This window comes from Centroberyx affinis, unplaced genomic scaffold (assembly GCF_046629955.1).
Source record: "Centroberyx affinis isolate AG114_WGS23_722 - 3 ecotype Tasmania unplaced genomic scaffold, CSIRO-AGI_Caff_v1 ptg000911l_1, whole genome shotgun sequence".
Classification (NCBI taxonomy): Eukaryota; Metazoa; Chordata; class Actinopteri; order Beryciformes; family Berycidae; genus Centroberyx; species Centroberyx affinis.
The window spans coordinates 13028-84180 of NW_027279495.1; the positions used below are offsets into that span (position 1 = coordinate 13028).

General features: G+C 41.5%; 5 protein-coding genes and 1 long non-coding RNA gene across 6 annotated transcripts in view; 2 read left to right on the top strand and 4 right to left on the bottom strand.

Annotated features, from left to right (window-relative positions):
- The first annotated feature begins 5909 nt into the window (after positions 1-5909).
- cmtm6 (CKLF-like MARVEL transmembrane domain containing 6) lies at positions 5910-14752 on the top strand. The gene is made up of 4 exons (XM_071521660.1): positions 5910-6011; positions 6475-6651; positions 8199-8297; positions 9565-14752. The coding sequence occupies exons 1-4, from the start codon at positions 5910-5912 to the stop codon at positions 9736-9738; spliced, it is 552 nt and encodes a 183-aa protein (XP_071377761.1). The 3' UTR covers positions 9739-14752.
- A 10776-nt stretch (positions 14753-25528) lies between these two features.
- Positions 25529-46211, bottom strand: cmtm7 (CKLF-like MARVEL transmembrane domain containing 7). The gene is made up of 5 exons (XM_071521661.1): positions 46016-46211; positions 40902-41078; positions 39497-39595; positions 35315-35396; positions 25529-31759 (listed from the first exon to the last, which is right to left on the bottom strand). The coding sequence occupies exons 1-5, from the start codon at positions 46127-46129 to the stop codon at positions 31746-31748; spliced, it is 486 nt and encodes a 161-aa protein (XP_071377762.1). The 5' UTR covers positions 46130-46211; the 3' UTR covers positions 25529-31745.
- Positions 46212-52025: 5814 nt separating this feature from the next.
- LOC139645814 (uncharacterized) lies at positions 52026-55307 on the bottom strand. Its single transcript, XR_011695252.1, has 4 exons — positions 55209-55307; positions 54270-54317; positions 53086-53121; positions 52026-52980 (listed from the first exon to the last, which is right to left on the bottom strand). It is a non-coding gene; the product is annotated as an uncharacterized lncRNA (long non-coding RNA).
- A 2028-nt stretch (positions 55308-57335) lies between these two features.
- siglec15l (sialic acid binding Ig-like lectin 15, like) lies at positions 57336-60442 on the bottom strand. Its single transcript, XM_071521664.1, has 3 exons — positions 60325-60442; positions 58764-59135; positions 57336-57712 (listed from the first exon to the last, which is right to left on the bottom strand). The coding sequence occupies exons 1-3, from the start codon at positions 60368-60370 to the stop codon at positions 57336-57338; spliced, it is 795 nt and encodes a 264-aa protein (XP_071377765.1). The 5' UTR covers positions 60371-60442.
- Positions 59006-67856, top strand: LOC139645819 (sialic acid-binding Ig-like lectin 15). Its single transcript, XM_071521665.1, has 5 exons — positions 59006-59122; positions 61815-61879; positions 63469-63858; positions 66214-66678; positions 67849-67856. The coding sequence occupies exons 2-5, from the start codon at positions 61825-61827 to the stop codon at positions 67854-67856; spliced, it is 918 nt and encodes a 305-aa protein (XP_071377766.1). The 5' UTR covers positions 59006-59122; positions 61815-61824.
- LOC139645817 (IgGFc-binding protein) overlaps positions 67710-71153 on the bottom strand; it is a 6705-nt gene continuing 3261 nt past the window's right edge. The window contains exons 3-4 of the mRNA XM_071521663.1: positions 70843-71153; positions 67710-69996 (exon numbers count right to left, since the gene is read on the bottom strand). The exon at positions 70843-71153 is cut by the window's right edge and continues 835 nt beyond it. Coding sequence (XP_071377764.1) covers positions 69584-69996; positions 70843-71153 — 724 coding nt within the window. The 3' untranslated portion in view covers positions 67710-69583. The remainder of the gene's footprint in view (positions 69997-70842) is intronic.

Genomic DNA, 71153 nt, shown 5'->3' on the forward strand with positions numbered 1-71153 from the left:
GTCAGACAGACGATGTGAATCTAAACACACAGCTGACAATATGAGCTAGAGGAAGGTTTGTTTGTTCCAGTGTTCAGGGCTTCTGGTGTTTTGGCTCAGAGACGGGACTCGCTCCTGAACCAGAGTCATGTGACTGAACCTGAGTCATGTGACTGGAGAACAGACTGGCTCCCAAACGGAGTTAGCGAGTTAGCAGCAGGACGCTGAAATCAATTAGAGGAGGAATTCTTAACCGCGCCTCTTCAACGTGTCAAATACTGTGTGTGTGTGTGTGTGTGTCTGTGTGTGTGTGTGTGCTTTACAGGAGAAATGACTGCCTGCCTCTGATTAAAATAGTTTGTCTGGGAGGGACCGGGAGGGACCGGGGGGGGGGGGGGGGGGGGGGGGGGGTGATGCTGAAGACGACCTACACACTGAAAACAAAAGGTTCTAAGCAGAACCCACCACTGGTTCTTTGGCTGGGCAGTATATAGATATTATATCGATATCGTGATATGAGACTAGATATCGTCTTAGATTTTGGATATCGTAATATGGTGATATGGCATAAGTGTGTTTTCCTGGTTTTAAAGGCTGCATTACAGTAAAGTGATGTCATTTTCTGAACTTACCAGACTGTTCTAGCTGTTCTATTATTTGCCTTTACCCACTTAGTCATTATATCCACATTACTGATGATTATTTATCAAAAATCTCATTGTGTGAATATTTTGTGAAAGCACCAATAGTCATCCCTACAATATTGTCGCAATATCGATATCGAGGTATTTGGTCAAAAATATAGTGATATTTGATTTTGTCCATATCGCCCAGTCCTGTATAGAGGAACTGTCTCTGGTGCTTCATGGAACACAAACACAAGGGTTCACAATAGCAGCATGTAGGGCTGCAGCTCATCCATTAATCTATTGATTTTTTGGATTAATCATTTGGTTTATTTAAAATGTCAAAATAAAGACAAATGTCCATCACAGTTCCCTCATTTAAAAAAGAGATGAAAAGCAGCAAATCTGTGAAGCTGGAACCAGAGAATGTTTGGTGTTTTTACTGATAAATGACTAAATTGTTTATTCAACTATCAAAAATACAATCAATTAATTTTCTATGTATTGAATAACTAACTCCAGGTGTAAAGTGAACCTCAGATGTTCCACAGAGCGCCGCCTGGCTGCTCAGAGGCTTCGTCTCACCAGCTGATCGCTCACATGATGCAAACCTCAAACTGTCTGTTTACTAAGAAAGACAAAAACCTTTTAATATCTTAATTTCTTTATTTTCATCAGCTGTCTGCAGACGAGACGTAGAAAACATGTTTGTCTCCCGTCTCACAGTGTAAAAAACTGCAAAGACATGCAATGAAAAATTCACTGCTGATGATGTTTGGAGTCAAATCTATTTTAAAATGAATATTGCAGTTCAAACATCAGTACAGTTTCCCTTAAGACAATGTTCAAGTCAAAGAATTAAGATTAACATGCAAAAATATGAATACAGTTAACATAAAACATCTTTGTTTGGTACAGATCCCCGCAAAAATCACACCATAATCATTTTAATACGTTTTTCAATTAAAATGAGAATAATGATGTAAAAATTATCATTCCCTCTAATATAGCAAAATCATATCGCAATTGCAATATCAGTCAAAATAATCGCAATTAGATATTTTTTCAAAATCGTTCAGCCCTACTGTGAGGTCAGGTGTGGTGTTCAGGTGTTCAGCAGCAGGTCGGGACGTTTCAGCGCTTCACTCTGTACTTCACTGCTGTTCTGGATCTTGTTTTGTCTTTTTTACATTTACTGTTTTATTTGTTATTATGCAGCTGATGTCAGCTCAGTTTCCCAGCAGGTGTAAAGTCCCTGTCTGTCTGTCTGTTTCCATCCCCCCCCCCCCCCCCCCCCCCCCTTCCTGTTTTTTGTGGCTTGTGTGTATAGTCTGGGTCACATCCCTCAGGCGGTGAAGCTGATAAGAACCTGAATTCAGTCACTAATTCTGTCATTTTGGTCATTAACCCTCATTTAACCAACATATGACTGATGATATTTCATCTTTGTCGGGTGAAAATCTCGTTATCGACAAAACTTTTTTAGGAACCAAGAGAAACAGTCTTGTTTTCATCTTGACCAGCAGGAGTTTCAGAGTTTATCCAGTGAGGTTTAGAATCTCCTCAACCCACAGAGGAGCAGGTAGTCCTTCACCTGAAGATAAAACATGGAAATTAGCAATTAAATTAGAATTAGAATTACCAATATCCGGAGGTGGGGACTCCAGTCACATGACTTGGACTTGCTTGAGGCTTGACTTGACTTGGGTTCTGGTGACTTGGGACTTGACTCTGACTTGTACTCTGATGACTTGAAAAGGTTTCTAAAGTCTTGACTTGAGATCTTGTGTTTGTGTAAATGACTCAGATTGAAAGTGATGAGATTTGTTCCAGCAGACGACTGAATTTAAATTCTGTTTTCTGAATTTGTATGGAATGATTGAATTTATTGAAGTTGAAACTGATTCTAGAAATCAAACTCATGATGCTCTTACCAAGTTTTTATCCTATTAAAACCATATTGCATTGAAAAGTCCTAGATATTTAGTTTTCTTTAAGATATTAAATTGATACTGGACTCTTGATTTGTTCTGACTTGACTTGCTGTTCTACATTTAGACTTGAGACTTGACTTGAGTCTTGTGCCTCAAGACTTGAGACTGACTTGGGACTCGAGCAAAGTTGACTTGGTCACGCCTCTACCGATATCCAATATTTCCCCATCCATATCAGCCGATACTGATGTGTATTTTTGTAAGGATCTTAGTCCAGATGCAGGTAAAACAGGTTCAGCTTTTCAGACAGTTCTGTCTTAAGATCATTAAGTGGCTTTTAAACAAAAGACCATGTTGGTTTTATTCTGTTGATAATTTGACAGCTGTATTAAGTGACACACTTCTATAAAAAATGGCAATGTCACAAAATGCCAATTCCACAATCGGCCAAATGTGGGCAGTAAAAGTGATATCAGAACGATATCGATACTGCTTTTTAAAGCAGATATTGTCCGATGCCGATAGTCTGCTGATATATCGGTGCATCCCTAATGAAAATAAAAAATTTAAGTTGTGAGTTTTAGAGTTGTTTTGCTTGTCCAATCCACAGAGGTGTGAAACAGTTTTTAGCTCCTCCCTCCGCTGACAGCAGGGAGTTCAGGTTAGATATTCAAATAGATATGCAAATTAGCATATGATGTCGTCTGGTGACTTTTTGAGCAGCCAATAGGTTCTTTCCCTGGAACAGAGTTGGCAACACTGGTGGAGGCTGCCCACAGGCGGAATGGAAAACACACACACACACACACACACACACACACTGCTCCAGCCTGTTTTCCTAGTTATTGTGTTGACGTCAGATTGTCTTCTTGTGACTTTAGACAGAAAACATCATGTTTCACACACACACACACACACACACACACACACACACACACACACAGCTCTGGTCTGTTGACGTCAGCCTGTCCTGCTGCTGGTAGTAAAGCTCTTATTATAGCTGTGTGGCTGAGGCTCGTCTGTCTGAGGAACACAGGAACTTTTTATAACCAAACACACTTGACCAGTCTTCCTGCAGTAAAACCCAGCGGTGTAATGGGAACCGAGTCTGCCTGGTTCACCACAGACACAACACTGCAGAGGGAAACTGGATCGGTTATAACACACTTCTAACCCCAGTCCTACACATCCTCATATCCTGAAGACTGTTGAAGGAACAGCTACGGGACAGACGTTCATTCCCTCCACCCAGCAGGTCATGTTTTCGGAGTCATTCCTATGTCCCCAGGGTCCTATGTTCCCCTGATTTATATGGCACATAATGGGAACATGACAAAGGGTCCTATGACCTCCAGTTCTAGGGTTAGGGGTTAGAGACCTTCAAAATCAAATAAAATGATAACCATTGGTTTTGTTGTGTTTATATAGCTGTTTTGAAGCCTTGTCCCAATAAAAAAAACTGGATAATATTTCTGAAATATTTTAACTTGAAATGGGTCAATTTGACCTGAACACAATAGGAGGGTTAATGTGTGTTAACAGAATATTGAACTGGGGAACATAGGACCCTGGGGAACTTAGGACCCTGGGGAACTTAGGACCCTGGGAACATAGATTCGCTCCCCATGTTTTCACCTGTCTGTGTGTCCGCCCGTCCGTCTGTCAGCAGGATCTCTCTAAAGTTTGGACACAGATTTGCACAAAACTTGTTATGAAGGTTGGTTATGGGCCAAGGAAGAACTGGTTCACTTTCCATGTTGATTGGCCAAAAGGGGGCGTGGTGGTGGGCGTGGCTTATATGGTGGAGGCCTGTTTCTGACTGAACTGATCATTTCATCACTGATCCATCTGATTGATTTAGTGTTTAGATAATGTCAGCTTGTTAGCTAGCTAACCATAGCATCTGGTCAGCTAACCACCTCTGTCTTGTTGTTAACACATCTGATTAGCACATTAGCTAACGTATCTAGTAGCAGCTAGCGTTAGCATGTTCACATTAACATCAGTGTGTTTGCTGGCTAGTTAACAGTTTGTTCAGGTTAACTGAGCTGACTCTTCTCAAGCTACAACTCTTCATGTTTTGGAGTAGAGACTAGGGCTAAAGACAAGACAGTTTACTGTGTCACAGTTAGTCAGCTCAGTTAACCTGAACAAACTGATGGTTTTTGGCTTCCTAGCTAACTAGCCAGCAGGCTAATTGAGGTGAGGAGCCAGTGTTCATGTTGACATGCCACTACTTGCCACTGCTAACGCTAGCTGCTACTAGCTACCTTAGCTAATGTGCTAATCAGATGTGTTAACAACAGGAGAGTGATGGTTAGCTGACCAGATACTATGGTTAGCTAGCTGACATTAAACACTAAATCAATCAGATGGATCAGTGATGAAATGATCAGTTCAGTCAGAAACAGACAGAAATTAACCGTCTGTTCAGTTCTGTTGAGTCAAACAGGTCAAACAGGTTATATGTTTAATTTAAATATTATTCTGCATCACACCCTGCTTCCCGCTGGGAGTAACAACACAGCAGTCTGAGCTGGTTCAGTGTGATAAGCCTCCTGGCAGAGCTCCACCGTCTGCTCCAACAGGAAGTGGTCATGTTCCTTCCTGTGTGTGCTGAGTCATTGCTGTGGTTTGTTGGCTTTTTAGGAAACAGCCGCACCCATCCAGATTCATCCAGATCCAGTTTACTGGCTGGTTGACTGGTTGAAGTGGTTCAGCTGAACAATGACTCTGACGTTTGATGTCCTTTAATGAAACAAAACAGAGGAGAAAGGAACTAAGATCACCTTTTAAAAAGACACACACACACACACACACACACACACACACACACACACACTCGCCTAACTCACTCGCCTCCAGCCCGTTTCCTAGTAGTTGTGTTGACGTCAGATCAGTGTGAATAAAGAATAAAGATCTCCTTGTGCTTTTAGACAGAAAATGTATTTCTCTCTCTCACTCAGTCTGCTGTAGTCTTTTCTCAGGGATTTAGTTTAGTCAGACTGTCTCCTGCTGGCTGTCAGGGTTTTATTATAATGACATGAATCATATTCTGCTCTGTAAAGATAATACAGTCTGCAGAGCTGACAGCACTGATGTGTTACTCGGCTCTCATGTGTTGGACAATATTTACATACAGACAGGCTCTTCTCCTACAGGACATGTTGCTTTGGTTACTGTGATGATGATGATGATGCGTTACTTGGTGATGATGTGTTACTTGGTGATGATGCGTTACTTTGAAGATGTGTCACTTGGTGATAATGCGTTACATGGTGATGATGCGTTACTTGGTGATGATGCGTTACTTAGTGATGATGCGTTACTTTGAAGATGTGTTACTTGGTGATGATGTGTTACTTTGAAGATGTGTCACTTGGTGATGATGCGTTACATGGTGATGATGCGTTACTTGGTGATGATGCGTTACATGGTGATGATGTGTTACATGGTGATGATGCGTTACTTGGTGATGATGTGTTACTTTGAAGATGAGTTACTTGCTGATGATGATGATGTGTTACTGTGATGATGATGATGTGTTACTGTGATGATGATGATGTGTTACTGTGGTGATGATGATGTGTTACTGTGGTGATGATGATGTGTTACTGTGATGATGATGATGTGTTACCGTGGTGATGATGTGTTACTGTGGTGATGATGATGTGTTGATGATGATGTGTTACTGTGATGATGATGATGTGTTACTGTGGTGATGATGATGTGTTACTGTGATGATGATGATGTGTTACTGTGGTGATGATGATGTGTTACTGTGGTGATGATGATGTGTTACTGTGATGATGATGATGTGTTACCGTGGTGATGATGTGTTACTGTGGTGATGATGATGTGTTGATGATGATGTGTTACTGTGGTGATGATGATGTGTTACCGTGGTGACGTTGATGTCTCTGTTCTCCTCTCAGCTCCTGTCCTTCGTGGCCTTCATCCTGGAGGAAGTCGTCACCAGCTGCATCAGCTGCTCCGCTCTTTACTTCTTTGAGTTCATCAGCTGCACAGCCTTCCTCTTCACTCTCCTCCTCCTCATCCTCCTCTCCACCAAGCTGCACAGGAAGGTCGGCATCACCTGCTGGTCCAGCCTGGTACGTACTACGTGTGTGTGTGTGTGTGTGTGTGTGTGTGTGTGTGTGTGTGTGTGTGTGTGTGTGTGTTAATGCATCCATATCCCTTTTTCACTGCAACCCAATTCAGTAAAACTTTACTTTATTCATGTTTCTCCATTTTGGTGATGTAACATCCTTCTCTGTGTTGAAAAGGCAGAATATGAAGTGATATTGCATAATGTTACACTCTTGGCAGTTTTGTAACTGGGGAATTCCTCTGATACAGTTATTGTGTTTTAGCTTGTTATCTGACACCAGTATTGTATCTGTGTGTCCTTAGCAAACAGCTTCAGCTTTAATCTAGCTTTAGCTAAGAATCCTGAATGAATTTTCACAGAAATATGAACTGTTTTCTGCCTTTTATTAAATATCAGATATCAGGCAGGCAGTGTCATTCACCTCTGATGTGATGGAGGTTCCCGCCTGATCACAGAAAAATGACCTGGAAAACCCTGAAATGTGAAATTTTGTTTTCTTTATACATTTAATTCTTCAGTAATGTATTTTGTCACCCTGCCTTAAAGAGGTACTCTGTTTCAGTGGAGAGTTTTAGTGTCTCATGATGAAAATAAAAGCAGTTTCAGAGGCTTTTCCACCCTGAGAAGAAGAAAATTCTGGGGGAAACACTGAATGTTGGAGCCATTATGCGTTTCTTTGAAGTATTCTCTTTATTCTTTATTCTACTATTGAGATTTGTTGCTATTTTGGATTGTTTACATAATACTAATGTTACATGTGTATCCTTTAGTCCAGAGTACCCCACCTTGCTTTAGTCCTGAGAATTGCATGGGGAGGGGAGGGGCTCTGTTCAGGCAGGTGTGTCAGGTAAGATAGACAGGAAGTAGGAAATGGTTTGGGGCATACATTTTCTTTGAACCACATTCGTTTTGAATCCTGATTTATCTTCTTGATCCTTTTTTATTTATTCCTGAAAATGACAAAGCGAAAAAGACTGATTTGCATCTTTTGAACTGCCCTGATCATTTTTGGAAGTATTTAATAAATACTTGTTATTTTTTCAACACAACTTGGACTCATTGGATGCTTCTTGTGTATCAAAGTGTACCTAGTCCCACCAATAATGGAAAACAAAATGGAATGGAAAACAAAAAAAGCCGATACACTGAATACTTGGTCAAGTTTAAAGATATTGACTGTTGACAGATATATAAGATACCTGCAGCTTCAATACACAAACATCAGTATTGGTATCGGCCTTATGAGTGAAATCCTAATCCACTGTATCTGTGTTGATCTGAAGTCTGTAGCTTATATCTATGGTGAAATAATGTTTATGAATAGAAAAGAAAAACGGCAATTGATGCAAATTGAGCTGGTGATGTAAACAAAACCATATAATACACACAGACACTGCACATGGAACACACGTGTGCAAAACAACACGGAGAGCAAGAGTCGCTTGTTTGTGCTGATGTTTCTGAAGTGTGTGTGCGGTGTGTGTGTGTTGGAGAGGAAGACCTGCGCCGCTCCTCCTCTTCCTCAGTCTGCTGTGTTTCCCTCTGCAGGATTTCTACTACACCGCTGCCATCGCCGTCCTCTTCCTCCTCGCCTCCATCGTGTTTTCTGCAGACAACGGTCGGACTTCGCTGGAGCAGACCGCTGTGGTGAGAGAGCAGAGCACACAACTTCCCCATTATTACATTATTGGGTTTTATTACAAGGTGGAAATTTTTAGTTTTCAAAATTGAAATAATTGATCAGATAATCTAATAATAGTCAAAATTCAATACACAAGTGTCACCTAGGGATGTAACGGTATACTGTTTTAAGGTATACCGCGGTATCAAGCACCACGGTTCTGAACCGTAAGCCTTTCCCTGTAACACCGTGCCACAGTATAAATTTATGTTGCACAGTGCACATATACACAGCACCACACACCACTACAGTGGAGGGTTTCCTGTCCACAGCTCTGCTCTGACAGCCAGGGGAACAAATGAAACATCACACTTCAAGTTGCTAACAATATTGAATTGCAACAGGGCTGAACGATTTTGAAAAAATATCTAATTGCGATTATTTTGACTGATATTGCAATTGCGATATGATTTGCGATATTAGAGGGAATGATCATTTTTACATCATTATTCTCATTTTTATTAAAAAACCTATTAAAATGATTATGGTGTGATTTTTGCGGGGATCTGTACCAAACAAAGATGTTTTCTTCAGTCTGTAGAATATGATGTGTAGGCCAGGACATCTCTGCAGCACCACAATATTTACTTTAAAATGCTATTTTGACACATTTCACCTTTAACAAATATTGCGCCTCCTGCGATTTGAAAATTGCAGTAGGCCATATTGCGATTTAGATAAAATTTCGATTAATTGTTCAGCCCTAACAGGCACGCACACACGTTTCAGTTCAATAAAGCAATATTTTTCTTCAAAGCAAAATACTTGTTTGTTTGTTTTTTCGATGGGCCATAGTGCATTTAATTAAAAGGGGGAAAAAAATGAATACTGTGAAATACCGTATACCGTGGTGTTTTGGTAGATACTGTACCATACTGTGACATTTCATACCGTTACATCCCTAGTGTCACCTGTACGCAACTTTGGATCAGTAGGGAAACAAGGAAGCGCAAAATTTGATTGGCTGTTGACGGCCGAGGACCGTGAAGAGAAAGTTTGTTGACCGTCTGCATGTTGGCGTATACTGTAGTTTTTCATCAATTTTTTGAGATATTATTTACTTCAGTGGGTTTGAGGGAAAACCATCTCCTCTGTGTGGACCTGGACCAGTGTCTGCCTGCCTGGTTAAATAATAAAAGTGTATCTTCATATAAAAACATCAGAGTCAGCCGCCTGTAGGTTTCTCCATCTTCATCCCTCTCTCTCTCTCTCTCTCTCTCTTCCTCTCTCCAGGCGTTCGGCTTCCTGTCGACCTTGGCGTTTGTGCTGGACGTCGTCTTGTTTTGGAAGAACAACGGGTTTCCCTGGAAGAAGGAGGGCGGCAAGCCGGAGGCCAGCAACGGCAACGCAACGCCGGCAACGCACGAGACGGAGAAACTCAACACCGAAGCCGGCGGAGCAGAATGAGCGGTTTGGGCGTTTTAAACACACACACACACACACACACACACACACACACACACACACACACACTGAACACAGAGAAACCAGAAGAGACGGAGCAGTGGAAACACTTCAGCACCCGTCCCGCTGAAGTGAGGCCGCTTCAACCCCAAGTCACTCGGCCCAAGTCGTTTTAAATGCTGTTTTTAGTTTTGGTCGACCAGAGCAATATAATAACAGAGGGGCGATCTTTGCTGCGATTATGAATATGATGCCGAGCCTCTCGTACTCGCAGTAAAGACCGGCCTCCAGTGTGTCGTGGTTTTTCTGCTGTAGTGACCAGCGTGTGTGTGTGTGTGTGTGTGTGTGCTGCCTGAACAGTTCTATTAAAAGTAGAATACATAAATAATAAGGAAAAAAAAAAAAAAACCACAGGAGAAAGCAAGAAAGGTTTCTCCCCGGTTACCACAAGAGTTTTTTTTAAACGAGGTCTTTAGGAAATAAAGACAGACACTAAACACAAGGAGCCACTCGATATTCTGCTGTAAAAATGTATTTTTAAGATGTAAAGGATTGGATTAATATCCCAGAATGCCGTTTTTTTTAGAAAGTGAATCCATTTCAGATGTAGATCCAGTAGATTTCTGGTACGTTGTGCCAAAAGGACGGAAGGATTCCACTCGACAAAGAACATCTGTTTAATCTGTTTAGTGACGGACAGACGGCCAGCGTCTGAGACAAAAAATAGAGTTAAAAAAATATAAATTACAGGAAACTCTGCACATGACAGCCCCAGATGGAAGCGAGGGGTAATTTTGAATTTTGAAGGACTTCATTACCCAGAAGTCCTGTGTAGTGAGGTCAGTAAATGGCAAGAAAAAACAGTTTTAGCTAAACTGTTCAGGAGACTCTTCTGGATTTCCGTCTTCAGTTTGGATCGGACAGTTTGGACAAACAGGAACATCTGGACCGGAGCAGATTTAAAAATCCAAACACGTTTTCTTTGTCGAGTGTGACTCCACCGCCCGCCCGGGGCCCGGTGGCCCTAAATCCTGCCAACACATTCCCATGAGCCTTCGCGTGGGCCGACCAGCAAAAAAGCACCTTGAGTCTTCCAGAGGAGGAAAAGCTCTCTGAGTCCAGAAACCCAGAGAGCAGAGAGACCAAAACAGCTCCGTCACTTTAAAGGAAAACTCCCCCGAAAACTCTAAAAACATGAATTACATCAATTAGTGATCTACGTTTCATTCCTGGCTTCATTTAGTAGTTTTGATATTTCCAGCAGCTACAGTGGAGCTGCTGGATGTTTCTGAAACATCAACGGTAAACAGGGTCCGGATTCACCAATGTGTTCTTAAGATAGATCTTATGAAATGACATCAGAGGAATTTTTAGGAAGTTGTTAAGAAGGCTCTTAAGTGCAATTCCTCAATATTTTCTTAGTAACTTATGAATCATTTCTTATGAATTTCTTTAATTTTCCAACTTAAGAACTTCTCAAATAGGGCCTGAATTAATTCTGGTTAATAAACTTTAGGCTTACTGCCATTGAGGCTAGGAGACAAGGCTAGGAGGCTAGGAGACAAGGCTAGGAGGCTAGGAGACAAGGCTAGGAGGCAACCCAAAGTGCTTCCATCTACAAAACAATTGTACAACATTTTTTTTCTTAAGACTAAAGTTAAGAAAAAAATGGCACTTGAGAAGATTTTGTGAATCCGGCCCCAGGTTTTGGTGTCAGTCCCTCAGGATCAAAGAGCGAGGGCTTCTTTCTAGAGCCGCCATTTTGCACCAAGAGACGTTCAACAATCATACAGGGAGAAACTCTCTCTCTCTCTCTCTCTCTCTCTCTCTCTCTCTCTCTCTCTCCCTCTCTCTCTCTCTCTCTCTCTCTCTCTCTCTCTCTCTCTCTCTCTCTCTCTCTCTCTCTCTCTCTCTCTCTCTCTCTCTCTCTCTCTTCTCCTGCATGTAAAACCCACAGCTGAATGCAACCAGTTCACGCCTCCAGTTCTCTGTGGGGTTGTTGAAAGGCATTCTGGGAAATGTAGTAAATCAGTAACTGCGGTAGAAGCAGACGAGGCAGGTTGAGGGAAAAGTGGGGGTCGCCGAGACAGTAAATGAATCTTCATCACTAAATAAAGCTGCTGGAATGAATCAAACATCACAGATTGATAACAGAAGGAGTTTTCCTTTATGAACTGCAGCGTTTCTACGTTTTTAGTCTTAAAGAGCTTCTGCAGCTCTGCTCAAGCTGTCCCGTTCACAGACTCTGGGTCTGTTTCTGCCTTGCCGAGATAATCGTTGTGTTTATTATGAGATGTTCAGAAGCTGTTTGTGTCTGCAGTCAGAAGCAGTGTGTGTGTGTGTGTGTGTGTGTGTGTGTGTTGGTGTGGCTTCAGCCTGAGCAGGTGAAGGAGGAAGCTGTCGGTCTCCTGCAGGCTGAGATCAGGCCGAGCTCCTCTGATGAGCGGAGGTATTGATCGACTTCCCTGCCGTTTAACGCCATGTGCGTCGATCCCGCTGTCTGTGAAGTCGCTCAGCCTCGGTCTGCAGTTTTTTAAAATTAAAAAAAAAAAACGCCTCATCTCATGTGCACGGACATGAGATGAGAACCGATGAATTCTCCACTTGTGACGGCTTTGAAAGAACATGAAGCCACACCAGAGTCCAGCAGGTCGGCTTTAAAGGTCTCACCACAGGAATTCAGATTTTACTCTACTTACATAAAGCACTGTGCAAAAGTCACATGTAAAAGAAAGTAAAGCGAAGATGCTTTCAAAAATAATTAAATGAAAAGTTTCTAAATGTTTTTTAAAATGTACTATAAAGTAGGGCTGAACGATTCTGAAAAAATACCTAATTGCGATTATTTTGACTGATATTTCAATTGCGATATGATTTGCGATATTAGAGGGAATGATAATTTTTACATTATTATTCTCATTTTCATTGGAAAACGTATTAAAATGATTATGGTGTGATTTTTGCGGGGATCTGTACCAAACAAAGATGTTTTCTTAAGTCTGTAGAATATGATGTGTAGGCCAGGACATCTCTGCAGCACCACAATATTTACTTTAAAATGCTATTTTGACACATTTCACCTTTAACAAATATTGTGCCTCCTGCGATTTGAAAATTGCAGTAGGCCATATTGTGATTTCCATAAAATTTCGATTAATTGTTCAGCCCTAATATAAAGAGCAGTCTACTGACACACTAAGGCAGAAAAAAATGAATAAACATCTAAGACACAATTTATATAAAAACTCTTTGGTGCCTAAGACTTTTGCAAAGCACTTTACATATAAGATAAAAGATTTTTTATGAATTCATTGTTAAAATCTGATTTAAAGTTACTGGGTTTTCAGAAATCCAGTTCAGTCTAACAACAGGAAACGCATCACAGCTACACTAGGTCCAATCTCCTGAAATCCGTCCAATCAGGATCCAGTTTGCAGCATCTGAACTGAAAGCCTCCACTCAGCAGGTTTACCTCATTTTGAATCAGAGGAGCCGCTGCCGTCGGCCAATCAGGAGCCAGTATTGTGACGACTCAGTCTGCACATTCATTCGGTTCAACTTTGAACTAAACTACATTTATCTGCAGAACATCATGAAGAGATTTGAAAGATCTGAAAACAGGATCCTGGGACCTTTAAAGTCAGACCGGCTTTTAACGGTTTAGATTTGTATTTTTTTATATTCTTCATAGTAAACTTACAGAGAAAACATTTATGAAAAATGATTTTAGATCTTTAGATTTTGTGGTCTTGTCTACATGCTTGACACGCTCTATTCCTGATGGGTCACATGGTTTATTAGTGTAAATAATGTGTTGTATGCAGAGTGTTTTCCAGCTCTGTCTTCCTCTTCTTCGGTCTCACTAAATTTAAACGGCGTCGTCTTAAATCACTATTTTTTTTTTTTAATGACCCTACCGGTGTTTTTGCATGTTTTCCATTTACCACAATTCACACACACTGTACATCACTACTGACCATTTTCCAAAGCATGCCGCCTACTTTATTCAGATGTTTGAATGTGTTTTTGCTTCCAGGCAGCCGTGGTAATTTAATTTAACACCCGCACTGATTTGAAAACTCAACGGGGGCCGGATTCACCAATGTGTTCATAGATAGATCTTAAGAAATGACATAAGAGGAAATTTTAGGAAGTTCTTAAGAAGGCTCTTAAGTGCAATTCCTCAATATTTTCTTAGTAACAGTCTCATTTCTTACGAATTTCTTTAATTTTCCAACTTAAGAACTTCTCAAAATAGGGCCTGAATTAATTCTGGTTAAGAAACTTTAGGCTTACTGCCATTGAGGCTAGGAGACAAGGCTAGGAGGCTAGGAGACAAGGCTAGGAGGCTAGGAGACAAGACAAGGCTAGGAGGCTAGGAGACAAGGCTAGGAGACAACCCAAAGTGCTTCCATCTACAAAACAATTGGGGAAAAACCTATTTAGAGCAACTAGAGCAAAGATTGAAACATTGGTTGCTGTTGGTAACTGTAAATTTGCAGCTTATTTCCAACAGACATGAGACAGAGGCCTACCTGGCCCTACACCAAATAAAGCTTTACAATAAATGTTCATCTTAATGTTAGGTGTAGGGGAACCTATGAAGACTTTGAACTATAACCTACTTGTCTAAAATGTGTTTAAATATATGATATTAGAGGCTTACCTTTTCACTGTAGGAGTTTTAAGACAGGTGAAGGGCCGTCTTAAAGTTAAGGAAAAAATCAACAACAAATTTGAACAACTTTCATTTCAAGAATACCATTTATTCCTAAGTTTTTTCTTAGGAAGAAACATAAGAAGAAAGTTAAGAAAATATATAAGAACTGTTTTTGAGAATAGCATTTTTTCCTATTTTTTTCCTTAAGACTAAAGTTAAGAAAGAAAATGGCACTTGAGAAGATTTTTTTGCTTAAGAAGGTTTTGTGAATCCGGCCCCTGGTCTTCTGGTGCGTTCACATGCTGGTGGGAAGCTCCGACATCCGGGGCTTCAGGGTCGCCTGCCACACAGCGTTGCGTTCACATGCCGTTCGGTCAGAAAATCAAACCCAGAAGACAAACTGTAAACCAACACGGGCATCATGTTGGATGATGTGGATTTGGCTTCTTCTTGCTTTACAAAAACGTCACATTTATTCTGGGTAATTACCAAGTAGGAAATTCATTTTTCTGATTTACCGACGGCACGTGAACGCACCATTCCTCTCTGCTGCACTCCTCACAACAGAATGTACGTCTCCGCCAGAAAATAGTCCCTGAAGAGAAGATTGCTTTTTATTATAAACTGAATTCAAACCTCCATGACTTCTAAACCAGAACAGAGAGCTTTAAGGAACGTTATTATCTGAACGTTTGAATTTTTTAAAAGTAGGGAAATTGAGTGAATATTCAAAATATATAAAAAGTGTGGCATGCTTTGAAAAATGGTCAGTAGTAACGTAATGTGTGTGTGTGTGTGTGTGTGTGTGTGTGTGTGTGGTGAGCGGGCTAAAACAGGCAAAAACACTGATATGGTCCTTTTAAGTTGAATATGTTTCATGAAGGAAATGTTTCAGCATAAAAACAGTTTCTGAAGATGAATTGTGCTGCAGGTCGACTGTTTACTGACCTGACTGGATTGTGTTGTTTTGTTTTGTTAAAGCTGTTTCTGCCTCTGTGGCTCATATCAGTCTGGATTAGACAGAAACTTTGTATTTCTACTCTGTTCTCCTTCACCAGTCAGTCTGTTGGGTTTAGATGCAGCGGTTTGTTCTGGTGCCTTAGATGATTTTTATCAGCTCTTCTGGATGACTAATGCCTTTTTAAAAAATTACGTTTCTGCTTATATTTTGACTTTTATGCCCAGAAATTGAAGTGGACTGCAGTTTGAATGCGAGTAAAGTAACATAAAGTCACACTGCTGCCACCTAGTGGAGCCGAGAGTCAGAGCAGCAGTTTAAATCAAACTGTCTGTTTCCAAACTTCAAACATAAAACATGAAAGTGTTTTTACTTTCCTTCAGATGCAGCAGCAGCTGTCTGTCGCTCAGTCAGACAACAGGGAACCAAAACTATTGTTCTCAATATTGAAATTCATTTGTTCAGTAATATTCAGGACAGCTGCAGAGAACTTCACAGACCATGAAACCATAATAAAGCCAATAAGATAAACAATAAAAACAGGAGTAACGGGCAAATAGAATGAGAGTATAAAGGTAAAAGCAAATGATATTAAAGTCTGTCAGTGAGAATTTGTCTTTAAACATTTTGGGATTAAACCAGACGAGCAGAAAAAGTTATTATCGAAAATTAAAACTAAGATGAAAACCAGGTGAAAAAAAAAAAGACTAAAACTGAAACTGAACCAAGTAAAAGTAAACCTCAACTGTTTTTAAATTTGATAAGGTAGCTGAGGATGCATTTGTAAAATTAATGGTAATGAATTTTAAAAATAATTTATGATTTGCCGTTTATATTACACAAAACCTGTTCTGAACTTCTATCATTACACCTTTTAAAAATACTAAAACTAGAAGTGAAACTAAATTAAAACCAAAAACTGACTGAAATTAAACTGAAATGGAAATAAAAATCGAAAACTATATAAAAATCAAACCTCTGCTGTGTCCCTATGGGGGTTAATAAAGTATCAAGTGCTGCAGAAGTAATATTGATTTATAACTTGATGATTATTGGTTTCTCCATCAGGGAACTAAAACCTTTAAAATATTAATATGGCTGGGAATGAGATCACGACAATCACATCTTTAATTTATCATCTTAACATGCTGAGAGAGTGGAAAGAGGGAGGCTTGGTAAAAATATAAAATGTTTTGAGTTATTTTAAAGACATTTTTTTTTTTACTTTTTAACCCGTCAGACAATCCAGCAGCAAAATGTTTTTTAAATCTGACAGAAGTGAAGGAGTGCAGGAAGGTCATGTGTCTGAATAAAGTTTAAAAAGTAATTAGTTGCATGTAATATATGCAAGATGTTGTTTTGTTCCTTTAGAGAGAAGCGTCTGTTTTGTTTAGTTGATGTGTGTTTAGTAGGAAATCATAAGCAGGTAAACATGCCACTCATTCTGTCTTTAAATGCTGTTATCATTTCACACCTGTTTTGATTATTGTATTATTATATCTGCAATAAATGCCATTGGTTGCCTTTTGAAGAAATATCCTCCTTTTGTATTTTCTTTTTAACCTTTAGTCAGTTAAGAACAAATTATTATTCAGGGGGAAAAAATTAAAAAAAAATCTTGTGCAGTGAAAGTCTTCTTCCAGCAAGTGGCGCACTTTACTAAGCTCAGGTCCTCAGGATAGATGAACGCTCCTCAGGACCAGTGGTTCTCAACGTGGGGCCTGGGGACCACCAGGGGTCCCTGTGGGGGGTCCAGGGGGTCCCCAGCAAACTGATGAATTGTTAAACTTCAGCATTATTTCATTTACAAGAAGTGAACACAATTAGAGAATGTAGAAGGTTGACTGTTCTGATCATAGTTTCTCTGTTATCTCTCTACCTGTAATACAGACAGTCATGGAGTTCTGGACAAAATCATATCTGACAATAAAATGATTCTCATATTTGGGTCCGAGAGACAAAATCTCATCACATGGGGGTCTGTGGTCCTGATGTGGACTAAATGGAGAACAGTTCAACCAAAGAATGTTTTTCCCAGGATTTCTTTCTTTTGCTGAAGAAGCATCTGAGGCTGGAAACTACTCAGCGTTTCACAAGAAAAAAAAAAACAAATTAGAGAAAATCAGAAAAATTAATATGATAATAAATTTGTCTGGTAGAAATATGCTTTTTTTCCCCCTATCCTATAAATTATCTCTCGACCCAAAAAAAATGATGTCATGACCCCCCTGGAGGAGAACTACAACTCCCTGGAAACCTGCAAACTGCTGTACAGCTTCAGAGTTCTTCAGCTGGTCTGGAAAGTCTGGAAAATGAACTTGATCATTTTCAGATCATTTTCCAATAACTTTGGAAATCGTGCAAAAGGTACCGAAAAATATTTTATTTAGTTACAGACCCACTGTCAGGTCGCATACTGCTGCTGTCATGTGAAAACCTCCTAACTCCAATCTTCTGCGGTCTGTGATTTTCATGTTTTAAAGGATAAGTTGAGCAATTTTGGATCTATGTGGTGTGTTGAATTTTGGATCTATCCCATTACTATAACTGGAGAGCGGTTTGTGTGTTTGTGTGTCCCACCATGGAGGAGAGGAGAGGAGGAGAGAGGAGAGGAGACAAGGAGAGGAGAGGAGGAGAGGAGACAATGAGAGGAGAGGAGGAGGTTATAAATTCTTGTATATATAATTTGTGGAAATGGCGGAGTGATCTGGTTCTGGACGGTCGGGTCAGATTGTAAACAGTATCCAAGGAGGATCGAAACGTTGTCACCATTAAACTTTTGTGGCATGGAGCAAGTGTGAATTTGAAGTTAACATTTTTTTTTGAAGATATAAAGGAGGATAAGGGCGAGGTGAAGACATGAACACATGAAGCTGTATTCACTCTCTGCTGAACAGCCTCGTCCTGCTTTAGAAAAGTTCAGTTAAAACAACCAGAGAGCGTCAGGGAGAAGAAAAGTCTGAATTTGTCTGAAATAACCATAATAAGTATGTATGATAGTTAAAAATAAATAATACAGAGAATTGTATAAAACGTTCCAAAAAATATCAGGAAAACTAATCTCTGATGCAATATTCACATAATCTGCTCAATATTCATCCAAGCTGCTCGTTTTACACAAACTTCCTGCAGTTACTGCGTTCACTGTTTGGGTTAACTGTACAGATATCAGTTGTTCTGTGCTGTTATTGTTATGCATTGAATATAATATGAAATATCCATAAAATATGTCACTTCTGTCTGTTTACTCAGTGAGAGAATAGATAGCTCCCTGAAGGGAAAAGGTTGGGAAGCTCAGATCTAGAGGAACAGAGTCACTGAACTGATCCGTTCACTTCCTGCTCCAGTCAAACTTTCAGACCTTCTTTGATGAACTCTGACCTGCACAGTGCTGAAGGACAAGGCCTATACTGATATCATATTGATATATTAGTTGTTGAGTCTATATGGAGTAGTTTGTGCTCTTAATAAATAGTCCAAACAGAAGTATGCTTCAGGTTCCAAAGAGCATATGGGCTGAAAGATGAGAAGAGCTCACACTCTGGCTGTAAGAAGAACGATCCAAAATAGAGACTTGCTGATGCAGACGGTTCTCCAGAGAACTCCAGAGAGCTTTCTTTTTTCGGTGCACCTTTTTTTTTTTTTATCACATTTTTTGCACTTGAGCACATCATGTAAATATACAGTATATTTTTCTATTTGTTGCATCACTAAGTCTCTATTCTGGATTGTTCCTGTATTAGTTGTTGTGAAGAATAATGTTCAGCCGATCCTGTCAGCAGAAACCACACTGAACACAAAACCTGCAAACTGAGAAGACAAGGAATGAAAGTCTGGAATTTTGAAATGAAAAATGTTGAAGAAGCCTGTTTACAGTGGGAATGCTAGAGCTCCTCATCGTGTTATCTAGTCTCCATCTTTGTCCCTCAGCCTCATTGTGCCCACAGATCACCTGTCAATCAATTTTCACCTGTCAATTGGATTTTCTGTTGCTGCAGTTTGAGTTTCTCTTTTCTCTGTTCAGTCATGGTGGAGAGAGATTGGGAGTAAGAGAGAGAGAGAGAGAGATTGGGAGTGGGAGTGAGAGAGAGAGAGAGAGAGAGCAGGCAAGCGAGGTTGGGAGTGACAGAAAGAGAGGGAGAGAGACAGGAAGTCTGAGAGAGAATTTGGGAGTGAGAGAGAGCAGGCGAGCGAGGTTGGGAGTGAGAGAGAGAGAGACTGGAAGTCTGAGAGAGAGAGAATTTAGGAGTGAGAGAGCGGGCGAGCGAGGTTGGGAGTGATAGAGAGAGAGAGACTGGAAGTCAGAGAGAGAGAATTTGGGAGTGAGAGAGAGAGCGGGCGAGCGAGGTTGGGAGTGATAGAGAGAGAGACTGGAAGTCTGAGAGAGAATTTGGGAGTGAGAGAGAGAGCGGGCGAGCAAGGTTGGGAGTGATAGAGAGAGAGAGACTGGAAGTCTGAGAGAGAATTTGGGAGTGAGAGAGAGCGGGCGAGCAAGGTTGGGAGTGAGAGAGAGAGAAAATTTGTGAGAGAGAGAGCGGGCGAGTGAGGTTGGGAGTGATAGAGAGAGAGAGAGTGGTTGGGAGTGAGAGAGAGAGAGAGGTTGGGAGTGATAGAAAGGGGGGGAGAGCAGGCAAGCGAGGTTGGGAGTGATAGAGAAAGAGAGAGAGGTAGGGAGTGATAGAGAGAGAGAGAGGGGTTGGGAGTGATGGAGAAAGAGAGAGAGGTAGGGAGTGATCGAGAGAGAGAGAGGGGTTGGGAGTGAGAGAGAGAGGTTGGGAGTGATAGAAAGGGGGGAGAGAGAGCGGGCAAGCGAGGTTGGGAGTGATAGAGAAAGAGAGAGAGAGGTAGGGAGTGATAGAGAGAGAGAGAAGTAGGGAGTGATAGAGAGAGAGAGAGAGAGAGAGCGGGCAAGCAAGGTTGGGAGTGATAGAGAAAGAGAGAGGTAGGGAGTGATAGAGAGAGAGAGAGAAGTAGGGAGTGATAGAGAGAGAGAGAGAGAGAGAGAGAGAGTGGGCAAGCGAGGTTGGGAGTGAGAGAAAGAGAGAGAGAAAAAAAACACAGACAGGATTTCCAGCTCACAGCCTGATGGTTTCTCAGGTCTCACGTGCAGATTTCCTCTTCCTGTGTTTGGGGGAAATTCACGTTTGTTTGTTTTCTTCACAACTCGTCGGTCTCCAGGGGAACCAGCTGACCTCTGACCTCGGGGCTTCTCACATGAAGGCATGTAACGTCTGAACAGATTTGCACAACACTAAAAGTTGAAATTTAATGCACTTTATTTGCTAAATATACAGGATAGAAAGAATTAACAAAAGTTTAATTGGGTCAACTCTGGCAGATGTTGACAGTTGAACTCCACTGTGAAGCCTGTCTGGTATGTTTTGCAGGTGTGTCTGTGGGTGTTTTGAAGCTTCTGGGAGCAGGAAGCAGGAATCAGCTGGTCACTGACTTCCTGTTCATTTCAAACGTGGAAACATGGAATTTCACAGAACTTCATCGAATTAAATTCAAGTTCTTGAAATTCCAATTCAATTCTGTTTCCTGTAGGTTTTTTTCAAAATTCAAATTCAGTTTCCTCAGTTGAATCGGCCCCTTTCACGTCGCCATGGTAACAGCTTCCGTTGTTGAGACACCGGTGCATCACAACTTCCTGTGGCAACTTTCTGTTTTTTGCAACTCATTGACAAACCAATCCAACCAAGACAACAAAAACAACAGAACTGTAATGGTTACTACCACTAGATACATGATGTAATAACGTTATGCAAATGAGGTGATGACCGCCAAGAGGTGACAGCAGAGGAGGAGAAACTGAAGATAAACTTTGCTTCATAACGGAAGAGGAAACTTCAGTGAAGAACTTACAGCTTTTCTGCAGGAGACAGAAAGTCTTTGTTCATGTTGGCAGGTTGTGGAGCGATTTAGAGAAGAGAGCTGGGAACAGGAAGCTGTACTGCACCTGTTTATCAACACGGAAGCTGTTACCATGACGATGTGAAAAGGACCTATTGGAATTGATGAGTTCATTCATGAGTTGACCTCACTGTATTTCCACAGGTTTTCAACATTGTCGTCTCAGCTACATGTGAACCTGTGAGCATGATGTGAACGTGATGTGAGCACGATGTGAGCACGATGTGAACGTGATGTGAGCGTGATGTGAACGTGATGTGAGCACGATGTGAACACGATGTGAACGTGATGTGAGCACGATGTGAACGTGATGTGAGCACGATGTGAACGTGATGTGAGCACGATGTGAACGTGATGTGAACACGATGTGAACACGATGTGAACGTGATGTGAACACGATGTGAACGTGATGTGAACACGATGTGAACGTGATGTGAGCACGATGTGAGCACGATGTGAACGTGATGTGAGCACGATGTGAGCACGATGTGAGCACGATGTGAACGTGATGTGAACACGATGTGAACACGATGTGAACGTGATGTGAGCACGATGTGAACGTGATGTGAGCACGATGTGAACGTGATGTGAGCACGATGTGAACACGATGTGAGCACGATGTGAACGCGATGTGAGCACGATGTGAACACGATGTGAGCACGATGTGAACGTGATGTGAACGTGATGTGAGCACGATGTGAACACGATATGAACGTGATGTGAGCGTGATGTGAGCACGATGTGAACACGATGTGAGCACGATGTGAACGTGATGTGAACGTGATGTGAGCACGATGTGAACACGATGTGAACGTGATGTGAGCACGATGTGAACACGATGTGAACGTGATGTGAACACGATGTGAGCACGATGTGAGCACGATGTGAGCACGATGTGAGCACGATGTGAACGTGATGTGAGCACGATGTGAACACGATGTGAGCACGATGTGAACGTGATGTGAACGTGATGTGAGCACGATGTGAACACGATATGAACGTGATGTGAGCGTGATGTGAGCACGATGTGAACACGATGTGAGCACGATGTGAACGTGATGTGAACGTGATGTGAGCACGATGTGAACACGATGTGAACGTGATGTGAGCACGATGTGAACACGATGTGAGCGTGATGTGAGCACGATGTGAACACGATGTGAGCACGATGTGAACGTGATGTGAGCACGATGTGAGCACGATGTGAACGCGATGTGAACACGATGTGAACGTGATGTGAGCACGATGTGAACACGATGTGAGCGTGATGTGAGCACGATGTGAACACGATGTGAGCACGATGTGAACGTGATGTGAACGTGATGTGAGCACGATGTGAACACGATGTGAACGTGATGTGAACACGATGTGAGCACGATGTGAACACGATGTGAGCACGATGTGAACGTGATGTGAACGTGATGTGAGCACGATGTGAACACGATGTGAACGTGATGTGAGCACGATGTGAGCACGATGTGAACACGATGTGAACGTGATGTGAGCACGATGTGAGCACGATGTGAACACGATGTGAGCACGATGTGAACACGATGGGAACACACCTCACCCCGGGCCGGTCCACCATGCAGCAGACTGAGCTGAGGCAGCAGGAGGAGGAACAGCTGCTGAGCTGCAGCACCGAGGCTGCTGGGAGGAAATGAACAGCCTCGGGGGGGGGGGGGTTGGTATGACTCATAGTTCCCACCCTGCTCTCCCTCGTTAGGCCAAATAAAGACTCCACAGACCCCCCACCCCCACCCCCCAACCACCACTACATACACACACACACACACACACACCGCTCCTGCCCAGCGCTGCACAGCCTCACTCTGCTCTGTTTCTATGTGTGAAGCCAGAGGGCAGACTACAGAGGGTGGACAAAATAACAGAAACACATAGCAATATTTCAACAAAGGCTTTACAGTTTCATCACCAACCTGCTGCAGCAGCTGAGTCTCCATGATGGAGGAACACTGTAGAACTGTGTGTTAGTTAATAAAGTGTAAATGTGTCTGAAGCAGCTAGAAACAGAGAGCAGCTGAGTCAGCTTGTTGTGGTGTGGCTGTAGATCCATTCAGTAACGTTCTCAGTAAAAGTGAATAGTGTGATATGGTGGATTTGTTTCCAAATGTAGGTTACTGTGACACAGTAAACTGTCTTACTGTGTAATTACATAAAATAAATCTTTATCTGCCTCTATGCACTTATCTCCTGTCGGACTGGATCTTAGCTTTATGGCTCTTACTCTCGTTCTTCTCTCCTGACTAGATCCTTGCTGGTGTTGTATTAAAATCTCATGTGTAAGTCGCTTTGGATAAAAGCGTCTGCCAAATGGGAAATTGTAAATTGTAAAAGAGACTCATCAGACTAGATTACTTGCTCTGCTCAGGGCTTCAGGTTTTCTTCTCTTAACACCAATTTTTGAGTCTTTATGCATTCATGGTTTCTGAATGGCAATTCTGCCATAAATACCAGACTTTTGAAGCTCACAACATACAGTATTTTTTTGAAACTGTGTCACAGAGGTGTTCTGTTCTGTGGTCATTTTACTGAACTGTGAACTTACTGTGAACTTCCACTCACCACCACTTCCTCTTTGCCATTGCAGTTGGTCTGTGTTTAGCATGTTCCCATGACTTTACAGACTGTCCTCCTCGCCACATTAAATAAGTTTGGAATTCAGACACTGACTATTTGGCTGCTTTGGAGCACAGTTAGCTCATGTTGCTTTGAAAACTCACATATTAAAGTGTGATAAATCTGACATACTGATACTTGTCATTCAGGTTAATATGACCGGCCTGTGTAGCTGCTTTGTTGTTGCAGTTTAGTTCATTTAAAGCTAAAGTCCTTTTTTGTGTGATGATTCTCTTATTTTGTCCCACCTACTGTATGTTTTAAGCAGCCTGCAGCTTCTGACTCATACAACACTGCTTTCACTGTCGCATATTTTTAGAACCAGACTCTGTGTGTGTGTGTGTGTGTGTTCAATGGAAGCAATAACCTTATTCATGTAGTGACCAGTACAATGTGCTTTTCATGAAATAAGGAATAAAAGGATATGAGTGTTAATACAAATAATATTAAAAGTAACAAAAAGAATAGAAAAACAGAGGTGGGGACTCGAGTCACAGTTTTCATTGCTTGAGACTTGACTTGATGCATGAAGAGAAGACTCGAGACTGGACTTGACTTGGGTTCTGATGACTTGGGACTTGACTCTGGCTTGTACTCTGATGACTTGAAAAGGTTTCTAAAGTCTTGACTTGAGATCTTGTGTTTGTGTAAATGACTCAGATTGAAAGTGATGAGATTTGTTCCAGCAGACGACTGAATTTAAATTCTGTTTTCTGAATTTGTATGGAATGATTGAATTTATTGAAGTTGAAACTGATTATAGAAATCAAACTCATGATGCTCTTACCAAGTTTGTATCCTATTAAAACCATATTGCATTGAAAAGTCCTAGATATTTAGTTTTCTTTAAGATTTGATTTGTTCTGACTTGACTTGCTGTTCTACATTTAGACTTGAGACTTGACATTAATGACATGGACTTGACTTGGTAATCTACATTTAGACTTGAGACTTGACATTAATGGACTTGACTTGGACTTGATTTGGTAATCTACATTTAGGCTTGGGTCATGTTCCAAGTCACCAGAACCCAAGTCAAGTCGAGTCTCAAGTCTTCTCTTCATGCATCAAGTCAAGTCTCAGGCAAATAAAATCGTGACTTGAGTCATGTGACTCGAGTCCCCACATCTGGTGTTATTGGTTGGAATTTTTTTGTACGGTAACTGGTACAACATGAAGTAACCACAAATAATGTGCTGTTTTCCAGTAAGCAAACTGGGCTTTTAATATAAAACTACATGGAAATTAAAAAAGTTGTAACATCTGTTGGCATTTATTTTTAGACAGGTGCATATTATGACATAGAGATTTACCTAACAAGGTGCAAATAGTGATTTTTCATGTCATTGTGACTTTCTGTTTCGGACCCACAACTCAACTTTGTAAGTGTTGAGTCTTGAGACGACTGAGACTGGACTGTACCATGTGGTGTAACTTAATATTAGTCAGGGTGTCTTGATGTTTTAATGTGGTTTCTGAAACATGATCGCTATAGTTCCACTATAAACCAGTTCTTCCTCCACTACATCCAGTATTCACTACTTGGAGACTTTATCACTACTGAGCACCAAACTGAGCTTAACGCTACTGATGAAAAAACAGACGACAGCAAACTTGGTGCAATGAGCCTTTAATTTACAACGTGCAAAAAAATCATAACTAGTTGTTGGAACACGCAAGAAATGTAGAAAAACAAAAGTGTGATTTCTAATCAGAGTTATAATACTGTTAACCTACTATAGAAAATCTTTTCTTCTAAAATATAAAATATAAAATAAAATAAAATCACTTCATTTCTGCACCACACCAGCACAAACCCAAAGAGATACCTGGACATTTTTCATTTTGGTTTGTTGTTTCTACGAAGTGCTTTTGTCAGGTTTGAAGTTTTCTAATGAGCACCACTGTGATTAGCTTCTAATGAGATTCCTGTCTTCCTGTCTTTGTGTTCCTGGTCACTTCCTGACTCTCCAGTCCGCTGAAAACCAGCTGAACCTGCATGTTGGCTCGTTAGCTTGCAGCTAGCAGCACCCATCAGTTTACAAGAGGAACGCTACTAAGGCTGGATGACAGACAGATGTAGGAGCGATTTCCTCATCCTGTAAACAGCTGCTGAGTGGAAAACAATGGGTTGAGCAAGGCACCGACACTGCCGAGGTTAGCGGTTCAATTCCCAGCGGGGCCGACCGGCCGCTTCACAGCTGGCAGCAGCAGCAGCGTCTCCAGCTCTCTTTCCCTCACCGGAACACAGATTGTCACACTCACCACTTCAGCTTTGTAAACTCTATAAACTTTTGTAAAACTATAAAAATAAAGATTAAAAATTATAATTCCTCTCGTAATATTTCCGTCCTTTAAACTCGACAGTAAACGCCTCGTCTCCACCAGATCCACTTTCTATCTGAGCTGCTGCCTGTTTGACTTGTTGTTTCCTGGCTGGATTTGTGCTCGAAAGTTAATTTCTGTCTATGTAGCTCCAATATCTGGACTGGAGACACATCGCATTTACAGTTTGTTGTTAATGAGCGTCTCTCTGGTTTGAATGATCGGATCTTCAGTGCATCTTGGGTGCGTTTACACCTGGATTCGATGTGTTTTTGTGCAATCCGATCACAGTCCGACCACACAGGATGTGTTAATGCAGGTGTAAACTGGGTTTAAACTGCATGCACTGATAGTACATTAAGGCACTTTGGATAAAAGTCTCCACAAAATGGCATCAATAATTTAAAATATCAAGGTATCTCTTACAGCGATCCTAGTCATCGGTCTGTTTCTGGACTGATGACAGGAGTCACTTCAGTCTGGCTGGAGATTTTCAGCTCCTGAGTCCACTGGGTCCTCGCTTTTAACTGGCAATGCTAATGCTGCATTCAAGTCATATCGGATTTACCGTAAATACGAGCTGCCGACTGGGAAAAACTGTTCACGTTGCCTCCCAGTGGTGATTACAACTAGGACGTGTGGGAATCTTTTGTAGGCGGAAGTGTGTCGACATGGGAGGTAAAAACTGCAATGAATCCACTGATGTTGGCAGTCCAAGATGATAAAAATCTAAATTATCAGTTATCTTCACACTAATATGATTAACTATACTTATGGAAAGTGAGCAATATCTACTGCAGTTTAAAGTAACTTAATAGCAACACAACAAAACTATTGACCTTACGATCGCCATCTTGGATGTGGGCGCTGCAACGAGTCAAAACACGTGAATGCTTGCCAGCAACAAGATGTCATCTTGTTCTTCCGCTTCCTCAGATATGACCTGAACGCAGCACAAACACAGGATGCTGCTTTGAGAAAACTGAACACCTGTTGGAAGTGTAGCGCTTTTTTTTGCTAAAACCTGAAATATTTGTAACTTCTTAAAACATGCTAAGCTGGAACGGGCAACAACGCCTCCTTTCCTTCGAAAACAGAAGCCGGTGATGAGCGGCTCCCAGTGGACTCACAGCCTCACATCAGAACACACAGTCATAAAAAACGTGTTCAAATAAATAATGTAAACAGTCTGGTTTTGGATGGCCTGGAGCGAGAATGAATCTTTGATGAACAGAGTGAAAGAGCGGTGAGGCGTCATGAGCATGGAAGTGCATGGAGAGGCTGAGGGAGAGTGCAGTCTGCTCTAACTGGTACACATTACATCTTACACTGTCATTAACCTGAGGATGCTGCCTTCAGTATCTCTTCCGTTTAAACTCCACAGTAACACTGATGAATCACCGTGACTCATCTCTAATTGCAGTAAAAGCTGTTAGCTGTCCTGTTAGCTCTCTCTTCCTTCCCTGGTTAAACTCCTGCTCGCATCACATGCTTTGTGCTCTCTGTGTCTTTAAAGGGACAGGACGCCCTGAACTCACTTTTTTCAGCTGTTTCTGAACATTCATGGCAATCTTACAATGGAACAGATCCTTGTCATAATCTTGACGTTACACTGCATAATGTTTGTTTTCTGGATTTTATGTGAAAATCCTGGCTTTGTATCACCAACTAGCAGTTGAAGTGACTTTATTGGAATGCTGATGTTTTGGTGGTGAAACGTCACACATGTTGCCGCCCGTCTTTCCCTCAAAAGCCCACGTACCAAATTGCACAGCAGGCAGAGAGAGGCTAAACCTGATGGTGTCCTGTCCCTTAAAATAAAGCCTCTGTTGCCCAGGCTCATGTCTGCTGTGGATCAGTCTCTTTGCTGACGACACTCCGCTTAAGAAAGGAGGCTCAGAGCCTTTTAAACCACAGCTGGACAGGTTCTCTCAGTGAGGACGTCTCAACAAAACACTGGGACAAAACTAAATTCATTCTGGTTCCAGGCAAAACTTTGGCGGCAATTTCGACCTAGGTTTAGGTCAGAAATAAAGGATGCACCGATACATATATCCAATACCGATACCAGTATCGGATACTGAGCCAGGACTCGGGATGGGACGATCTTGCTTATCTCACGATACGCAATGTGGATTTGTGATTACTACAGCAGAATGTAGCTAATGTCGCGATTCATTTTTCTGCTCCACAATACATATTGTCACATTTTTGTAATTTTGTATCCACATTTCTAAATTATAATTTTTGAATCGTCCCATCCCTAGCCGACACCAACGGAAAATGGGGTATTAGTTAAAGAAAACGTCTCCATGTCAGACATCAAAGAACACTGACACTTTAGTTTCTGGGGAAGTTCGATCTGTGACAGAGAAAATGAATTATATCTCAATTTTTTTGTCCAGTGACAAACAGTTTAGGCGCCAATATTCAGTCAACATCAAATTGGATCATTGCTCAGTATTTGCCAATGCTTCAAGTTTCATAATCTGAAGTGGTATCAGCATTTAAGACTCTGTATCAGTGCATCCCTACAGGAAATAAAGAATTTATGTAACTGTAGAAAACCGGTCCAGACCCAAAGGTAAAATACAGCAGCTGGATAGTTACAGTGAAGCAGCCTACATGCAGCAGTTTTAACGTCTTGGACCATCAAAGAAAGTATCTTTGGCAGAAACACATTGTTTTACCTCTGATGTGGCTAGACTGACCAAAGTCAGCCGGCACAAAAAACATCTCAATTAACTTAATTCTGAAATATAATGCAGTAGTATTTTACTTTCCATAGAAATGTTTTGGGACAGTTATGACTAAAACTAGGTATTACATTGTAAGGGATGCACCGGTTCTGAAACTGCTATAGAATATTTGGTGAATATCAAGCTAAAATAGATTATCATATTAGAAAATTACCTCTATACTAAAATCCAATATATTTTTGTCCAGTAACCCCATATGAACAAATGGTCTAAGTCTTCACTCTTCAGTAAAAGCGATGGATTAGATCAATGATCGGTGTTGGCTGACACTAGGAATCTGGAACAGAGATATCGGTGCATCCCTGGATACTGTGTTCCTTCAGAGAAAATAAGGCCACAGTCCAAATGTGAAGACAAGTGCAATATCTTAAGTGTCACATTGGAGTATTTGGCATCTGAGCAACAGCAGGGCAGTTTTCACACTTCATCTGGAGAGAAACATCTCTGACTGAAGTACAATGCAGTTTCACAGAACCGGGATTCCCCGTTTTCTAATATGAGTTACTGACTTCATCATTAACACACCCACTGATGATAAGGTCAACCGCCAGATTTAAATAGCAGATAAGAGTTTTAGTTCTTCAGGCATTTCTCTGAAGCAGAGCTGCTCTGGAGGCAGACAGAATCTGATTGAGTTAAATGTCAGTGGGCGGAGCCACAGTACCTCAGAACACAAGTTCGCTAACTGACAAACTTAAATGGCAAAGAAAGAAGTCTAAATTTAAATAAAAATATAAATGGCAATGACTTCTTTCTTTCATTCTTTCATTACCATGTCATTCATGATGGTGGAAGGTCAGCAGCTAGCTAACTAGCTTACCTAGCTAGCTATAGGCTAGTTTGGCTAGTTTGAACTTGAAGGTCAGCTAGCTAACTAGCTAACCTAGATAACTTAGTATGGTAGATTGTATCGTTTCAGTTAGCAGCAGAGCGCTAGGCTTCATAATATTAGCTTCCTCCTCTCTTACCTCTTGTCTTTTTCACTGGTGTCTAATGTTACTGAGCCAGAATAACTGTGCTTCTTTGGCTCCGCCCACTGAGGTTTAACTCAACCAATCAGATTGTTTCTGCCTCTGAGAAATGTTTGCAGAACTAAAAAGCCAAAGTGCATTTAAATATGCCTCTGCTAATTATCGGTGTTCTTTCAAGAAGACTTCCGTTCAATAGCACAGACGCTCTGATTGGCTGGAGAACATCTAATCACTTTTAAATTCATTGAACACTATTTGGCATCATTTAAAACTATTTTAGGGATGTGCTTTCTGACTAAGCGAAATATAAACTGAGGATAAGTTCAGGCTGCTGATAGACATGCATGGCACTGCTGTTCCCCTTATCCACTCCTTTCCTGTGACATTCAAGCTAAATTTCTAGTTTAAAAAGGACAGTTAATCAGATCCTGTCCATTGGTAATATAGTTACATCTAACCAGCATATGGAGTGAAACTAATAAATGCTGCATTGTCACCTTCAATACAGAACTTCCAGCAAATTGATATTAACAGCGGATACTCTGCTGCCTTCAGGTGCTGTCGGGAACATTGTAATTACTAATTTTTGGACCCATGAGGAGCCCAGTAAAGTAAAGTTGTAATAATACTGGGAACGTTCCATAATTCCTACATTGCTCAGATGTGATATTTACAAGGCAGGTCTTTAGGGAAATGGCAGAGAGTATGGAAACTGTGTCAACAATTGCTGGTACAGATGTATAGCAACATTTGGCTAATGAATTACAACAAATGTTAATTACATGCCTCATGCGCATTTTCTCTTATTCATTCTGCCGCTGCAGCACAAAGAATCTGTGTGCCGCTTGATTTCTAAAACTACCACCAAAAAGCGTTTTTTTGTCACAGGGTCCACTTTGTGATTATTTCCAACCACAAGCAATTAAATGGACCCCCATGACATATTTACGACTTGTGAACTGGAAAGCAGGAGTTTACGAGGAGCACTTGAAGGCAGCATGAGCTCAATAAATACTCTGAAAGTTGAAGGTCCCTATCTACTGCAAAGCTTATGGTGAGAATGTGATGGTTTGTGGGTGCAGTGCGGCCCCATCCAGACAGATGGAGTTCAGTTTAGTTAAAGGTGCTGCGTGTTCCATTTTACCATCAATAAATTATTACCATATTAATTTGGGGAAATTAGTATAATTAACAGAAACCAACGAGACCATCGCTGAGAAGCCTGTCAGTCTGCAACGGAAGCAACAGGGCTTATGGGAAATGTAGTCTTAATGTGGAGAAACACTAGAACTAACAATACCAATCTTCTCCGACATGGACTCACTGGTTTACAGTCATTAGACCAATGTAAAAACATTAATTTGATAATGATATATTGCTGACTAAAATGCTAAATGGAGCATCTTTAACATCAAAATGCATCATGTGAGCACACTGACATCCTGCAGGTCTGATAACATTCAGTGTCAAAAGAAAAAGAAAATCTGAAGCTATGCATACTTGTTCACAATACCGTTGCTGCCGTAACACTCTCACACATGAACATTTACCGAGCATATCAGAGGTAGAGGTGCTGATCCAGGATGTCTGTGTGTTTTCCTCCAGACTGTAGTGAGTGACGGCTGGTCCTGGATCAGCACTGCTGCTCTGATAGGCTCACGTTACCTCTGCAGTCTGTATAATAATCCAATCAGTAATTATCCGGGCGGTTGCTAGGCAGAAAATGACCGGGACACAGCAAGCTACAAACACAGCCATCTGCTTACTTCATGTCTGATCCCTTATTACACAGCAGCACCTGGAGAGAAAGGAGGGAAGGAATGATGGAAGGAAGGAAGGATGGGGGGAAGGGAGGGAGAGGAATGAAAGTAGGAGGTAGGGAGGAAGGATGGAAGGGAAGGGAAAAATATAAGGGGGGAGAAAGGAGAGGAGAGAGAACGGAAGGGAGGAACGGAAGGAGAGAGGGTGGGAGAGAGAGAGAGGGAAGATGGGAGAAGAAAATGAGGTAAAATACTGAAGCAAAAATAATTTTTGTCATGTGGATCCTGCTCACATGCCTTATTATGACTTAAAGGGAAACATTATTTTCTCGAGCCGACACTCGCCTCATTGTTGGAGAAAATGTTGACTTTTTGCCCTCTGGTTTCCTTCCTTAAACGGCTCATTAGCATCGTTAGCATTCCTCATTGAAAATACCTTAATATGCACACCAACACCCAGATTACTGGAGGCAATCAGTTTAAGGTAATATTTCCATTACATCATTTACATCAGTGGTTCTCAACCTTTTTCATATCAAGGATCTTAGTCCACATTAGAGCCACAGACCCCCATTTGATGAGATTTTGTCTCTCGGACCCAAATCTGAGAATATTTTTATTGTCAGATATGATTTTGTCCAGAATCCCATGGCTGTCTGTATTGCAGGTAGAGAGAGAACAGAGAAACTATGATCAGAACAGTCATTCTTCTACATTCTCTAATTGTGTTAATTTCTTGTAAATGAAATAATGCTGAGGTTTAACACTTCATCAGTTTGCTGGGGACCCCCTGGACCCCCCTCAAGGACCCCTGGTGGTCCCGGGACCCCACATTGAGAACCACCGATTTACATGGTGCGAAGTAATGTGATTTCTCTAATAACTCAGTTTATCGCTCCTCACTTCACTACAGAAGCTGAGAGCGGCTGGTTGATCAGACTTTTTTTTTAATCCTGTTATCTCCAGATCAAAACGTATTTATCTTCACATATCAAACCGTTTTCTCCTGATCATGATTTACTGGATGAGGTTGCAGTTTCTGCCCGTGTCAGATCTTGATTAAAGTAAATGATCAATCGTGACGTCAGCTCTACTTTTCCCACACTGGCATCACCATCAGGCCGCCTGGCTCAGCAGAACCACTCATTTATTATCTGGAGATGACAAGATAATTAAACCCGATCTCAAGATAACAGGATAAAAAAACGCTGTGAGCAGCACGGCCGCTCTGGGCTTCAGCTCTGCTCTGCTCCACGCTGTTTGCTTTGTAAATCCAACATCCAGGTTTCTGCGTCTGGAGAGCAACATGCAGTTTGAAAAAACCAAAAGAAATCTGACTGAGGCTTTTACATCCCTGATGAATGGAAAGACTGAGCAGAAATCTGTTAACTGATGAAGATTATCTGATGAAGATATTTACATGACAGTTTCAATAATCAGAGTATTGCCCTGATCCGGTTAAGACTGAATTATTAACGCCAATGTAGAATGCTAACAATGCTAATAAGCTACTTGAAGGAAACTTTAAAGGAAAGTAGAGGGAAAGAGTAGAAACTTTAACTCCTCATCAACGTGACCAAAGTGGCTGGTGAAGAAAAATAGCAAACTGCAATTCCAACTCATAGTAGCTTATATAACTATATACCGTATTTCTAATACTTTATTGATCCCAGAAGGGAAATTGGCCGCTATGACGACTCAATTCCCCTTCTGGGATCAATAAAGTTTTCTATCTATCTATCTATCTAATAGTGGCCGGTAGTCAATTAAAAGCCGGGTCTCCGATAATGTCCGGGGCCGCGGTCGACACAGACAAATAAAGGCCGGCCCCAAATACAGACCGGGGAAAAAAACAACGGTGGATACCGGAAAACTCCTGGTGCCTGTTATATAATGTAACTGTAGTTTGTAGTAACGTACAAGTGCCACAAGATGGCGGTATGCCACAAGACGGCTCGGCCGGAAGTCTCCGGAGCGTGCCGTCGTCGATTACCATAATTATCGGTAATGCGTCGCAGTAACAAAAAAACGGCTACCTAACGAACCCCAACAGAAGCAGATCAGAAAACAAGGAGGCTTCGTACTAAAATATGAGCAGATATACTTATCAAACAGAGGGAATTAGAAATAAAGGCCTTTCTCTAATATATGCCTGCTTCCAATAAAGGCCTGGTACCCTCTGCAGCTGAGCTAAATAAAGGCCCGGGCCAATATTAGAGGAAATACGGTACATACTGTAGTAGCTTATATAACGTATAAAATGAATAGTTGCAGTTTGATTGGCGAGTTGCGTTCAAAACCGCTGCAAAATACCTGATAAACACACACCTGACCGCATAACGGTTCATTTTAAAAAAAATCTCTACTCCAAAGTGTTAGCATGGAGCTACTATCACTCAATATAGTGTATGCTAAAGTGTTAGCATGGAGCACCAGAGCCAGTGATCTACTGGAGGCACATGGATGATTTTGGTGTTGAAGTTCTCGTCACTTTACAGCTCAGCTGACCAATGAGACGATCTACCAGAGACTCGTGTGCAGGCCCGTTTCACACTTCCATATTCTACGCAACGTACGTACGATCTCTTGTCTTGTTACCTAACGCTTGTTAATAAAGATACCAGGTCATGCAGGTTAACGGTAACGTAGCTGGTAAAGTATTCTTCATTTCTTTCAGTCAGTCATGTTAGCGTTATATCATTTAGCTTTAATAATATATTTTACGCAACTAACGTCAATATTGTTTTGCACAGCGAAATCGTTTTCCTTTGTAGTCGTGGAGGTGATTCTCAAAAAAACAGCTTGTAGCTCTTGTCAAGCTTCGTCCTCTGTAATCAAAAACTGGTCCGCCAAAATAACGATGTGTTTTGTTGAAAAATCTGGTTGATATTTGCCTGATATCAGACAGAATTGTCAACTCGTTACACTCCATCTCCATCTTCAGTCTGACATTGCCTCCACTCTAACAGATTTCCGTGGGGGAGGGGGATTCGATTTTCTCTAACCGATCACTAGAGACCGACGTATCCGCCTGAATCTAACGTCATTTTAAGTCGACGCTGATGCGTAGCCATGACAACACCAGAGACGGGTCAGAAAGTATAGAGCATCTTTGACGACACGGAGCCAAGTAAAAACAAAGTATGACGACTTTTAATGGATTCAGAACAGCCTGGATAGCAGCGTCCATCTTGTCTATAGCGTCTCCATTGTTGTTATTACTCCTCCTTGGTTCCGGCGCACAGCTTGACAACAGCTGGAGGACGGCGTTAGCACCGATTGGCTAATCGTTATTCCCCCCGGCGCTCATTGGACCGATCATTTTTCAACCGAGAAATGTTGTTGTTTCATGTCACGATGCCAGACCAGAATCAGTCAACTGGTGGAGTGGGCGGAGTCAAAGGCGAGGTGGATATCGCAGTGAGGACGAAAACACTCAGAGTGTGTCTTCCATATTCATAAACGCCGCCATCGCTGCCGAGTTTCCCTACTGTGAAGACTTCCGTTAAGTAGAATCCGAAAGTATGAAAAGGGTCGACTGTTTCGAGCTGAGAGCTGAAAGCGGCGACGGGACTTTATAGAAACAGACGTACCGGTCTGATGGGCGCCGCAGGTCACCTGGTAGGACGTCCACAGACTGACCGCCAGCAGGAACGTCGCGATGAAGCCGAACACCTGCAACACACAGCGGGCTTCATGTTCACCTCAACATGAAAACTAATCACATCTCTCCAAACTAAATTTTACACCAAACACACTTTGACAGATTAATAAAAACAATATCAACGAGCTAAGATGGTAGTAGTGATCATAAAACCACACTGTGTTTCATGAATAGAAATAACATAGGAGCACAATACAGGACAGACAACAATAACATTTATACCATGGTCTGGGTGAATACTCGATTCTGATTGGCTGCAGGGTGTCCATTAATTCCTGATAATGGACACCTACTACGTGGTTCCAGTGAAACTGTCTGTTCACCGTTCTAAATTAATGCGCTGGCTACGTAGCATCAGCCTGTATCTAAATGAGTAACCATAGCAACAGGGACGCAGTCAAAGCCAAATTTGTATGTTCGTGAAAATCTTGATATTGATTTGGGGACAGTGACATGGCTGATAGCTAGCTAGTCTTGTTGTTAAACATACTGTCAAATTATATTTACTGTTTGTTATTGACTTTGAATGTTGCTAGCATAACGTTAGCTTTCTGGCTCCTAGCTGAGCCAAAGGGTTCTATGAGCTGAGCGGACTAGAAATAGAAATATCTCCTGCTGCCAAGTCCTATCTAAGGTTCGTCCTATTTACTGGAGCAGTGAACAACGTTTCTATTGCATAAGAACCTTATGGGACGGTAATGATTGTTCCAGGTATTAGTCAAACCCTCAGGTGTTACCAGGGAAACTGAGTTATGGCTTGAGAAAAACTTTAGATTTTGATTACAAAACGCATGAAAATATAAATTAATGGTCCTAATTTTTTTTTCTTTGGCAAGTGACCATGGTATCAGGAATTAGGAACTCCCCATCGTCCATTAATTCCTGATAATGGACACCTCATCGGGCATTATCCCTTACTTATCTGACGCTCTTATCCAGAACAACTCAAAAGTAACTTTCCCCAACACTGGTCAAGGGTCAGAGGTCACAGCAGCCTGACAACAGATGAAATAAATAATCTTGATGATAGAGGAGTGCTGGGTGGGGAAATGAGAGAAAGAAGAGCTAAAAGAGAGAGGAGGAAGGATCGTTTTTTTGTTTGATGAAGCAAATTAAAGTAAAGGAGGACGATGTGGGAGAAGCAGATGTGGTTCAGGGAGCAGATTCACAATCAGATTTTTTCAGCCTAACAATGTTATCAGTGAAGAAGCGAATGTGAGATCGGCGACGCCCATTTCCTCCCTGATTATTCCTCCTGATGTTAGGGAGGCGGGGGGAGGAGGAGGGGGGAGGAGGGAGCCGAGGGAGGGGGAGGAGGGAGGAGGGAGGAGGGGGGAGGGGGGGGAGAGGGGGAGGCAAGGCAAGGCAATTTTATTTATATAGCACCATTCAGACACAAGGCAATTCAAAGTGCTTTGCAAGGGCATAGAAATACATTGAAAATAGGACATTAAGATGACATTTAAAGGACAGTAAAAGCAAGAAGACAAAAAGACAATAAAAACAAAAACAAGCAAATAAATAGTTAAAGATTAAAAAGAAGTTACGTATTTAATTTATTGGAAAGCTGCAGTAAACAATAATGTTTTAAGCCCTGATTTAAATGAGTTTTAGCAGACCTCAGGTGTTCAGGAAGCTTGTTCCACAGGTGGGAGCATAGAAACTAAAAGCTGCTTCACCTCGCTTAGTTCTGATCCTGGGAACACGGAGTAGACCTGTTCCCAGATGACCTGAGGGGTCTGGCTGCTTCATGACGTACGAGCAAATCAGAAATGTATTTGGGCCCGAGACCATTTAGTGCTTTATAGACTAGTAATAGGATTTTAAAGTCTATTCTTTGACACACAGGAAGCCAGTGCAGTGATTTGAGGACCGGTGTAATGTGCTCCAGGGAGGGAGGGGGAGGAGAGGGAGGAGAGGGAGGAAGGAGAGGGAGGAGGGGAACACAGGAGGAGTGACTCCTGACGGGATTTCACTCCAGGTTTGTTTCAGCTATGGAGGAGGTGGAAGAGGTCTCACTCTGCCTCTGTTTCCAGGGACCACAGACGTGAGCGGAGTCAATGAGCCAGACGTCGCTGATTCCAGACACTCACTCTCTCTCTCTCTAAGAGGCGGCTTCCAGTTTTTTAATGCAGTTTTCTGACAAGAAACAGCTGACATGAAATCATACGTATTTGAGAAGCCAAAAATTAAAAATTCATATCAAAGAGTGCGTATGTCGGATTTGGCAAGAGCGTTCAGAATTGGCCACTGGTACATTAAGGTTTATTTAGACCAAATTACACACAAGACAAAAATAACGGTAACATTTTTGTTTTGAGCAGTTTTTGGTTCACAGAACAGACTGTAGTAGTTGAACTGTGAGGCAACATGTTTACTGTTGTCTTGTCTACCTACAGAGTGATTCATCTTCTCAACCATACATTATCTTTGGTTGACATGGTTGGGACGTGCATGTTGACAGACAGAGATAAACATGATAAAAAAAAACTTTTCAGAATGACTGCCATCAGCTCTTTAACTGTTTCTGTCTCCTAACAGAAAGCAGCAGTGAACTTCTTCTTCTTCTTGACTTTGGGTTTGTTGCCGGGCCAAATCAGCCACACACACACCCTCTGATGTGGAATGTAAGATAACAGTGTGTGTGTGTGTGTGTGAGTTTAACCGCTGTGTGGTTTAATGCTGCCGCTCAGGCCGCAGCGCCGTCACATGACAGCAGACACACACACACACACACACACACACACACACACACAGATCTCAGTTCAGTCTGTCCAGTGAAAGAACAGCAGACACACTGTCACACTCCTCCTTACACTAACTTTACACACTTTCATCAGTGTTTGTCACCACAAATGTAAAGAGTGTGTGACTGTTTCTTTTTCTATAGTGACCCAAACTAACAATGTCAATGTCTGCTGTTCAGTTAAAGTAACTGAGTCAGAAAGAATCAGATCGGCTGTTGATCAGCTGATACTTTGACGTTTCTGCTCAGAGTCAGAAGTGGAAAAGTGGATTCAAATCTTCCTCATTGATGCGAATGCGATCAATGATGATGACAGTGATATGTTATTATAACTAGAAAAGCATTTCCTGAAGAAAATGCGTGTGATTGCTGTAAGCTGACGTGGCGACCATTTTGAAATGTGAATGCAGTTTCTACTGTATACAGAGGCTGAGTTACAAATATCATGGAAGTGGATGGAAGGCCATAGACAGCCATGTATTTTATAACTCATAAACTATACATGTCATCATTATGAGCTTATGAACGGTTGATCAGTATGTCGTAGTGAGCATTTTGAAATTTGAATGGAGTTTCCATTGTATACAGAGGCTGAGTTATAAATACAATGGATGTCTATGGAATTTGTTTTAATAATGAATAACTCAAAAAGTATAAGGAGTATCATTAATAAAAGTCATAGCACACATCTACAAAGAATTCAGCACGGTTTGACATATGACATAAAACTATAGGAGATACATGACAAAGATGTTTTAAAAAAACCTCTAAATCTGCAATAACTCATTAAATATGCTAATATTTACGAATTTTAGAATTCTGCACGTTTTGATATAAGAACGGTACGTGTAGCATGAACGGTTTTTGAGTTACAGGTGAGTAAACAAAATGCACGGAAAAATAATAATAAGAAGAGAATAATAAGTATGCAAGAGAACTAAAGTGTGATTTCTGACAGCAATCACACTAATTACATTTTTTAATGCTGCAAAATTGTATATATTTGGTATATTTCCATATACATATTTTTAATTTGCATTTTTTTCTGTCTCAGTATGTCAACTTATACTGTTGTTGTTTTGCAAAGCCTCATTCATAATATAACTCATATATTTTAATACTTTTCACTCTGTATTTGTAATTAATACGTTCTCTTGTTGCGTTTGTTTACTATTTGCTGTATTCTCATTTCTCTGCTGTTCTGCCTCCTGCTCCTCTCTGCGTTTCCTCTGATCTGATCTGAGCTCAGCAGAGAGAGTGAAGCGGTAAACAGGAAGTGGACCGCCTCATCATGTGTGTTCTCGCTTCCCCCCCCCCCCCCCAGATTTTCCCAGGTGCCCCGGCGGCGGCGGCGGCGTTACGTACCGAGCCGGCCACCAGCGCTGAGACGCCCCAGCTCTTCACCGCCGCCACGATGGAGGCGATGAACACCAGGACCGTCCCGACGCCGTAGTGCATGAACTCCTGCAACACAGAGATTAAGATTTAATGTAAATATCGTATCAAACATTTGAATATTGAATCCTACCGACTGGTTTTTGGCAGGTTTAAGTTCCTGTAATCCAACGATGAAAGAATCAAGCAAGTTCATGAAATATGAATTCAGAAGAGGAACAGGTTTAGCACATGGAGAAGCTGTTTTGCAGAACTCGGGACGTCCGGTTCATGTCACAGTCTGTCTCTAAGGACTTCACAGAGAGCGAGCCAAACTGGATCTAATTGATTAGCAATCAATCACAGAACAAACCGATCAGTACAGTCTGAAGCAGCATGAAACACAAGGAGACAAAACAAAGCACAACACAAAACAGACTGAACCGACCGGGACTCAAACCACCGGCTCGGGCCGATATCCAAAATGTAATATTGCGATACTGTCCCACCAAAATATCACGATATACGATATTATCATTTTTTCTGGACGGGTATTTTATTTAGTTTCTTACAAATTACATCAAATATCTAGGCTATAATTATAATAATAATTAACAGCCTACAAATTTGATCTTAACTATTCAAGCACTGGAGGAAACGACGGCCATTTGGTGTCATGTGCTCATTCCTGCTGTTTCCAGACGGGCTGATTGTGGAAAAGGGAAAACACTTGAATTAAAAAGACAAATTTTTTCACTTCAAGTATGATTTTTTTTTTTTTTTTTTTACTATCCTACCACTAGTAGATTACTACGGAAGCGTAATGCATTCACTTGAGAAAAAAGATTTGCTCTGTTTTTCTGAATTAACGAGATAATTATCTCAGAATTCTGAGAAAAGTTTTCATGAGATGAGAATGAGATATCTCAAGATCCCAACAGAAGCTCTCACTCCTACTTGAGAGCTCGATTCATGGAAGCAAACATTTCCGCCTGTTTAGTTTAATCCAGTTTTATTTGTAAAAAGCAAAATAAAACTGGATTAAACTAAAAAACAGAACAGAATGGGGTTTTTTTTCCATTAAAACTTTTCTCAGAATTCTAAGATAATTATCTCATTAATTCAGAAAAAAAAAAAAAATATTTTTTTTTTCTCAAGTGAATGCATTACGCTTCCATAGATCACAGGTTTATAAGTGGAAAAGCTTGTACAGTTGTGATCTAAGCAACACATGGTGCCGATATTCACGAAATATCGCGATATTTTATAATATCAAACATCGGCCCAAGCCTACCACTGAAAGAATGATCAAATGGGTTTGAGAGGCAGAAGAAGAAGAAGAAGAAGAAGAAGAAGAAGAAGAGGAGGAGCGTGGTTCGATGTTGACTTGACTCACCGTCAGCGCCCAGTTGATGCAGGGGATCTTACTCTGCAGCCTGAACAGGTGCATGAGGAAGAAGATGAAGAAGGCGATGAGGAACCAGAGCGTCACAACGTGGAAGAACTGGAAGGCGGCCCAGCTGGGCCAGCCGCGCGCACAGTGCACACACAGGAAGGCGATGAGCAGTGCAACCTGGGAAACACACACACACACACACACACACACACACACACACACACAGCAGAAACACTTTAACAATTACACTTTATTACAATTAATTACTTTTACAATTACAAAAAAGGGGAAAAAGTAGCATACTTCTTTTGAAATATCTTTATGTATATTTCATTATATTCCTTGCATAAAAAACAATAACGGCACAGAACAATTAACTGTACAATGAACCTAAATAGTGAATTTAATACCTGCAGGAAGTTTGTGTAAAATTAGCAATTTGTATAAAATTCTGAGCAGATTATTTCCTGTGGATATTGCAATGTAATACAATGTATTTAGCCGGCTTGCTCTGCTAGCTCAGCTCTGTGAATGCTGCTGGTGTTCACGTCTACACAAGCCTTATCCTCACAAGATTTTTTAAAAAGTTTATATCTTCATTTTTTTCTAAATAAATAAACTTCTAAAATAACCCTTAAATTTAGTTGTCGTCTTCACGGAAATGAATTAAATGCTGAGACATGTACAGTATATTTTATGTATATAAAAATTCTTACACCCTTAAAATCAAGAGGGCTTCGCGACCCCCCCCCCCGTGGAGCTTTGGCGCCCCCTAGTGGGGGTCAGGACCCCCAGGTTGGGAACCTGGTTGCTTTAAAGGACAACACCGCTGTTCTTTAAAAAGTTATTCGCTCCTTTTCCTCCTCCTTTGGTTCTTGTCCTTTTTCGAGTCTTTTCATCTTACGCTCCGCTCTGCTTCGTCCTCAGAAACATTTCACTGTCACTTCTGCAGCTTTTGATTCAGCGGGACAGCAGCTCAGTTCAAGCTAGGTCTGACACCGTGAAGTTTGGAATTTAAAAATCTAATTAGCCGACATACAGTACAGCATGAATTGCAAAATGATTGGTGGAAATGTAAACTAGATGTAGAAAAAAGTAATTGGACTGTAATTAAATAACACCGGCGTTCTACTTTAAAGTAGTTAACAATTCTCTCCAATCTGGCATTTTTCCAAAGGCTTTGAAAACGTCATTAAGCCGCTCCTAAAGAAGAGCAGTCTTGATGCTACTGTACTGAATAACTATCGACCGATATCAACCTTACCGTTTTTAGGTAAAGTTATTGAAAAAGTTGTTCACCAACAACTTAGTAACTTTTTAATGCTGAACAATTGCTTCAAATCAGGATTTCGGCCCCATCACAGCACTGAGACTGCACTCATAAAGGTACTAAATGACATTCGCCTGAACAATGACTCAGGCAAAGTCTCTGTTTTAGTACTGTTGGATCTTAGTGCTGCCTTTGACACTGTGGACCATACAATTCTATTACAAAGATTAGAAAACTGGGTGGGACTCTCTGGAACTGTCCTTAAGTGGTTCAAGTCATATCTTCATGACAGAAAGTACTTTGTCTCCATTGGAAACCGTGTGTCTGAGCAGATGGCCATGACCTGCGGGGTTCCACAGGGGTCCATTTTGGGACCTCTCCTGTTCAATCTCTATATGCTTCCGTTAGGCCAAATCCTACAAAATAATAAAGTAGCCTACCATAATTATGCAGATGACATGCAAATCTACATATCACTTTCACCAGGTGACTATGGACCTGTTGAAACTCTGTGTCACTGCGTCGAACAAATCAATGACTGGATGCGGCAAAATTTTCTCCAACTAAACAGAGATAAGACCGAGATAATTGTCTTTGGAGCACAGAAAGAAAGACAGAATGTCTGCTCTCACCTTGACTCCCTCATAACTAAGAGTCAAGCCAGAAATCTTGGCGTTATCCTGGACTCAGATTTAAATTTCAATAGCCACATCAAATCGGTAACTTCGTCAGCTTACTACCATCTAAAAAATATTGCAAGAGTCAGAGGACTAATGTCCAAACAAGACCTAGAAAGGCTTACCCACGCCTTTATTTCCAGTAGATTGGATTACTGCAATTGTCTGTTCACAGGGCTTTCAAAAAAAGCTCTTCGGCAACTCCAACTTATTCAGAACGCCGCTGCCAGGGTCCTGACGAAAACTAAGAAATACGACCACATTACACCAGTTCTAAAATCCTTACACTGGCTACCAGTCACTCAGAGAACTGATTTCAAAATCTTGCTGCTTGTCTACAAATCACCCTGTGGCTCTGGGCCCAAACACATCTCTGACATGCTTGTGCCATATGAACCTTCTAGGACCCTCAGGACATCTGGGGCCTACTGGCTGTCCCAAGAGTTAGAACAAAACACGGTGAAGCAGCGTTTTGTTATCATGCAACACAGACCTGGAATAACCTCCCAGATGATATTAGACAAGCCCCGACTCTGACCGCTTTTAAGTCAAAGCTAAAAACTTTCTTATTTTACATTGCCTACTCTACCCTGTAATGGCTAAAAACGTATCTTTTCAGCTCAGCTTTTAAATAACCTTAATTTTAACTCTTTCTGTTCAGGATCCCAACAGAGCTGACACGGTCTTGTCCAGGTAATGCTTACTTGCGCATGAGTGAACACTATATGTGGGGAGGACAGAGCTTTACCCTGTATGACTCTCATCCATCTCTGGATGGTGAGGTTTTTGACCAAGAGGAGAATCTATGATTCTCGTCTGCCTTAGGCAGTGAGATCTGACGTAAATATCAGATCAACAGTAGAATCAGGAAGGACAGGGGAAAAGAAAATTACAGAAAAACATATGGGTTCACTCACAATGTGCATCTAAAAGTGGGAGAATTTGTTGTGTTCTTTCATCTTTCTATCTCATTTGATTTGAACTGCACTAGTTTACTTTTAAGTCTTTTATCTTTTGTATCTCTTGTCTGTACTTTTACACTTTTTAATTGTAAATCTTTTACCTTTACTGTATTTTTATCACCCTGTAAAGCATTTTGAATTGCCCCAGTGTATGAAATGTGCTGTACAAATAAAGCTGCCTTGCCTTGCCTTGCCTAAAGGAGCATCAAGTCGTTGTGATTTCTGTCGCCCTCTACAGGAGAACAGCAGGAACTACAACAACACTGACAGAGCAGCTGGCCTCTCTTACGCCGCTTTTCCACCACATGGTACCGACAGATTTTATTTCAGAAGAGGCTGAAGGCAGCGAGACAGCAGAAGCTCTCTGGCTGCTCAAGGCCACACAAGAGGGTAAGCTAGCCTGGTAGCTAACGTTAGCATATATGTCCCGTGTCGCGCAATGATGACGATTCTCTCTGACCAATCAGTAGTCTGCAGTGTTTTCACGTCACCTTTTGGTTTCGCCTCAGCTCGCTTGGAACCACGACGGAGGTACTAACAAAAAAGTACCAGGTACCAGGTGATATGGTTCCTGGTACCTGGTACTCGCCCAGTGGAAAACCGAAAAAAAGGCGAGTAGAGTCGAGTCGAGCCGGTACCATGCGCTGGAAAGCGGCATTATTGTGTGTGTATGTGTACGTATGTATTAGGGCTGAACGATTTTGAAAAAATATCTAATTGCGATTATATTGACTGATATTGCAATTGCGATATGATTTGCGATATTAGAGGGAATGATAATTTTCACATCATTATTCTCATTTCCATTGAAAAACGTATTAAAATGATTATGGTGTGATTTTTGCGGGGATCTGTACCAAACAAAGATGTTTTCTTAAGTCTGTAGAATATGATGTGTAGGCCAGGACATCTCTGCAGCACCACAATATTTACTTTAAAATGCTATTTTGACACATTTCACCTTTAACAAATATTGCACCTCCTGCCATTTTAAAATTGCAGTAGGCCATATTGTGATATCAATAACATTTCGATTAATTGTTCAGCCCTTGTGTGTATGTGTGTATCTACGTATGTATTTATGTGTGTGTGTTAGAGCATGTGAGCAGAGAGGAGCGATTTGGAATATTTCCCTGTGTATTTCCGTTCTGTTTGCCGGTTTGACGTTGACCACGCCCACTTCCACGATGTTCAAATAAGCCCCGCCCACTGACGCTTCCCGCCATAAACTTTCTGTTTCATTCAGAAATACTAGCCAACACACGGAAGCACATCACGCTCTCCATGACACTTCCCGAACGAAACTCAGGTGAAATGTGTTAGTCCATATAACACACAGGGAGGCTGCAGCACAACTTGGTAGCAGCCTTCTCCAAAACAACTGAAGTCAATGGGGACCTGTTCTTTAGAGCTCCAAAACAAAAACAGACAAACAATCACACTGTGAACAGAAAGACCTATACACCATTATTTGTTGCAGATCAGTCAGCTGTAGTTCAGATTTGCACTAAATGATGGTGTAAATATACTGTAGGTCTTTGTGGAACTCTGAAGAACTGGTCCCCACTGACTTCAGTTGTTTTGGAGAAGGCTGCTATGGAGTTGTGCTGCAGCCTCCCTGTGTGTTATATGGACAAACTTCACCTGAGTTTCACCTGGCATGAGGGGGAGGAGATGAGGACAGGATTTTCATTTTCGGGTGAACTTTTCCTTTAACAGTCATTTTTTTTTTTTTTTGGCCCTTTCTGGAACTGTAAAGAAGCGGTCTCCATTCACTCCTGTTGCCTTGGAGCGGTGCCAGCCAGCCAGCCAGCTAGCTGTGTGTTTTATTGACACACAAACAGCTGACATCACATGAGGATGAGAGGAGAGAATGACCAAACTTTTCATTTTGGGTTAACTATTCCTTTAACAAAATATATGCAAAAATCAATTAAACTAAAAAAACACAAACAACAACCATTAATTGAAGCAGTTGTCCTTAAAAGGAAACACCCTCCTGTCCCTGTCCTCATGTAACCTACATCAGCTTGACACATCCCACTCTCAGCTAACATTAGCCTTCATATTACAACATTATTTACATCCCAGACCTGCAGCCTCACGCGCTGGACTGTCCCTGCAGATAGAAAGAGACAGATCTGTTTCTGGAGGTTTTATCCTCTGTTAGATCCTGAAGGCATGCGGACCGGACCGACAGCTCACCATCTGTCCTATCTTCAGCAGTCCGGGTATGGAGCGGGTGTAGCCCAGGTTCAGGAACCCGTCCGAGCTCGTGCCCGTTGTTGTTGTTGTTGTTGTGACGACAGTGTGCGACATGATGGCTTGTAAACACCGTTACCGATGTGTGAGGTTAGAATTTAACAAGTTACACTAAACTGCAGAGCACCAGCGTCGACCAGCTCATCTGTACTAGTCTAGCTGACAAGCGTCAAGCGAGACACAGTAAGCTACGACACTTCCGGTTGCTGCTTTCAAAATAAAAGCCCCGAATAGGAACACCGCAACTTTTTGAAAAGTAATATTAGGTACAAAAGTGTAAAGAGCATAAAGAATACATTTATTTCGTGTAAAAAAAAATATAGAAACAATTAAACAAAGAATAAAATATTTTTTTTCTATAAAGTCTGAAACAGATAATGTAAGCCTAATAACTTGTCACAATGTAATAACATGTCTCTAAATGGGCCAAAAAGGAACTAAACCCATATAATAATATTATAATAGGATCTTCAGACTGATATTGTAATAATATATTTTTTTTAAATGACAACTCTCATAATGTAATAATTGATGGTTAATGTAATAAAGTATTAGATATCAGGTTTTATTACAGTTTTATGGATATAAGGGGACATTTTATTATGTTTTGACAGGTTATTACATTATCTGGCAGGAATTACATTATCAGTTGCTGCAGATATTCATATACAGGAATCTGTACTAATGAACTGATTAACTTTTATTCGTCACTCATATCCTGTACAACTGCATCATTTTCTCCTCTTCATCCAGTTGCTGCAGCAGAAAGCAGATCTGTGCCGCTTCATCTCTAAAACCGAGTCTCATCACAGGTCCAGTTTGGGATTATTCAGTCACTTGAATGTGCAACAAGTCGTATGAGCATTACACAGAGCACTTGAAGGCAGCATCGGCCACCGCTTGGTATTTTAGATTTTTGTTGTTCTGTACTCCCGATACTACGGCTTTTGTTGTATAGCTGCAAATTTCCCGCTTTTATTTTGAAGGAAAAATCATGTAACTTCTGGTCTCTTTGTGGTTCATTGAGTCCAACTTGACGCAGCTGTTTTTCAGGAGGTGGGGTTTTGGGTTTTGTCAGGAAACAGTAGCAGCAGCTCGGAGCCTCATAGAAACAGAAACAACAGGAGTGTTCAGTCATCAGTCTGCTGTCCTGCTGCAGCTCTCTGATACAGCAGCTTCACTACAGCACACTGTGGGCAGGAACACAACACAGAATGGGGTTAAATATCTCTAATATCTAGAGGATCCAGTCTGAAAAATAGATATTATTTTGTCCAACAAGGACTTAGGTTAGCTAAAGTTTCTTCTAGCTGGGCTACCTTAAATATCCTCAAAAAAGTTGCCATGAAATTATTTTGCAAAAATTGTGAAGAATATCCCTTGTGAGAAGAACAAAAATAATCCTATTATACATTTTAGAAGGAAAGTATCAAAATATCACAGCAACACTATAAACTATATAATATATTATCCTGTGTAATATGGTGTGTCTGCATCAGCTTCATAATCAGAGTAAGGAACGCCCTATATCCATTCGCTTTAACTTTGTCCTAAATCTCATCAAATATCCCAAAAAAATATAAAAAAAAATATGAACTAAATAGATGAGAAAGTAAACTTAGAAGAGGCTTATTGGTTATAACTGTGGGAGCAGTTTGTTCTCCAGTTTGCATCTGAACAGTTTCTTCCTTAAAGGATAAAGCTGGTGTTTTTTAATGCATTTCTTACCGTCAACAAATCCTATGAAAATAACAACATCAACAATGCGTTTGCTCTCCTCTCGTTACTTTCTGACTTCCCACGTTCCGTTTTTAGCCTTCAACCCGGAAGTCATCGGCTCCAACTGTAAGCTAAAAACCTTTAAATCCAGCTCACAGAGACATAGTTTACATTTTAAAAATCGCTAACTGTTACCATGAAAAGTCAGGCTGTTGTAGTTTTTACCAAATCAAATTCAAACGGGAACAAATTCTTCATTATGCCGGGGGACTATTTTCTGTGCTACGGAACTACTTTCCTGAGATGGCAAAGTGTTTACAGCCGGCTTATTAAGTTGTTTGAGGAAAAAGTGGTCCGGCCCGGTGCATGGTGATGATGAAATATGCTGCAGAGCATATTTTAATCGTTTTTTTAATACAATGGAGTTCTATGGCTGCTGGGACATGGCTGCACTGGGACCCGGCTACATGGATGAGACTTGTTGGCAAAACAAATTCATTGCTGATTTTGTTATTTTCATAGGATTTGTTTACAGTAAGAAGTGCATTAAAAACCACCGGCCTTATCCTTTAATGATCCACCCTGCAGTTCGGACTGAAACCAACGCCCTAAACCTCTGCAGCAGCTCGACGGAAACTGAAAGAGGAAGTGTCATTTCAACATGTTGCTGCTGATGTTTGTTGTATTGAAAGTCAGTTTTGAAGCCATCTGGCCCAGTGATCACTGAGTCGTTAATATTGATCAGTGACCGTATCAACACCTGCAGATATACAGTATGTCGGTGTGTTTGTGATCTGTAACAGTAAAAACCTGAATTATTGCCCCGTCAGTGAAGAGTGAATTTCCAAAACACTATCTGTTGATTTTGGAGGGAAAGTCATTACCTGAAGTTCATTATTCAATATCTGTAAACTCCAGAGGATCCAGTGTGTAAAAACTGTCTCATTCAGTTAGACTTCACTTGCTTACTAGCCTTTAAAAAAGCACCATCATATTGTGCTGTTAATTATTTATTCAGCTGAGGACCTGTGAAGCTGTTTGGGATCATTAGACCTCTGTGGAAGCAAGTAGGGCAAATGTTTGTGCGCCGACATCAGCAGATTTATCGCCAAATGCTTTGAGAGTCGACACAGTAGCGCGTTCTGAAAGAGTCGCTCCATTCATCACTAGTCGCTTTTGAGATATGAAGTCAGCAGGAAGATCTGAAAAGTGGTCAAGTTGGCATCAGTGACGCAATTACAGACCGTCCAGGCTGCTGTGTGCCGTTTACTGACGTCACTGTATGGGATTTCTGGGTATTGAAGTCTTTAAAGCTCCAGATCCTCCACCCTCCAGACTTTTATTTTGTGTCTTTCTGTCCATTCAAAGCTGTGTGTGTGGTGTCATGAACCAAAAACACTCTCAATCCATTTCTCCACGTTCATTTTCCAGCATCTCTCTGAGCCTTACCAAGAACAGGCCGTTTCTGTCTCCGTGTCTTTAAGGCTCATTAATATTAACGACCCCCTCTGTTCCGATCGGCTAACCGTTTCCAGAGTGAAACGTGAGACTTCGCGGCCCGGCGGCTACAGGTAGGGAAAACTCTCCGGTAATAAACAATGACAACCGCTCAACCGCTTTGAAAAAAACACTTTGTTAGTCTATTATTTCTTACAAAAATGATAATGAGCGAACCTTTGTGACGCCACAAAGTTACGGAAGTCCAAACGGCTCGTTTAGAGGCTCGCTGCACTAATATGGATTGTGTGGATTTAGTTTTGATACTTTCACCATGTTTAGATAGACCATCCAACTCCTTTATCACCACAGAGGAGAGGGGAGTCCTGCTTTACACCATGTGGGACGTTTAAATTTCAAACAGTTTCCTCTACCTGTCATCTGGAGCACCAACAGCAAAGTTGCGCAGTGCAGCTTTACTGTCCTTTAAAAACGTACCATCATCTGGTTCTCCCCCACCAATGGGGGGACTGTGGATCGGTCTCCGTCCGTTAGTTTGTTCATTAGTCACACTGTAATGTTGACTTTGTGCCACTAGGGGGCGGCATTGACAATGAATGGGGACTCAGTGGTAAAGCAACACAGTTAAAGTTATCATAGGTAACATAACAGTCTCCACACGCTACACACTTGGAGACATCAGACTGGGTTGATGTGTTGAAGTGAGAGTCAAACCTCTAACCACAAGACACTGTAGTTATTGTCCAGTTGTTGGACTGTTGTTCTGTTATTGCATCATCACTGCACTACCACTGTGCCTCAGTGTTCACTACTTATATCATATTACCACTTACCTACTGTGCAATACCATATATCACTTATCATTTAGCATTTATATTATTCATAACACTCACGCTCCTGGTGTCGTATGTTATATTGTATATTGTATTATAAATTGTATTGTAGTGTACATTGTGTAATGTAGGGATTGTATTTATTGCGTATTGTAGTTCTTATATTTTGTCCTGTATTGAGTAAAAACAGGACAATTACAGTTACTACATTTCAAGATATAACTTGTAAGCCTAATTCTGAGGAGAGTAGGCAACAGAAATATATGGTCAATCTGTCCTTTCATTGTCCCATACCAAAATGCAAATACAATTTCACTCATATTTCAAGTTCACTCAGCAATCACTGACTGACCCAAGGGTGGAACTACATCACTGGTGGGACAACATGTTTACTATCTGCTTGTTTAAACTTCATGTTTTTAATCATTTTCTTAGAGTGGATGTGAGCTGTTTTCAAACAGAAGGAATCTCATTTTGAGGCAGAACACAAAATGCGGCCTGAAGGTGTGATCACACAGGATGTTTTCAGCGGTGGATTTTTCTACTTCTCGTCAATGTGAGCGAAGCGTTTTCTGCCGCCTGCTCGCCGCCTCGCTTTTCTCGAATAACAGCAACAGTGATGTTAAAGTGAAAATGCAGTTATTATGTTCAGCAGCAAGTATTTTTTTTAGCAGCTTTATTGGTTGTCGTGGAGACGTAACGGCAGATACTTTGCACTGTTAACCACATCCGCTGGGCACAAGGTGGTGACACACACACACACACACACACACACACACACACACACACACACACACACACACACACACACACACACACACACACACACACACACACACACAGCACCTGCAGCAGAAGCAGGAAGTGAAGCCTGAGATCAGCAGCAGCTTCTGAACCAACAGTCAGAGAGCTGGACTCAGAACTGACCAGAGTAAAAACCTGGAATTTAAAAATGTGTGTGTGTGTGTGTGTGTGTGTGTGTGTGGGTGTGTGTGTGTGTGTGTGTGTGTGTGTGTGTGTGTGTGGTTGGGGTCGGAGCCACAGTGAAAGCCTCAGCTGCACCACAGGTGGCTGCTCACAGCAAACCACAGAGGTTTCTCCTGAACACAATGCTGTGTTTGACTCTTCTGCAAATATTGTTCAGAGGCAGAAATAATCTGATTGGTTGAGTTAAACCTCAGTGGGCGGAGCCAAAGAACCACAGTGTTTCTGGCTCAGTAAAGTGAAGAAACACAGGCTGTTTCAGTGTTTCAGGGCAACTTTGGGTCACAAGCTTCGCTGGAAATATTTCTCACTGAAAAGAATATATCAGCTTGAAATCGAGCCAAGCTTCATCAGAGAGGTTTCAACATCAACCAGAGACAAGAAAACTGGTCAGGTGACCTGTCCTCAGCCTGAGATGTTTTTGAAATGGTCCAACTGCTACTAAATAGTAAACACAACTAGGAAATAATACCTGCGATTCTTTTTAAATAACATTAAATCTAGCAAACTAGCTAGCTGATGGATGTCAGAGCAAAACATAAGTCTATAATCACTTTATGAAATTCTAGTTGATAACCTTGATAAAATTAATAAATTATTAGACTTAGATAATTTACATGTCAGTAGCAAAGAGGAGGCAAGGTACAGAATGCAGCAGTGTCTGATATTTCATCCATTTTCTCTCCAACTGTCAAACTTGCTCAGTTCCCAGTTGCTCATACTTGTTGCCCGTTACTGGAAAATTTGCCCTAAAATTTGCCAGCTTAACATTAGACTGAAGTGAAAAAGACAAGAGGTAAGAGAGGAAGAAGCTAATATTATGAAGCCTAGCGCTCTGCTGCTAACTGAAACAATACAATCTAACCATACTAGCTACTAGCCTGCAGTAGCTAGCTTGGTAAGCTAGTTAGCCTGTGTATTATCTGTCTCCATCTGGTGGAGTTGATAAATGACCAATTTAGAAAGCTCATATTTTATTTAAAGTTATAAAACTGAGGTTAAAAGTTGCTTATATCCAAACTGATGCACAAAGTGGGAGTGACTGTTTTCCACAGATCAGTCTCACTGTGTTCATGCTGTTGAGCGCCACCTGTTGGAGGCAATATGCAAATACAAGCTGTCCCATTGCTGCCATTGTAACCACTGACCTATCAGCTCTCTCATGTTCTTCTTTGAAAAGATGAGAGAGCTGATGCATATCTTGATTCAACCAATTTAGGAAGTGCATGTTTTCCTTTAAAGTCATAAAACTGGGGGGAAATGTTTCTGACAGCCAAACTATGATGGACAAACTGGGAATTAATGATTTAGACAGATTACTCCATCTAGACAACAGGTTTTAAAGCAGATCTCTGGCTCCACCTGGTGGACAGAATAATAAATACACCAGGTGAAACATTACATTACATTATATTACATTACATTACGTCATTTAGCACAGTGGTTCTCAACGTGGGGTCCGGGGACCACCAGGGGTCCTTCAGTAGCTTCCAGGGGGTCCATAGCAAATTGAGGAAGTGATAAATTTCACCATTAGGCTACTTAATTTGCAAGTTACAATTAGAGAATGTAGAAGAAAAGACTATTTTCGCCATAGTTTCAGTTATCTCTTTACCTACAATACAGATAGTGACGGAATTCTGGACAAAAATATTCTCCGATTTGGGTCTGAGAGACAAAATCTCATCAAATGAATGAATAAAGGTTCAAAGGGCACAAATAAAGGCACAAAATAACAAAAATGTGTAGAATATCAAGGAAATTTTTCTAGGGATCCTATTTTTTTTTATCAGAGGACCTGAACAGGGACCCCGACCCTCATGTTGGGAAAACCTGACCCACTGTTGCCATGACAGCAGATCAGACGATGTGATGCTGGGGAAACATCCAGGAGCTTCATGTTCTCTGTTGTTCCTGCAAAGCGGAGAACATGGACACAGGTTCACGAATCAGATATTTTCCTTATCATTTACTGAGCGGATGGATAATAATAATATTAATGGATAATATTTTTCATACCTCACTGCGGGGCGTTCACAAGGGAGTAGAGGACGGCTGGAATGACAGAGGTTTGTCACAGCTGTTAAAATGTCTTTTCAGGATGGACCAGCACATCTCTACTGACTTGGTTCCAGAACAAAACATCCAACAATAATAATAATAATAATAATAATAATAATAATAATGAACCTTATTTGTATAGCACCTTTCATACAAGAAATGCAGCTCAAAGTTCTTTACATGCACCAAGTGCTTCACATAAAACTTGATAATAATAGTAAAAATAAGATAAAGATGAGAATAGAATACATATAATGCATCTTCACATGAAAATAGACATAGAATGAGCATAAAAACAGGGATAGAATGCCATACTAATGTAAAATAAGATGGAGAATAAAACCCACTTGATAATAGTAATAGTAAAAATCAGATAAAAATGAGGAATGCATAACATAAGATGGAAAATAAAACCCACTGAGTAATAATAATAAAAATAAAGTTAAAAAATAAAAAAAAGTACATAGAATGCATAAAATCAAGTAAAATACACAAATACAAAGTGCAAAAAAGAGTTTCAGGCCTGTATCAGGAAAGTCAGAGCGAGTTAAAGGCTAAAGTGAAGAGAAGTTTTTAGCTTTCTTTTAAAAATATTTAGCGAGCTGCTTCCCTGATATCTATAGGCAGAGTGTTCCAGAGCTTTGGGGCAGAATTGATAAAGCCTGCATCCCCGATTTTCTTTCCAATCAGAGTCTGGCATATTTTGGAACCAAAGATCCTCGTGAATCGTCTAGTGTTTTTATTGGAGATACAACGCAGAACCACAGTCTGCTTCTGACACAGAATCAAATCCTCGGACCAGCTGCAAAAAAAAATTAAGGCAGGGAAACGTTTTTTGTTTAAATTTGTTTTGTTTTTGTTTTGTTTTGTTCAAAGAAGAGAGAGAGACAGGAAAGAGAGAGAGAGGGATGAGCCCACTGACTCAGCAGGATTAGGTTAGGGAAACTTAATGAGCAACACTCTCTCTTCACTCAACAAGGGTTAGGGTTAGGGTTAGGGTTCTAGACTAATCATATAGGATTGTCCTCATTAATTTCTCAGAGACTCTAAAAGTCTTTGTAGAAATCCAGTCTTTTCTAGAGACATGCCTGTTAAAGCTGCGGTCAGTTGACATTAATGATGTGCAGCTTGATGAGACTCACCTGGCTCTTCATGGTCTTGTGTGGAGCCTCTGAAACTAGTCTGGAGAGCTGTGAAGGAGGAAAACAGCAAGATCCCATTAGAAGCAGAATCAGATTCAGCTTTATTGGCCAAGTATGTCCACATACAAGGAATTTGACTCCGGTTTTTCGTTGCTCTCAATGTACTTACACAGAATAAATATACAGCTAAAAATATGGACAACAAGATGAACAGAGGTAAACCTAAACATTTAACTACTATGTACAAATATGCATATATATAAAAAAGTATATATATATATATATGTATACGTGTGTGTGTGTGTGTGTATATATATGTATAAACAACACTAGGACAATGGTGCAGAGTGCAAAGATACTGGAATTAGAGCTGAAGTCCTGAGAGAGAGAGAGAGAGAGAGAGAGAGAGAGAGAGAGAGAGAGAGAGAGAGAGAAAGGAAGAATGATCAAATGACACAGAAACAAGCTGCTCTATTTATTTCAATTTGCAATGCAAAAAAAGACTCATCATTGGTCCACAGGCTGCTGGATGCAGGACATGACCTGCAGCAACAGGACTAATGTTCCTTGTTTCAGTCACTGGCTCTCAGTGTTCAGGCAATGTCATCTATCTGAGGTGTAAGCATGCAGAATGACACTAAATAATGAGTTTTATTTTCCATTTTCAAGCCATTTTACTAATTATGGGACAAAGTCTAGAAGCTGCAAATATTCGTTACCTCACAAAAAAACTATCACAAAGATTAAAAACATGATACTAAATCTGTATAATGGAAATATACACATTCACATCCAATAAATAATTTCACGACTCTCCCAAAATCATCTGCAGCTCCTGAGTGGTCCGGGTTCAGAACCACTGGGATAAAAGAAAACACTTTAAGTATTTATGGTGTGTAAGTATTGAAATATTCATCGGGTGCGAGCTGCAGGACTCACAGTGGGAGTCTGGCAGGCTGATGGTGGAGTAGAGCAGCTGAGGCTCTGCAGCGCCGCCTGCTGGAGCGCCAGCGCCGCGCTCCGCCCGCCGCGCCACTGCTTCAAAACCAACAGACGAGACAACAGACAGAGGATGTTCAGGGTTAAAACAGGTTTTTTTCTTTTCAAATGAGATATACAGCTGAAAACTTGTGAAACCCCTATAGAGAGCCTAAGCCCCTCCCCTTCCTCTGTCCACCATCGGACCTTATTTCAGAAAAAATATGTACGGTAGTCAACGGCGAGAGACAAATAATTGTTTGATCCCGTTTGAATTGTGCCATGAATTACACATGTTTTGTCAATTTAAAAGACAATTTTTGCAAGTCAAGAAAGTGTCAGTTTGTGGTGAAACTGTTGAAGTATCAGACTGTGAAAATACATAATCAGAAAGACGACACACCCAAAAGTGGCGTAAGTGACGTCATCACTTTCTCTCTCCACAAGCTCCCAGAGCCTGAAGCTCAGTCCCTCTCAGACAGCAGGAGTATTAAACACAACCTGGAAGGTAGACAGTGAGAACGGATTTAAACTGCTTTAGGATAGTTTTAGTACAGTGGGGGCTAACGTTAACGCCATGCTGTGTGTTTCCTGTTTCCTTCATGTTGGTGTCGGTGAGACAGAGATGTAGTTCACTGAGCCTGAAACACTAAACTAAACGTTACTTTACAGTTTTACCACAAACTGACACTTTCTTGACTTGCAAAATTATCTTTTAAATCGACAAAACATCATATGTGTAATTCATGGCACAATTCAAACGGGATCAAACAATTATTTGTCTCTCGCCGTTGACTACCGTACATATTTTTTCAGAAATAAGGTCCCATGGGGGACAGCGGAAGGGGAGGGGCTTAGGCTCTCTATTTGGAGAGTTACCACAGAACCTGAATGGAGCGAACAGTCTTTCCTCTGCTTGTCATGGTAATTTGGCTAATTTTAAGTGTTAGTTGCTGTGGTGACAACACAAGTCTGGACATTAAGGCTGTAAAGTCTGTCACACTGTGAGAACTGAGCAGATGAGTCTGTTAGCAAACTGTCAAAACTCAACTGGAAGCTAACGTTAGCGACGAGGCTAACGTAGCTTCATCACAGACTGGACTTCTCTCTCTAGCTCTTCTAGTCAACATTAGCATGTTAGCAATCCATGGCAGCAAGGAGACAGAGAAGCTGCTTTGGTTCTTGCTGTAAAACCTCTCAGCTCAGTGACTTGCTGCGAGTCGCTTTATACAGAAGCTAGTCCAACGGGTCACAGCAAGATGGCCGCCGCTCCGACTGTCCAGGAACGATGATTTGAATGGGAATGACCGTTCTATCCAGTCAAGTTCTGTGGGCCATACCTAATCAAATCAGCACTCTTGAATAGGCCCTTTTCACATTGTCATGGTAACAGCTAAACTGGTGCATTACAACTTCCTGTGGCAAGTTTCTTTTTGCGACTTATTGACAAACCAATCCAACAAAATCAACAAAATTGTAATCGTTATGGGGTCATTCCTATGTTCCCAGGGTTCTATGTTCCCCAGTTCTACATATGTGCTCTCCCAGGGTCCTATGTTCCCAGGGTCCTATGTTCCCAGGGTCCTATGTTCCCCAGCTCTATATAGCACATAATGGGAACCTGAAAAAGATGTTCCCCAGCTCTGTATTTGCTTAATATGGTTAGTTAGGTTAGGGTTTAGGGTTAGGGTTAGGGTTAAACACAGGACCCTGGGAACATAGGACCCTTTGTCATGTTCCCATTATGTGCCATATAAATCTGGGGAACATAGGACCCTGGGAACATAGGACCCTGGGAACATAGGACCCTGGGAACATAGGACCCTGGGAACATAGGACCCTGGGAATATGCTCCCATGGTTACTAGCACTAGATAATTAATGTAACAAATTAAAAATTGTGGGCAGGTTAGTGAAGGACAGAGCTGCAACAGGAAGTTGTAATGCACCGGTTTCTCAATGCAGAAGCTGAGAAACAGAATGTGAAAAGGGCCTGTTGTCAGTTGACTGGTTCACCTCAAAATGGCTGCCACAGAATATAATGTTGTCATGGATATCAGCATTGGTTCGGTGTATTTCTGAGCTGCCCCTAACAACACACACCTCTCCTCCTCAGGCAGCAGGCGGTGAAGCCCAGCAGCAGCAGCAGCAGCAGCAGCAGCAGGACTCCGCACGCCGTCAGCGTTATCCACAGCGTGCCGCCGGGTGGATAGCGCCTCTCCGCCCCCCCCAGCCTGTTCTCCGCCCTGCAGGTGACCACGTCCTCCTCCGGGTACGGGACGGAGCTGGTCAGCCGGTACGGTCCGGGCCCGGTGGTCTGGGCGCTGGCTTCCAACGGGTCGCTGGAGGCCGACAGCCAGGTGACGCTGGGCAGCGGATGGCCCTCCGCCTCGCACTGCAGGGTCCTGGTGGGACCGTCCGGGCCGGAGGTTTCCACCACAGAGAGATTCAGGATCTGAGCTTTAGCTAGGAGAGAACAACTTGATCTCATAAAAAGTCGTGAAATGAGCACAAACTCTGAAACATACAAACTGGATTCTGTGACAAAAACACAAATTGGACGCGACATTTTCAGCTAAAGGTCGGCTAACGGTTAATTTTAGAACGCTAAAACAACTTGGTTAAGGTTAGGGAAAGGCTTTGGTCCCCGGCATTGAAGTCAAGCTCATCCGCCCATCCACCACCCGACCACAACGAAGTTTTAACACTTTACGTGCCACCGACCCGTAATTTGGTGTTAACAAGTCATGTTCATTTCATGTAGTTCTGAGAGATCAGGGAGGGAGAGAAGCATCGAGGACAAAAATGAAAAGATTATAAAACACCAACAGAGATCCAACACAGTCTCGTAAAATTTTGTGAAATGAGCACAAACTCTGAAATGCAGATTACGTGTTGTGGCCGCGAATATTCGGAAGAATGTTCTGAACATTCCGAAGAATATTCTGAACATTCTGAACATTCCGAAGAATATTCTGAACATTCCGAAGAATATTCTGAACATTCCGAAGAATATTCTGAACATTCCAAAGAATATTCTGAACATTCTGAACATTCCAAAGAATATTCTGAACATTCCGAAGAATATTCTGAACATTCCGCCACTTTAAAAGGATTACGTGACAATGGCAGGGATTGGACTCGATATTTCAACCTGATCTCACAAAAAATACATGAAATGAACATGAAGTAGTGTCACATCGAAGCAGCACAGTGGAAAGTAAGGGTGTTGTGGTGAGTTTGACCAATCTACCGTGAGTCAAGTTCTAATTTTTAGCGAAAGTTTTCCTTATTTAACTGACCAAAGCCTTTCCCAAACCTTAACCGAGTTGATTTAGTTTAAACTGAACCGTTAGTGTCCAATTCGTGTTTTCTTACAGAATCCAGTTTGTGGTGGAGGAACATAATTTTCACATAATTCGTGTCCTCAGCAGGTAAATCTGTTTCAGAGTTCCTGCTCATTTCACGACTTTTTATGAGATCATGTTGTTCCCCTCATCTATCAGGAAGATCTTACCAGTGACATAAAGTTGTATTTCCTTTTCTAGAGATTCTCCTGTCTTGTCCAGCTCGACTCCGCAGTAGTACGTCCCGTTATTGTTAAACTGCAGCGCCCCGATGCGGAGGGAGAGCACCCCCCGCCGAGGATCTCCGTCCAGAGAGAACTGCGGCGTCGAACAGTCGCTGAGTCTTTCGCTCGAGTCGTTCCTGACCGAACAGCGGAAGAACGGCTCGCCCGTCTTCTCTCTCGCCAGCCATTTGACGATGATCGACCCTGAATAGTCTTGTTGTTTGGAATGCGTGAAGGAGCAGGACAGGACGGCGTCTTCTCCTCTGGGGGCGTGGACCACCGGAGAGACCGCCATGTCCAACGAGGTGGAGAAAGACCCTGAAGGGGAAGGGGGGGGGTTCATGTTTTGATCAATTGAAGCAAGAGTGGAGATTTTGGGCAGCTGCAGAAATCTTTCATACCAAATCTTTTCATACTCTGTGATTTAGGCCTTGTCCACACCAATCCAGGTAAATCTGAAAACACTCTCCAAAGAGGGTAAATTTAATAAACACCGGTTTCGTGTTGCAGTGTGGACAGGGAAAACTGAGCTTTTCAAAAACGTTGATGTGGGATTGTCATGTGATCTCAGGCAGGAGTCAAACAGTCTGTATTCTCCGTGGCTTTGGCGGTCTTGTAGTTGTTGGTTAATAGTGTGGACGGAAACGCAAACAACACGAAAACAGTGTTTTCAGATTTACCCGGATTATTGTGGATAAGGCCTTAGGCTGATAAAATGGCTGGATTTTTACATAAAAATCTTGACTAGTGCAGCTTTAATACTACCTCATCAAAAACTAAAATATTCCCATATGGGTCCCTGGGACAAAATCTCATGAAATGGGACTCCATGGCCTAATGTGTATCTATTTGAGTCTGAGGCATGAAAACATGTGGGAACTGCTTTACACAGTAGCACACCTCCATTTGTTTGAGTTTTGTTTTATCAGTCATTTTGTCAGAGTAAGGTGCTTTTTTCAAATGGTACATATTGTATTTTGGAGCTAAACACTGCAAATGTTTCAAACTATTTGGGGATCAGTGACAACACAGGAGCGCTGCCTTAAACAGGAATGTTAGGAGTTAAACAGAAATGATTAGGAAGCGTGCCGCAGAGAGGCTGCCGAACTCAAAATCATCTTGAAAGAAAACCGAGACGACCAAACAGTAAGATACCATTATTTTGGTGCAATACCAACATGGACATTTTGAGTATTTTTTGGTTTTATAAAGAAAAAAACATCAACAGGGAACAACAGTCGACTTCAGCATCCTGACTATTGGTTGTAACTTTCTATTGTTAATTCATTTACTGTGTATTTTTAATTGGTTTTTAGTTATTGGTCTTTAGTTTGTCTATCAAGACGCTGAAACTCCTTCAAATGGTTGCAAGCCCCTCCCATCCCGCCCCCCCACCCCTCCCATCCCCTCCCATCCCCTCCCATCCCCTCCGACTCCATCACAAAACCTCTTCACCCTCTTATGTTTAAATGCTCTTCCTTCCTATACACAGAAGATATGAGCTTACCTGTGATGATCATTGATAGAATAAGAGCATAAGACTGAATCTGCATCCTTCTGAGACGGGTCAGACACGAGCGACAGCAGAAGCAGAAACAAGGGAAATAAAGTAAAAACTTTGCAGTCTGTCTTGTCACTAGAATAGCACCACAGTGTTGTGAAATCCGGCATGTGAAACTTGTCATTTCCTGTGAGAGAAATAGGGAAGGCTTTGAAAGAGATCATGCTGTAGAAAACAAATTCAAATATACACACACACACACACATACACTACCAGTCAAAAGTTTGGACATACCACATTTTTCTTTATTTTTACTATTTTCCACATTTTAGAATAACAGTAAAAACTATGAAATAACACAAATGGAATTATGCAGCGACCAAAAAAGTGTTACACAAATCAAAACTATCTTATATTTTAGATTCTTTGCCTTGATGGAAAGGCAAAGGCTTTGGAAAGAAATTCATACATAGGATCAACTTCACTATTTATATTTGACTAAGAAACTAATTTCAAGCATTTAAGCAGAAGACTGTAGATCAAAATGGCTTTAAGAGAATGAAACAGAACATTCAGTCAGGTGGGTCCAAAACTTGGAGGTGGTGGTGTACACACACACACACACACACACACACACACACACACCAATAAGCTTAAATAATCAAACTGATGTTCATCCCATTGAACTGAATGATAGATAGATAGATAGATAGATAGATAGATAGATAGATAGATACTTTTTTTAATCCCGGAGGAAATGTAGGCAGCCAGTAGCTTAAATACGGCACACAATTAAATACACACAATAAATATTTAACAATACACACAATAAAAATTGACCTGTATAAAGTAACTGCACTGTACATAAACATAAGATACTAAAAACGTTAAACTACTTTAAACTACAAGGTCCTATACATATGGAGATTGTTCATACAGTAGATAAATAAATAATTCCACAATGCAAAAAATGGTTGTGCAATGACAGTAAATAAAGTGACTTAAAGTGCAGAGTAAGCAGGGCTAAACACACCAGTGAAATAAAGCAAAAGCACAGAGCAGAGACATAGAGGTAATGGTAATGTCAAGTGTCAAACAAAACTGAAATTTCCAAACAATATTAATTTTGTCAGAGTTTTTAAATAGAATTTGCCTGTTCTCATCAGTTTAGACAGCAGATTTGTGCGTCACAATATCATAAATATCCACATATGATCACAACATGATTCCACTGAAAGACGATAAAAGATAATATTGGATCAATGTTGGATTCCTTCAGCTGGGTGCTACAGTCTGCCTTTAATGCTTCCAACAAACTGTTCTCCTATTAAAAAAGACATGAAGGGGAATATCCACACTGTAGAAATAGAAGGCTGGAAAGACTGAAGCACACAGCTGTGACTGGGAGACACTGAGTCACACTGACACACACACACACACACACACACACACACACACACACACACCCATCCTAACTTATTGTGTTGTGTCTTCAGCAGTCTCATCATGGACGCCCAGTTGGTCTGCAGCATTCTGAGCCTGCTGTTATCTGTTATAGGAGGTGAGCACGCACACACACACACACACACACACACACACACACACACAGAAACACACACACATTCAGAAACACAGCCCTATATCTTTCAGATTGTAATGTGACTGTTCTCTCTATATTTGCGTTCCTTGTTCTCTTTGGTGACAAACCTTGCAAAGCTTGTCAAAGGAGGCTTATCAATCATTCTGGACTCTGATCAATCTAAACGATCGCTCTGATCTCTGATTGATTTCACCTGTTAAACCCACTTCACTTCAGTCATGAAGCAGAGGAGAAGATTCAAGGGTTTTGAGCCTGAAGACCACCGAGGCTTGATCCGCCTCGCAAAACAGGATGCAACTCAGTTTTAGCAAGGTTTTATTAATGTTTTGTAAACTTCGTGTACGCAGAAAAAAAAGTGAACATGCTGAAAATCCCACTACTATGAGAGGAGAGCAGTTTGTGTGTCCCACCATGGAGGAGAGGAGAGGAGAGGAGAGGAGAGGAGAGGAGAGGAGACAAGGAGAGGAGAGGAGAGGAGAGGAGGAGACAAGGAGAGGAGAGGAGAGGAGAGGAGACAAGGAGAGGAGAAGAGGAGAGGGGAGAGGAGGAGAGGAGACAAGGAGAGGGGAGGGGAGAGGAGACAAGGAAAGGAGAGTAGGATACAAGGAGAGGAGAGGAAAGGAGAGGAGAGAGGAGAGGAGACAAGGAGAGGAGAGAGGAGACAAGGAGAGGAGGAGGTTATAAATTCTAGTATTAATATAACGATGGCATGGTCACATTGTTGTCCTGTGTTGTTCATGAGTGGGAGGTGGTGACATAAGCCTAATTTGACTGACAGGTTTGGCCTTTTTGTAGCCAAAAGTGTTTCAGTCATCATAATGGATGTGTTTGATGTTATTATACTGGATAATTCATATGGATCTATATGAGCTCTGTCTGCTGGAGAGTCTACACAGGAAGTAATGGATGCACAGAGTTTGGTTATAACCAAGAGGTGGGGACTCGAGTCACAGCTTTAATAGCTTGAGATTTGACTTGAAGCATGAAGAGAAGACTTGAGACTTGACTTGACTTGAACTTTGATGACTTGAAAAGGTTTCTAAAGTCTTGACTTGAGATTTTGTGTTTGCAGAGGTGGGATGTAACAAAGTAAAAATACTTCATTACTGTACTTAAGTAAGAAAGGAATGATTGAATTTAATGAAGTTGGAACTGATTCTAGAAATCAAACTCATGATGCTCTTACCAAGTTTTTATCCTATTAAAACCATATTGCATTGAAAAGTCCTAGATATTTAGTTTTCTTTAAGATATTAAATTGATACTGGACTCTTGATTTGTTCTGACTTGACTTGCTGTTCTACATTTAGACTTGAGACTTGACTTGGGACTAGAGCAGAGTTGACTTGGTCACACCTGTGGTTATAACATGATCATACTAACTGCTAAACAATTTGTTGGCAATTAACAGCAGTTAAAAAGACAATTAACAGGTAATTAGCACCCAGTCTACCATTAGATAGTTAGTAACAGGATGACAAACAGAATAAACATTAAGACGGTCAAACCTAGATAAGCTTTATCCTCTGCGACCCCCCCTTCCCCCCCAGGTCAAGGCTCCGTTGACGACGGCTGGTCCATGATCATGCCGGCGGAGGTGCGGGCCATCGAGGGTTACCCGGTGGTGCTGCCCTGCACCTTCAGCCACCCGCAGCACTCGCACCACTCCTCCCTGCAGGTGCTGTGGCGGCTGGGCCACGGCCAGGGCGCCGCCGTCCTGTTCCGCTGCACCAGCCGCGCCGCCACCCGCGCCTGCGAGCCCGGGCCGCAGCAGGACCACCGCTACCGGCTGGAGGGGAACCCGCGGGAGCACGACCTCTCCCTGCGCATCAACAGCGCCGCCCTGCAGGACAACGGGCGCTACTACTGCCGGGTGGAGGTGCCGGGACACGACCACGTCAGCTACGAGGACAAGATGGGCACCAGGCTGCGAGTCGAGGGTAGGCAGCGTCCTCCTCCAGTACAAGTACTGTGACTTTGATTATATTTCACCCAGTGGTGGAAAGTAACTAAGTACATTTACTCAAGTACTGTACTTAAGTACAATTTTGAGATACTTGTACTTTACTTGAGTATTTCCATTTGATGCTACTTTATACTTCCACTCCACTACATTTCAGAGGGAAATATTGTACTTTCTGCTCCACTACATTTATTTGACAGCTTTAGTTACTTTTCAGATGGAGATTTGACACAATGGATAATATAACAAGCTTTTAAAATACAACACATTGTTAAAGATGAAACCAGTGGTTTCCAACCTTTTTGGCTTTTGACGTCTTACAAACAGCAGTGTGTAGTCGGGTCACATTTCAGATGTCTATGAGTTGTTAACAGCTCCAACAAATAGTGATTTTTCCCTCTAAACCTCACATGGTTTCATTTCAATAAATGTTCAAATGATCCAATATCAAAGAACTGAAAACAGATTTGTGTATCAGAACTTTGTTTTTTCTTCTTTCCTCTCCCATTAATCATCTCATGACCCCTCAGATTTATCTGGTGACCCTTTGGAGGGGCCCGACCTCTAGGTTGGGAACCACCGGACTAAACTAGCTAACTGTATATAAAGTAGTTCAAACTAGCTCCACCTCCAGCAGCTACAACAGTAACATGCTGCTTACACACTGATGCTTCAGTATTAATAATCTAATGATGTCATATATAATAAAATATCAGTCAGAGGGACCAAACCACTACTTTTACTTTAATACTTTAACTACATTTTGCTGCTAATACTTATGTACTTTTACTAAAGTAGGATTTTTCATGCAGGACTTTTACTTGTAATGGAGTATTTTTACATTGCTGTATTGGTACTTTTATTTAAGTAAAGGATCAGAGTACTTCTTCCACCACTGGTTTTACTTAAGTAGAAGTAAAAGTACTGGTGTAAAAATCTCTAAAAGTACAAAGTGTGTGATTTAAAATGTCGTCAGAGTAAAAGTTCCTGAGTTCCTCTTTAGAACAGAGAACGTTGTCAGCTGTGATCTTTTCCATGTGGTTCTAAAAGGAGAGAGGACAGAGTTCACACTAGATTCTTTTCACTGGAAACATTAGAAATGAGAAAATAAAGTGCAGAAACAAAGTAAAGTCAGATTCCTCTTCTCACTGTGAATGGATCCACAGTTTGTCAGTTTACAGTTGATCCAGTTTCTGTTGCTGATGGAGAGACACAAAACATGTCAGTGTTTTCTGGTCTAACTTGTCACCTCAGCACATGGACTGTAACAAGAACAATTTGTTTATTTCATAGTCACAGTAACTCTGAAAGGTTCTGTGTGTATCATTTTAACATCAATAAATCATCAGCACAGACCATCAGCCTCTATCAGCCTCTCCTCTGCATCCTCCATAGTTTCTCCACCTGGTGGATCTGGAGGGAAATCTGCTGGATCGCTTTACGGCACAAAACAGGAAGAGGTTCTGTTCCTCCAGAGCAAACGGAGCTAAAGCTGAAAGAGTTTCTGGCAGCAGATGGTGGAAGGAGGGAAAGGAAGATGGAGAAATCACTTCCAACATGTTGATCCACTTCAGGGAGGGGGGGGGGCAGGAAGCAACAGGGCTTATGGGAAATGTAGTCTTAATGTGAAGAAACACTAGAACTAACAACACTACTGCTGTGAGATAGAGGAGAACAATCGACTCCACCATGCTCTCATTGGTTTACAGTAACTATACCAAGCTAGTGCTGTTACTTTGACAGTGATATTTTGCTGGTTTAAAAATAGTAAGTAAGTAACACTTTATTTATATAGCACTTTTCAAAACAAGGAAATAAAACAAGAGGCAGGTTAAAAACAAACAAACAAAAAAAAAATCAGAGGCAAGAGACAACCAAACAAACAGAATTAAAACAGATAAATGAAAAAAGGGCAAAAAAACAAAACACGCACAGGACATAAAGTGCAGACAAGTAGTGCCACAGTCTATAGGAACATGAAATTAAAATGATAAAACCCAGTAAAATGAACATTAATAAAATGCCTGTTGGGTTTTAAGAAGTGATTTAAAAAGGGAAACTGAATCTGCCAGTCGAACACACAGAGGGAGGCGATTCCATAGAGGTTGGAGCTAAAACTGAAAAGGCACGGTCACCTCTTGTTTTAAGTTTGGATCGCGGGACAAGAGCCTTGGTCTGAGGACCTGAGTGGCCTCGCTGTGGTGTGTGGCTCCAACAATTCCGAAATATAGGAGCCCGGCCTCGCAAAGCTTTAAATGTGATCAGGAGTATTTTAAAAATGAAAAACGCGACACATAGCGCTGTAAATAATTCTCTGTGCTTCTGGCTGCAGCTGCCCCGAGGATCCTGGGCCTGTCAGTGGAGGGCAGCGAGGAGACGGGGTACAGGGCGCTGTGTCGGGTGCAGGGCTCCCCGCTGCCGGACGTCCAGTGGCTGGGTCCGGACGAGCTGCTGGAGGGGGCGGCGGTGGGCCCGCTGGCCCAGGGCTTGCCGGGCTCGCCGGGCCACTACCACACCGTCAGCCAGCTGCGGGACGTCTCGCCCGGCCAGCAGTACACCTGCAGCGCCTCCAACCCGCTGGGCAAGGAGCAGGCCACGCTCTACGTCCTGCCGCCCCGCCCCGACGCCTCGGCGGGCGGGGCTTCGCCTCCCCTGCTGCTCCTGCTGTCCGTCTCCCTGGGGGCCAAGGTGCTGCTCCTGGTCGGGATGGGGGTGTGGATGGTGCAGGGAGGGGCGCTGCTCGGCTTCGGCTGCTGGGGAAATAACAGCCGCTCCGCCGTGTTTCTGTTTTTTTTAGGTTTGATCTTTCTCTGCGTTTCATTATCTAGAAACTCTCTGGGATCTCTAACGTCTCCTGGAGAGTTCAATGTTATATCAGGCCGATATTGGCATTTTATTAAAGATCAATTGATTACATATTTATTGTAGAATTGATCAATGCTACACTGGTTGTCTATGGGAAGCTCTTAACCTGAACTGATTGTAAGGGGACATTTTGATTAGATTCCATATAACTATCAACCAATATGTTATTATTATTATTATTATTATTGTTAGTAGTAGTAGCAGTAGCAGCAGTAGTAGTAGCCTAGTGATAGTAGTAGTAGTAGTAGTAGTATTGTTATTATTATTACTGGTTCCATGGTCTAAATGCTGTTCTAGGTTTTTCCACCCTGCAAAGAATAAAAATCTGGGGGAATTTTTTTTTGGGCACTTTTTTGGTTGAGTTTAAATATATTGAGTATTGGCACAAAATATCTACTTTTGGCAGGTTTGGTACAAAACAAATTGTTATTGGTATTGGCCTTCAAAAACCCATAACAGTCAAACCATAGTCTCCTATATATTGCCGGTCAACTCTCTTACTATAATAATGTATTTATGAACTGAACTGAACCAAACTAAGCTAAACTAAACTTTTCTCACCAGGAAAATACATTCAAAGTAGTTATGCATGTTCATGTTGTCCATGCCGACTGATTTATTGTAACAGCAAGCAATAATGTCGAACAGTCTTAATATATTCCTCTAGTCTCTGAGTTTTCACCTTCTGCCATTTCTTCAGTAAAGCTACACTGCCTAACAGTAAAGAAATTAATCTTGCTTAACCTGTGATAATAATCTTTAAATGTATCAATCTGCTCATGCAATTCCATTTCTGAGTAACACTGTATAATGCTGTTGAGAGTATGTCAGGAATACTAGAATATGTTTAAATGTGATAATGATGAGAATCGCAACAGTAATTGATTAAACAAATATTGAAATTGGTTGTTGGATGTTGCCAGGCAATAAAAGACAGAAATACAACACCAAGTTTCACTCAGTATCATACTTTTATTAGAATCATTCAGTAAAATTACACATAATAGTGAGTTTACTCCCATACATAGACACTCTGAAACTGCCAAACTGTTGAGTAAAAGAAGACAAAGTGATGGACATTGGACTTTCTCTGACCAATCAGATCCCTAGCTCAGTGTATTTACTGTATATAGTATTGTATATATTGATTTTAATAAATAGATTCCAGGTCCAATCTGTTATTTCTGAAAGGTTCTGATTTGTAGAATTGTCATGAGGAAATGCAAACTCTAGATTTGAGCCTAATTTGAATATGATAAATACAATAAATAGGATATGCAAACATATTGAAACAAACCCCTGTGATCACATGGCAGTCGATCTTGGAGTCACGAGAATGAGCTGCTTTTCTTTTTCACACTTTAAAACAACATATTGATTTGTTTGTTTCCCATTCATTGGAAAACTGATGTCAGAAAATGTTTCTATAGCCTACTAAATAAATAACACACAGGAAGAATGATGCGTTGGTTACAAAATTATAGTAGAAAAATATACAGATAAAGATATATCAACAAAGATATATCAAGAAAATCAATAGGCTTAAATCACTGATCAACTAACTAGACAATTAACATTAACATTACCTTTGTGTGTGTATTGATAGCCTTATGATATTTTGCACTACTATATGTTCATCACACTTCACACTTGGGCAAAGAAAACTGGTTTCTAACTTTTGAACTAGTGAAGGTGCGCTTGATTTATCTTACTAGTTATTAAAATGTAGCCTTCTCTTTTTTCAGGTGTGTAGTTTCCACTGACTAAACAGAGAGGCTCTGCAGTCTGCCCAAACACTCTGAGTTGTAGCTTGAGAAGAGTCAGCTCAGTTAGCCTGAACAAACTGTTAGCTAGCTAACTAGCCAGGAAACACACTGATGTTACAGTAATGTTAGCATGAGACTACTAGCCAGCTAATGCTACCTTCTGTTGTTTTTAACAAGAAATGGTGGTTAGCTGACCAGCAGCCTGTTGCAGCTGTTAAACCTCAGACAGAGGTTAATGGTTGCATCAGCTGACTTCCAATGTAGACAACATAAAACTTACACTGACCCCCTACTAGTTGTAAAGTCTTCCATACAATAGCCTTTGGCCTGGCAAAATGATATGATAAATCGAAAGACTTGCTGCAGAACTCAGTGTGGTTTTGATTCAGTATGTGTGTACACACTACTTTCCTGAAAAGTGAGAAGGTCACATCCACTACCTCACGACACACTTGCAAGATAAGATAAATAAGCGCAAGATTTTGCCAGGTACCCTCAAATGAATTTTATCCCTCTTACGCCTGTCCTACCCAACATGATCTCACACAAATATGTGAAATATGCACGACTTGTTAACACCAAATTACGTGTTGGTGGCTCGTAAAATGTACGAAACGGTTACGTGAATGACGCACGACTATAAACAGCAAATAGTGTCACAGTGAAGCAGCCCAGTGGACAGTCAGGGTGTTGTGGTCAGGTGGTGGATGGTTGGATGAGTTTGACTTCAACTCTGGTGACTGGAGTTCAATTTCCAGCTTGTAGGAAGGAAATTTCTACTGTCAGTCAAATAAAAATTTTTAGCTGAAGTTCTTCTTCTTTAACCATGACCAAAGCCTTTCCCTAACCTTATCCAAGTTGTTTTAGTTGCCTAAACTTAACCATCCAACCTTTAGCCGAAAATGCTGTGTCAATTTGTGCTGTTGCCACAGAATCAAACTTGTGTTATTGTCACTGAATCCAATTTGTGGTGGAGGAACGTAATTTTCAAATAATTTGGGTCCACAGCATGTAAATCTGCGTTTCAGAGTTTGTGCTCATTTCACAACTTTTTATGAGATCATGTTGGTCCTACTCCACTGGTAAGAGGACGGGCCCGCTGTAGCAGACAGGGATGGCGGTCTTACAGCAGTCCTCATCGCTCCAGCTGAAGTCCTTCTTGGTGTCCAGACTCATCATGGCACACTGGCCGTCCTGCACGGTGCCTGGCTCTCCCTGCTCCCAGTTAGTGTCGGTGACCGGATCCTTGCTTACCCAGTACCACTCCCCGGTCAGGGAGCTTCGACGCAGGCCGATCCATACCTGCTTTAGCTTGTCATCCGTGGTCTGGCTCAGCCTTGCGGAGACTTGTTTCTGGAGCTTGTCCTTGTTGAGGCTGATCAGCTGGAGGTTCTTCTCTCTGCAGTACTTGACCGATTCGGGCCAGCCGCTTGCCACTTCTCCAATCTCCAGGACTTCTGGAGTCAAGACGCAGCCCCTGAAATCTGGGAGATGTTATAGGTAAAATCTGAATCAAAATCAACTTAGGACACAGTTTTGTTTATTTGCTTATTTGTTCGTAGTACTTTTAAATCTCTGAACCCATCGTCTATCGGTCTGACGACGATTAGACTCTGGGGGCGACGGCCAATATTTCGGGGTTTCTGGTGTAGCCAGCGGACATCCGGGCCAAGACTTCCTCTTCTGTGCGCTGGTCATTGTTTACAGTCCGATTAGCAACTTGAGACGCGAGAATGGAGTTGGAAAACACCTACAAAAAGTATCGATGTTTGTGTGTTGTACTCAACTCCAACTCCACCAAGTTGAGTACAATACACAAACATCAATACTTTTTGTAGGTGTTTTAGGTCCAGACGACATTTCGGCTAATCTCTATAAACTGTATATATCTGCATATCTGCATATGAGACGTCGTCTCTCAACTCCGACTCCATTCTCGCGTCTCAAGTTGCTAATCGGACTGTAAACAATGACCGGCGCACGGAAGAGGAAGTCTTGGCCCGAATGACCGCTGGCTACACTGGGAACCCCGAAATATTGGCCGTGGCCCCCAGAGTCTAATCGTCGTCTAATCGTAGTAGGCGAATGCATCCACCCTGCTTATGTCATCTGGGGCTAAATTGTGTCACCGCCAAATATCTTTGTATTAGGTTAAAGTTAAGTTTTGAACATCACATTCAAAATCTTATTCTGTGTATTTTGCTGCCTAGGCTGAGATCAGATCCCTTCAGTGCATCTCAATCTGACTTTAGGATGGAGGATGGACACAGAAAACATGAATATGGTGAGGAGTGTGTGGCTCGTGTGCGGTTCACGGTGAAGAACAATACCTGGAGTTTTGCTGATGCTGGGGGCGGGGTTCCCAAACACAGCAAGCTTTTTCTTTCCCACGAAATAGACAGCCATTTTGGAGGAAGTGTGCCAGATGATGTTTTTGCCTGCCGTTAGTACGATGTTCGTCGAGACATAGTCCGTCCCTTTCATTTCCTGCCACTTGGGGCTCGACAAAGGATTACTCCCTAGGCGAACCCCGTCAGTCTGGTCCTTGTGGACCACGAGCACGGCATAGTTATTGATGTTGGGGATGTGGTTGAGTATGTAGCAGGAGGCAAAGTCCTCTTCCGGGATCAGGCTGAGGAGC

What these genes read in the sequence shown, in the direction of transcription:
- cmtm7 (XM_071521661.1), bottom strand. Translation starts at nt 46,129, where the DNA reads ATGTCGCACACTGTCGTCACAACAACAACAACAACAACGGGCACGAGC. An exon ending in TGCTGAAGATAGGACAGATG is followed by an intron (nt 41,079 to 46,015) that starts GTGAGCTGTCGG and finishes TGTGTTTCCCAG; the next exon opens with GTTGCACTGCTCATCGCCTT. An exon ending in GCATCAACTGGGCGCTGACG is followed by an intron (nt 39,596 to 40,901) that starts GTGAGTCAAGTC and finishes TCTGTGTTGCAG; the next exon opens with GAGTTCATGCACTACGGCGT.
- LOC139645819 (XM_071521665.1), top strand. Translation starts at nt 61,825, where the DNA reads ATGGACGCCCAGTTGGTCTGCAGCATTCTGAGCCTGCTGTTATCTGTT. An exon ending in GCTGTTATCTGTTATAGGAG is followed by an intron (nt 61,880 to 63,468) that starts GTGAGCACGCAC and finishes CTTCCCCCCCAG; the next exon opens with GTCAAGGCTCCGTTGACGAC. An exon ending in CACCAGGCTGCGAGTCGAGG is followed by an intron (nt 63,859 to 66,213) that starts GTAGGCAGCGTC and finishes TTCTGGCTGCAG; the next exon opens with CTGCCCCGAGGATCCTGGGC.
- cmtm6 (XM_071521660.1), top strand. Translation starts at nt 5,910, where the DNA reads ATGTGTCACTTGGTGATGATGCGTTACATGGTGATGATGCGTTACTTG. An exon ending in TGGTGATGATGCGTTACTTG is followed by an intron (nt 6,012 to 6,474) that starts GTGATGATGTGT and finishes TTCTCCTCTCAG; the next exon opens with CTCCTGTCCTTCGTGGCCTT. An exon ending in CGCTGGAGCAGACCGCTGTG is followed by an intron (nt 8,298 to 9,564) that starts GTGAGAGAGCAG and finishes TCCTCTCTCCAG; the next exon opens with GCGTTCGGCTTCCTGTCGAC.
- siglec15l (XM_071521664.1), bottom strand. Translation starts at nt 60,370, where the DNA reads ATGCAGATTCAGTCTTATGCTCTTATTCTATCAATGATCATCACAG. An exon ending in TCTATCAATGATCATCACAG is followed by an intron (nt 59,136 to 60,324) that starts GTAAGCTCATAT and finishes CTTCCCCTTCAG; the next exon opens with GGTCTTTCTCCACCTCGTTG. An exon ending in AATACAACTTTATGTCACTG is followed by an intron (nt 57,713 to 58,763) that starts GTAAGATCTTCC and finishes GTTCTCTCCTAG; the next exon opens with CTAAAGCTCAGATCCTGAAT.